The following is a 72,089-nucleotide window of genomic DNA, read 5'->3' on the forward strand; positions in this document are numbered from 1 at the left end:
TCTTAATACAATTGATCAAATATGCATTTCGATCAGAATTTACAAATTATTAAATACTATGAATAATGTTTCTTATGGGAATAAATTATGGAAAAACAGCTATTCTTTCCATTTTCCATTTTACTTATAATACCAAGTAATGTTCTATAATTACTGCCTTTGATATCTATTTTTAGCATCAATGTCAATTAAATTATGAGGACCCATATGTTGCCGTAAACCAATGTTTAAGCGAACCACCCCAATCAAAATCCAACAAATTTTTGTATATATAGAACTAAAGAATAGAAAACTAGTTTAGATATCAGTTTTATCAAATTTTCTGATATGAATCTCTTATAGATTTTCTGAAACTGATAATTTTTGGTAACTATTGAATACACAAAATGGTCTATACAGGAAATTCTTTTAATATAAAGGGAAATATTAAATGCCAAAACTATATTACTTTAATAACTATAAATATAATTTTGCTGCAATAATGTTAGTTTATGATAGTTTGCAGTACAAACAATTTAAGATAATATATAAATGTCGTGAAATGCATAAAATGTTCCAGGAGAATAATTTTAAGGATATTTCAAAAGACAAAATGAAAATCTGCTTAACTTTAATAACTCTAAATTTTCTTTTAATTTCTGTTAGTGATATTACTTATGTGCTATAAAAATTATTGCATACTGTATAAAAAGTGGGCATAACTTCATGAAAACTGAAATTTTCATAATAAAAAATTAAAAACAAAAACATTATGAATATAAATTTTTCTGTTGGAGAGATACAGTTTTAAAAAAAAGGTTTCGTCTGATTGAGACAGACTTGACTATAAATATTTTTATTTATGCTATTTACATTTTTTAAATAGAAATAAAAATTGCATTCACTTAAGTTGGCTGTGACTAGCACTTTCAGAGCTAAACAAATATTTTGAACTGATTTAAAAATAATAAGTTCTCAATAAAAATAAATAAATAAAATATTTAAAAGTTTTCAACTCATAATATAAATGATCTTTTCTTTATTGTTTGATAATATTACTGATTTAAACAGGGCTCACTTTCTCTATTTTCAAAATAAAGCTTCAGAGCTTTAAGAATTTTCAAGGAAAAAAAAAGCACAAAGCTTCAGGGAGAAAAAAATAAAGAGGATGTAAATATTTTAAAATCTATATTGAAATACTTAAGGAAAAAAAACATTTTGCCATTGAAACAGACGACACAGGTTGAAATTAATTGCAATAAATGCCCACTCAAGAGTCAAGAAAATTTTCTCAATTTTTTCTTAAATTTAAATTTTATGGGTCAATAAAATTTTTTTACTTCCAGTTCTCTGAACTTCATGGTATAAAAAAATAACAGTTATCCTATTTAAAAATGAACCCTTTTTATGAGCATACATTTGCCCCATGATTGCACTAATTAAATGTAACTTGAAAATTTTTTGGTGACAAAATTTTTCATTTTAAAGAATTTCTAAGCAACTTCAAGGAATTTACAATTATTTCCAATAGCCTATGAAAATTGAAAGTCGAGCACTTCTCAAGGATATTTAAAGACTATGACTGCCAAAGTCTCAAGAAAACAAAAATTTTAATAAAAAACTATTTTTATAAGGAGTTTTTTTTTAAATCAAATTTTTCGAATATCAGCGAATTTTCTAAAATTACACAAAAACTAGGAAACTTTCAATTTATACCAAAATTTCTGGTCAGATCTTGTGAAAGTAGTAGATACAGAGAGAACATTCTATTTTTCTATAATTCATACACAATAAAAATGCGCGGAAAATCAACAAATTTTTAATAATACCGTATTTTACAGGAAAAAAAATTGAAATGTTATGCTACCATACTAAATTAAAAAGTATAAAAAAGGGCAAAAATATAATAGTTCTCCATAAAAATTATTTGACAGCAAAAAAAATAAAAACTGAAATAGTAAAGTAGGAACAAAGTACAAAAGAGCATTGCTGCGAATATGGACTGGAAAAAATACTGTAGATTTCACAAAATATAAATTCTATGATATTTACTGCATAATATACTAAATATTTTACATATAGGGAATTTTAGGGATTTTTATTGTCATCAAAATACAAAAATTTTATATTTACCAGTTATGATTGACATTAAACGGACTTGAAATGCTTTTAACTTATGTTACCTCACAATTTTTAATAGTATTTTATTATTGATAGTTTAAAGATGTTTTAATTAATTTAAAAAGAGAGAATTCGAATAAAAATAAACCAAAAAATTTTTCAATAAGAAAAATAGTTTCAAATTGAATACTATAAATGAAGCTCGCTTTATTATGTAACACTAATTTAAATATTCACGCAAAGCAATAAACTGTGGAAAATTCTATTTCAATAGGGATTTTTTAGGAAACTTAATTTTAGGGACTTTTCTAAAATGTACAAAAACTAGGAGAGATTGGATTAGACCAGTAAAGCGGGAGAAACTGGCAAAATCCAGTAGAGTTGGCAGCTATGAAAAGAGAAATGTATAACATTTTCATTATTCAATACTGAAATTTTCGGTGTCTCACATTACACTATTTACTTATAAAAATACTGCACAATTATAAAAACATGAATGAAAAAAGAATCAATTACTGTTTATAGAAAAATAGTCACATGAAAATATTATATTAGTCAATCAATATAATTTTAAAGAATTTTCTTTCATAGATTCTCAAAAAATCTGTTTATATCAACTTCTTGAATTCTGGTTTTTATTATACAACTTACAGGCAGAAAAAGGAGAGAATGTTAATTGTAGAGATGCTGTGTTTCCCGTTCCATGCTCAAGTTAACCACGTTCAGAAGCTCACTTAAGGCTGAATAGTTAAGCTCTTCTGGTTTAGGCAACTCTTCTTGAAAAGATCTTGCCTTGAACACATTACTTTTGCAGGTCGAGGAGACGCTAATACCCTTTTCTCCGTTACTACCACTCTTCTCGACAGTATGTCTTAACCACGGAAACTGTGGAATAACGAAAGAAATTTACTATTACAATACAAAGTAACATAATGGCAAAAATATTACACAACAATTAATATAAAAATTTTATTTTAGTTACTTTTTATTAATATTATAAAACTAAAATTAATTAATTGAATTTTATTAATGAATTAATATTTGAAAAAAAAAAAACTATTAACACCATGTATTATTTTAATATACAATAAAAAAATGTATTGAAAAATGTCTATGTACATTAAAAGAAGGGGGGGGGACAATTTTTTACTGTATTATTAGTCTATAACAATTTTTCCTGTAAAAAAAAAAAAGATTGCACAGGAAAAATAATAGCTTTATTTATTGCCTGCATAAAATTAAATGATCCTTTTGTACAGTTCTTACAAACTATTATATTTGATGTTTCAAAGGAGACAATATTATATTATTAGATGTACCTTTAACTTGCATTTGGTGGCATAGCTAACGGTGAACGAGAAAGAGCATAGGTTGTATCATTAGAGATGAGCCAAATTTATGAAGAAAATATTTTCTATGAATACTAGAATAAATTTTTATCCCTTTTTAATATCCCCTCTCCAGTTTCATCTGCCAATTACAGGCCTAATAGCTACTAGCAATTTGTATCTCATTTACCTAATAATTGAATAGGATGTGTGTTATTGTGGTATTGTGTTTATTATTTTTTTAAAATACAAATTTTCTTTACTCAAAATAATAAATAAATAACTACAAAATGTTCTGAATTTTTTTCTTTCTAAATACATACATTTTTCAAGCTCTAAGCAAAATGATTGATTTAAAATGTTCTAAATAAAGTTTAATTGTTTCTCAAAAAATTTAAACTGAGTTGCTTACGTCACATAAATAAACAAAATAAAAGTAAATTAAAAATATATATATGAAAACTTCACTGATCAATTTTAATTCATAATATAAATAACTTAAAGCACAGCATAGTTAAACAAATTTTAATAGGTTACTGCAGTGAAATACATTATTGAAAACTAACCTAAATGAATATTTAGATGGATTCTATTTATATTTCATTTTATAAAGAAAAAGCAAAATAAGATATGGAAATAAGTAAAAACAAATGTAATAAAAAGAAAAGCAGTGGTATCTGATGCAAAAACAATTATTAATTTACAATAAAAATATTTATTATCAAAATTTTGCTTTAAACAGAAAAAATAACTTAATTATTCTAAATCTTAGTTGCACAGTACGATTAATTATGTATCTTGGTATCGTACTTAAAATACCAATAAGTGCATGAGAATTTTTTTTGTAAATCAAAATGTTAAATTTTTCTACACATTTGTGCCTGTTAATAACCTGTTTTGTTACAGTTCACTTCAATTATTATTTCTTTCCTTTCCATTATTAGAGTGAATTTTTAAAAATAAAAAAAAATTTCAAATGATGTTGCCTTTCATTTAATAATCTGTAACTTGATCAAAATTTATATTTAGGTATAAGTCATTATTTCTAAATCTTCGATTTTTTACTTTGAAAATGATACCTTATTTGTTTAATATTAGGTTTAAAATTCTGGTCATCTGGTTGCCCAACTTGAAACCTGTACCTGTACAGTGCAGAATAAAAATACAAGGTTTCGTTTTCCTTCTTTCTAATAAACAAATATAATTAATAAAAATTTATATTCTAAGTTTATACATCATTTAAAATGTTTTTCATACTTTCTTTGTTTCTTGCCAGCTTTTTAGGGTAAAAGGAGAAACAGTTTCGGAAATATCTCTGAAATGCATGCGAAACATTTACAAACTGTCAACATTGTGATTAATACACAATACGAATTTTGAATCAAAAATCAAATATTTACCAACAACAGAAACATTTAATGTTGAAATCTAGTTCATAAAAGAACCTTTTTCATTTCAATAAAACATGGTATGAAATAGGGGTGCACAACCTGCGGCCCGCGGGCCAAATGCGGCCCGCCAACCCTTAATGTGCGGCCCCCTACCGCAATCTGAACAAAATGAAAAAAAATAATTAAATTTTTTTTTAAATGAAAAAAAAATTCGGAAATTTTAAATTTATGCATTTAGTTTTTTGACGCACCCAATTTCATTCAATGTAGTTTTCGATCGCTTTTTTTCGATCGTTACCTCTACAGATTTAGGCATAGTTTTGAAAATACCATTATTTTGAACACATCATTATTACGATATACAAATTTCTAATTTTAGTTATTACTTTTGACTCTCTTCGAGTGCTCTGATTTTATCGTAAATTCAGTGACTTTCCGGTAGTTATTGCTGCCCATTTTCACGTATTTTCTGAAATCGCGATTTTTAAAAAGTTATGAAACGCTTTATTTGTGCAAACTTCATGAAAAATCTAATCTTTTTCGGCAGTTGTTGCTACGCATTTCCGCATGACTTTTAAAATTTTGATATTTTGGCACGATATTATTGCAAATCGCGATTAAATAATCGCTCATTTAGATAACCATTTTTTGACGTGGTTTATTTGTGCCAATTTTATTGCAAATCAAAATATTTTTCAATCGTTATTTTGGCAATTGTTACACATCTCTACAAGATTTTGAAAGTCCGATATTTTTTATACGCTATTTTGATACTTTAATTTCGCATTTAAATACATAAAATTTTGACACGTTTTATTTACACCAATTTCACCGCAAATATAAAGGTATTTTGATAATTTCCTTTGTAGTTATTACTACGCTTTTTACCCGTGATTTAAAAAAAATTTATATTTTTCATATAATTTGACATCACGCGAGTTTTGAATCGCGCATTAAAATAATTACTTTTTATGTGCTGTATTTGTGTCGATTTTTACGTAAATATAAGAGGTTTTTCGAACGTCTTTTTACTTGTAATTTAGAATATCCTGATATTTTAGCACAATATTACAACTCTTAAAATTCGATACTGTTTTAATTTTTTTTTTTTGGAACTTAAAAAGTAATTACGTATTTTAGCAAAATCGATACCTTCCTAAAAAGAATAAAAATGAAAAATAAAAACAAGTTGTGTACATTTATATTAAACGCGTTCCCCTTTGCTAAAAAATAATTCAAAGCACGTGTATATTTCTTTAGTCCCATGAACAAGTGCAAGTTAACATCACAGACTCAACCTATTCTTTTTGTTGTTACATGATTTAAAAATCACATGTCGAGATTCGTATTTATACGTTTTAAAAATCACATGTTTTAATTCTTCGCGTAATTTAAAATTCACACATCGTAATTCGTATTTACGCGATCTTTAAATTGCGCAGCGCATTTCGTATTAAAAATAACGAGATTTAAAAATCATCCATCGCGATTCATATTCACGCGATTTAAAAACCATATATCGCGATTCATATTCACACATTTTAAAAATCATGCGCTGTGAGTAGTCTTTTCGCAATTTAAAATTGTACATCTCAATTCGTATTCACGCAATTTGAAAAGCACACATTGCGTTTTATATTTGCGCAATTTGAAAAGCACACATAACAATTAGTATTTAGGCAATTATAAAATAACACATCGCTATTTGTATTCACGTGATTTAAAAATATGGAAATGAAGAACACCATCTATTCCAAAAGTGATTAAGTTTTTTGCCCGAATTTAATACTACCCACAACAACAGCTTCTGTCATAAGACTGTTTTCCAGAATAAATTTGGTCTGTTCAAAATTACAGAGCAGTCTTTTAACAAATTCATTTAATGGCTCGAAAAAGCATGATCAAGTGAATCACATGATCAAGTGAATAAAATTATCCCAATATTTAAAAATTTAGCAAATTAGAGGATAACCATTAAGAAAATTTTTTAACCATTTTCTTATGCTATACTTTCACCATTTCATATCATTTATGATTGTACGCTGGGAAATGATTTGTATATCATTAAATTTTAACAGTAAAAAATATAATCAAAATAAGTTTCGTTAAGTAATGTAAATGTTACTAATTGTTTTTGCATATGTGTATTAATTGTAAATAGAAAGTGTCATGTTAAAAAAATATTCGCCATAAAAAATTTTAAACAAGTATCTTAATAGTTTTTTATTATTAAGGAAAATAGTTTATTCAAGATTAATGCTTTCTTTCTTTCTTCCCTCTCTCTGCCCCTGCTTCCTATCATTAATTTAAAATAAATGTTTTAAAGTTTAAGTATATTCCCCTTCTAAATGCTAAATCTTATTTTCCGCAGATGGGGTTTTGTTTCAATTTTTATCATTTTTAACCCTATAAACTTTCTTTAAATCAAAGTATTTAACTTGTATTTATTTTAATAACTAGAACATATTTTTTAAATTTATTTCTATGAACAAATTTTTTAAAATTAAAATTTATGTTAAAATGAACTTATGTATTATGTAATATGACTTTTAAAAAACATGTATTTTCCCATAGTTTTTTAATTATTTCAATTTATCTAAATTTTCTTCTGATTAACTGATTCTGTTTTTTCTTAGAAGGCTCAGTTTTTTCTTAGTTTAGAAGTTTTTAACTTTAAACATTTAAAAGTATTTAATTTTATGCTAAGATATTACAAGGTTAACTTAGAAAAAGAATTTAGTGGTTAAAACAATGTTTTTATAACAATTACTACCTAAAATTGCTATGAATATGTTTGTCTAAATACTTTGGGTGTTCCCTTTGGCATGCGGCCCTTCATTAGTCAATCTGCTGCGCATGTGGCCCTTCACTCAAAAAGGTTGTGCACCCCTACTATAAAAGGTTAAAATGAAATTCAGAAAATTAGCATCAATGCAACAATTGTAATTTTGCTATTAGCAATTCAAGAAAATGAGTGATTGGTTGGCTTTGCCAAGAAAAAATAATTCATTGGATGAGAAGACAAAAGCTTTCAGAAAATAGTGCAAGATAAAATCTATTATTAAATTATAACCAACTAGTTTTTTAAAAGTTAAAAACACTAAAACATTTTGTTAAAAGAGAAAAATACCCCCAAAGCATTGGAACAAACTTGAATGAATTCAGCCTGGGAAGCACAAATATCCTTCCACCTCTATTACAATTTTTGCCTTTCCTAAACTGCTTCATCTCCCAAAGAGGTCAAAGATTTTGCCATTCATTTAGCAACAGTTTCATATGGCATTCTGGTTTATCAGGGAAAGAATGCAAGAAAAGTATTACTAAGTTTATGATATTTCAACTGCTTGATTTCAGTCTAAATAAAGAGGATATAACAGATGGTAAAATAATTCCAGCTTTTCTTTAAAATTCCTTGATTTTTCAAGGTTTTTATCAACATTTCACTGACTTTCCCAGATTTTTTCCAGTAAAAAAAATTCCCTGATAATTCCAGGTTTTCCAGGTGGGTGGCCACCCTGTTTTTCCAACAAAAAAAAAAAAAGAAAAGAAAAGAAAAAAAGATACATCCTTCATTTACATACATAAATTTAACTTAATATTTTGGAGAACTTCTTGTTGAATTACAATATTCTTAATATTAATAAATGTAAGAAATTTTCCTTAGTGGAAATAGTTAGTGTGAATCATCGTTTTGAAATTTGTGCTCGTAGAATACTTACAAATTGAGAATCGCGAAATCGCCACTCAGTCTCTGCAATGATATGTCTGTCATTGGGACATTGTTCAAGAAGATTCCATAAGAACCATTTTGAGTTATGTGAGAATCAGAAATCAGCAATTCAGGGAAGCTTTCAGCCGAAATTCACCTCCTGCCTCTACATGCAGTCCATACCTTTCATTGTGCTCAATATTTGAAGATTGTAAGTGTAATGAACTTAAAGATTTCATTTGGATACCATCTTTCTACAAATTATTAGAAATTATTATTATCAATTAGAAATCAATTAGGTTATTAGAAATCAGAACATAATTGAAAAAAAAAAGATTATGTAGAGAAAATGAAAATTTAATAATAATTGATAAAATTAAAACTCATCAATTTTCTCAACACCCATTTAGAAATTGAAGAATGTAAATTTGAGGTAGTTGACAATTTCGTTTACTTGGGTTCTGTAATCAACAGGAGGAACAATATTAGAATGGAAATACAAAGAAGAATAACTAAAGTCAGTAAATGTTATATGAAATTCAAAAATAATTAAAATCTACTGTAATTCATAGAAAAACATAAGTTTTATTATATAAATCTCTTCTAAGATCAAATTTATCATATGCTTGTGAAATTTTTCAAGAACATTTTATATTTTAATAAAATATGACTCTGAGTGGGGATATTGTTAGACAAATCCATTTTAAAAATTAGATTTTTCGGCTACCTAAATTTATGACTTTCTTTGAATTTTTTTAAAAAAAATAGTGAAAATCATGACTTTTCAGGTGCGCGGATAACTTGCTTGTAATAAAAAAATAGGATACACAGAATACATGTTCTACTTTGATAAAAAAAAAAAATTATGTATCTGCTTATTTTTTTATCTCATCAAAATGCTTGATGTCACATTTGTAATAAAAAATAGGATACACAGAATACATGTTCTACTTTGATAAAAAAAAATATTATGTATCTGCTGATTTTTTTATCTCATCAAAATGCTTGATGTCACATTTGTAATAAAAAATAGGATACACAGAATACATGTTCTACTTTGATAAAAAAAAAAAAAAATTATGTATCTGCTGATTTTTTTATCTCATCAAAATGCTTGAAGTCACATTTTTTATTACCCTCTGCTTCCCCCCCCCTAGTCACAAACTATCCCTTTTTCTCATCTTGAAGCACATCTACTGCTAAACATCCACATTTTCAACAAAAAGGTTTCTTTAATAATAGGTAAGTAAGAAATGTAAGTATCGAAAATATGATACAAATTTAAAATGAATTATATTTTAATCCAGTCACCATTTATAAATGTATCCATACCTGCAACATTGGAGAAATGAAATAACGAATATTTTATCAGTAACATATTTCAGGTTACAAATTGAGTTTTGATACATCATGCATAATCATGTAATTCAAAAAGAGAAATTCAAAATTCGAAATATGTATTATAAGCACTTACAGTTTGCAGGGGTCTGTCTAGGTTTTTATGAGAGGTACCTATTTTGTGAAAATTTAGGCATAATTTGTGAAAATTAAAAATTATATTAAAAAATAAACACAAAAATATGGTGGTAAATATAAAAGATATTTCCAAATACTGTGACTACAAATAAAAATCATTTATGACTGGTACATTTTTATAAATTTTTCCCCATATATTCAAAGATAATTTTGCTATATTAAAATTTTGGGTTTAAAATTGCATCTAAATTTAAAAAACCATAACATATATTGTCCATTTTTAAATTTCAACTTGAATTTTTTTTAAAAAAAAAAACATGCATTTCACTAAAAGTTATTTTCATTATGAGAATATTTCTCACTGGATCATATAGAAAAAAGTTTCAGAGAAAAAATGCTTCATAAAAAAATAAAGGTGAGTTTAAATTTAGAACAATGTTTAGAATAATGTTCGAATTTCAACCTCCTATAAAGCTTACAGAGTCTAGTCATTTAATGTTTTGAAGAAGAAGAAAAAAAAAAAACTCGGTGAAAAAAAAGCTTGCTATAACATGGCGTAAGCGACCAGTTAGGCTTTCCACATCGCACTATCTGACCAAGCACGTGTACCAATTCGTATATGCTTAATTAACCTGGGATTTAGTTGCAAAAACAAAATTTCAAAAGGCGGGGAGGAGAATCTTGGAACTTCCTTTTTTAAGCACATTTTGTGAAACTACCATTTTTCCTTAAGTTGAATTTGTAAAGGTACTGCTAATTGGTAATAAATTTGCCCTGAACAGACCCCTGGTTTGTGAAGTAAAAATTATGAATATATTTCTTAATCTCTAAATTAGATTTTTTTAAAGCACTAGAGGGCTCCGCCCCCTGCTCGCTAACGCTCGCCAACCCCCGGAGAATTGCTTCGCAATTCTTGCTTGGTTTGCTTCGCAAAACCAAGAATGCTTTGATTTCATATATTTCAATATTAAACTGAATATTAACTGTTATCATCGAAAAGAATTAATTTTCTTAAATGCAGAATAAGCAGTGTGTCAATATCAATGTCACTTTTTTTCGTTGACTACAGTTCCTTCTATGTCCTATTTGTTCTTTAAATGAGCCAAAATTGTCAGAAATTAACATCAATGTGCAGATATAATCTTAATATGAAACTTGTTTAAAAAAAATGATAATCACAATAATACAGACTTTGTCCCAAAGAAATGAATATATTTTTAACACATTTAATTCAATATATATATATATATATATATGCAAACACTATAATATTTTTCAATAAGCAATATTGTTAAGAACAGGGTAATTTTTAAAAAAATATTTTAATAATATTCAGCAAAATAACTATAAATGAAAACATTAATTTTGCGGAATTAAAATAAACAATGCACCAATAGCATTTTCTTTACGCTAAATACATTTATAAATTTGACATTATATATATATGTTATAATATTTCTCTATATACAATATTGTTAATGACAGGATCATCTTTAATAAATATTTTAATGTTCTCCTTCGTTGTGCATCTTGACAATGCCACATATAATTGACCATGAGAAAAAATAGGCCGTTCAATATATAGCCCAACTTTATCGAAGGTTTGGCCCTGGGCCTTATTAATTGTTAAGGCATAAGCTAATCTAACAGGAAATTGTCGTCGATAAAGCACAAATGGTAAGGAAGAATTACTTGATAATGTATTTAATTCTATTCTTGGAAGATTGACAATACTACCATTTTTATTACCAGTAGCAATTTGGCAAGTCAATACTCTTTTCCCTATTTTAAGAACAGTCAATCGAGTTCCATTGCAAAGGCCATCAACAATAGATATGTTCCTGATCAGCATTACAATGCATCCAACTTTTAATTTGAGCTGATGAGGTGGCAGTCCCGGAAGATTTATGGAGTTTAAATATTCAATAGAATACCTTAAAGTAGCTTCTTCTTCTCTCCCGTCTGATTTATCTACTCCATATAGTGTGGCCTTATCAATACTATAACTTATAACCTCTTCACCTGGCACACGTGATAAAATATTTTCATTAACTTTGTTAACTTCATCATTTTGCGGTGATAATATGATGTGATTAATGAAGTTAGTATTAAGACAATCGATTTTTTCAAAAAACCAAGAAATGATATCTTTACAATAAAGATCAGGAGTGCTTGCATCAAGATGTAAAAGTACTCCATTGCCAATTGTCAACAACCAATTGGCAAATTCTTGGTTACCAGCTTTAACTCTCATATTAATTGTCAAATGGAGGATTTCAAAAAATGGCCAAAGAAAAGAGTATTTTATAGTTTCATTAATAACCTGCATATGTGTAGCTTTTTTAACGACAGGTAACACTTGTCGAAAATCTCCACCTAAAATGATTATCTTACCACCAAATGGTATCTCATTAGCTAGAAGATCACGAAAAGTTCTATCGATCATTTCTATTGCTTTTCTGGGAATCATACTTGCTTCGTCCCTTATAATAACGTCAACATTTTTTAAGCGAATCTTATCACATTTTTTTAAAATACAAATCCCATCGTCACTTAGATCAATAGAATGTAAGGTTCGCATAAGTCTAATTTTATTATAGCAGAGAATAGTTTAACTTTCATAAAAATAGGTGGCAACATTCAGAGATGTAAATAGAACGCTTCGCAAACGCATATATTTCGCTGTTATTATTTTTCATTAAATACTTTTATAAAATATCTCTTCGCTTATTTACTGTATTGCATATTAATTAAATTCCTTGTCATTCAACTTTATCTTATATGCCGGAACCAGATTAAACTTACGAATTAACGTTTTAGAAAACAAATAATCAGATTAATCAATATATCAATACGAAATAAGTTGAGATGTTGTAAAACTGAAGAATGAAATTCTAACTATTTTGTGATTGGTTGCATCTCTGAAAAAGAAAATTCAGACTTGTAAATCGCTTTTTTAAGCTTGCCGTTTTCAGACATGTGATTGGCTGTTGTGAACGGAGGTTATTCTTCATTATTAACTGCAAAATCGTGCTTTAAAACTAAAATAAATAAAAATTTAAAATTATGTAAAAGATTTGAATGCCCTAAATGTCTTCCCTGAAAGATTCTGAATGAATTGATTCCTTAATCTTAGATTTTCATCACGTAGTTAAAAAGTTTTTCAGGGGACAAAATTAACTGCAAAAACTTTTTTTTAGAATAGAGAGAATTATTTATAATTACTTAAAATATAAACACTCAAAATAGCACCATCTGTTGAGGAATAAGAGAAGTATTTTTGCCATCATTAATTATTTTATCGGCAAAAATTTCTCCAATAAATACGGGGAAATTTGAGAATCCTAATTTTTTCGGACTTCCTGTGAGTTGCCTCACTAATACAAACATTTTTCTTACATAGACGATATTTTTAAAAATAACAAATATACATGTTACTAATTTAAAGTAACAGAAGCATCAACTTCAAAAAAAAATAATAATAATAAAAAAATAAACTTTTCAGTTAAAATAATATAATTTTTTTATTTGAATACGTAACATTTTTCAAAAATTCTAATATTATGGCCAATATTTTCGTACTTTATAGATGGAAAACACAGTAATTATTTCCTTTTTGCATTTTGTAAATCATCATCACATTAAAAAATAATTAAAAAAATCAAGAAATCCGTAGCATTAACATTTGGGGGGGGGGGAGGAAACAACGGCGAAATCACGCGTGCCAGACTCTTCGAAAAGGAGTTACTAAATATGTGCTTTCATTTCGAGATTCAGGTGTTGTTATAAACAATATCGTATTAAATATATAGAACTTAAAAACTTTGTGTACAATAGTAAAAACTACAAAGAATACAACGAAAGTTTCTGCAGAAAAGAAAACCAAAATTTTTTACTTCCCAAAGGAAAACTCCTTCCGCAAGAACTCGGCTACATTCAGCGACAATGTCGCCACGATTCTGCCACAGGGCTCGAGAATACACAGGTAAACAGGAGATAGTCGGAAAATACAGGATTCTTCGTTAAAAACCAGGAGACTTGGCAGGTATGTGTATCCAATTTTAAATAAAACCATGACAAAAGAAATCCAAGTTACTTTAGAATTACAAACAATGGTGTCTTGCAAGACTGCTTCCGCACCTCCCAGCAGCAATATTCCATGATCAGAAGCATTACTGTCAACAATGCATCCCTTCATGTGAAGTTTTCCATGGTGGACAACTCAGCAGATCCTTCTTCACTCTTAATAAGACATTATCAATTTCTACAATTCTGGTGCTGCAACAGTTTAAGAACACATCACTGTTGCCTGCTGCTTCAAGCACAATCTCCTTACAGGAGTCAACTCCAAAAATATTTAAGGAAAACGATACAAGGACTGATTGAATGATGTCTGAAAATGTTAAATGAATTACGAAGATGCACAGTCAAATCCTTCAACAAAAAATAACCACCTCTTAAGAACTCAAAAAAAATTTTTAAGCACTATATACATTAACAAAATGCAAAATAATTTTCAAAGACTTCACATGATCATATTAAAAATAAGTAGTTTCTGACAAAGAACTCTTTTCTTGACTATATTAGCCATTATAAAATGATCAGGAAATTTTTCGGTTCGTTATCAGAGGGTGGAAAATGAAGCCGGAAATTGAGAATATCTAGCAAATTGCAGCAGAGTTTCACATGAGAGTGCAATAATCTCACTGAGCCCAGCTCAGTAGACGCACATGTGGACTCGCAAGTATTTCATCAAACATGTAAAATGATTCACGCTTTCTTTGGCTATGGATCGACAGTACGCCGAAATCGATTGTGGTTGAATGAATTGTGAAAACATTGAATAGAACAATTTGAAAAGCACGCTTTTGCGTAATGCGCAGCGAAAATCGACATAGTAAAGAAGAAAAAATCTTTTTTTCGAAAAGGTTTTTAAAAACACCCAATGAATAAAGCACCTTTAAGGGCTTTCAAAAAACGAAAATAAGCACCTTTAAACACTTTTTAAAAATGTTAAGCACCATGATTACATACAGTAATGAATAGTTTTTTCCACCCTGGAAGAAATTGGTTTATCCGAATTGGATTGGGAGGGGAGGACATTTCTTTCTTTCAAAAAGAAATATCTAATATTAAATAATTTTGTAATAAAATATTACATAATTTTTAAATACGTGAAACTAAAATGCAGGAATTGGATTGTTGTTTGTTTACGTCATACTAAAGCTACACAATGGACTATTGGCGAGAGTCTGGGAAACTTCTCTGAGGATGATCTGAGGACATGCCATCAGAATTTTGATCCTCAGCAGAGGGGATGGCCTCCCTGCTTCAGTAGCAAAACAACCTACGTGTGAAGTTGAGCACTTCACAGTAGAACTTCTTTCAGGGTACACCCTCGGTCTCTTCGCAGGCTGACCAAAGTGGTCACCCACCCGCGGCCAGTGATGCTTGACTTCGGTGTTCTACTGGGTACCGTGTCTTAACAATCAGTCCACTGCGGGACGAAAAATTGGAAAGTAAATAAATGTAATGAAGCAGTTAAAATAATCAAAGATCTTTAATATTTATGAAGTTTTTACATCCAAGCACAATGAGAAAGTTACTTTTAAACACATTTAAAAAAAATATCAATTTAATTGCTATAAAAACTAAGTAATGCGTGTTATTTGTTGGAAAATAAAAAACAAATCTTTGCTTAAATGAATTAAATCATTGTTTGACAAAGCTTATTATGTGTCTTAAAATTTTAAATATATAATTCTAGTTCATTGTCAATGATATTAATTAAAAGTATTGAAATAAAATTGCAACTTTGATAAAGGCATGAGAATAAATTAGAATTTTAAATCAAAGTTTCAGCCATATTGAAGGTTATAATTTTAATTTGATACAGATAAAATAACAACGATAAGAAATTTTGTTCTTACAAAGATGGTTTCGAATCAAGTATAAAGCATTTAACTTATTAAAATAATAAATAGCACCTAAACAAAAGTTATAAATAAGATTGTACTCTAATATGATCCAAATTTCAATATCAAAAATTTATCATCCCGAAAGTGCCAAGTCTGATTGCATTTTATTTTATTTCATAATCGCCGTTGAACAGCCAACCCAATTTAGGATTTATGATGACTAATGTTCCTGTAGCCTGGTAATTTTGAACCCAGTTCCGAAGACAAGGTAACTCCTGGATCAAGTATCGGATGAAATTTGCTTTCTAATGGAATTAACAAACATTTGCGTTATATGGAGAGGAAAACCACGAAAACCTTCCACGGTTAGTCAGACGGCGAGGGGACTCTAACCCATGATCAGTCTATCACTGAAGATGTTTTACGCCAGCACTGTGGTTGGTTTAAATAAGTCTGAATTATTATGTCTAATTATCAGTGTTTGAAAGCCTGATTATGAGTTTCTCAGGTATACCCCTTTTTACTTTTGGATAGGGAAAATCAAAGTTGTTAATTTTCACATGGTTGTGGATGGATCATTTATACGATATCTGATGTCCCTGAATAAATAAAAAAAAATATATAAAAATAAGATATAATTACCTTGAACTGTTATAGGCTCTTCAATCCATCCTAAAGTATCACATAAGTAGGTACTGGGGAAAATTATAATTTTATCTTAAGCAGAACTGGATTTAAAGGCAGTTTCAGGATTATGTTCGAATTCCAGAATCCCATTAGAATCAACAGATAAATTCTAAAAAGAATAAAACATCCTTCATATACAATGACAATATTCATAATAGCAGATGGAAATCTTATTATAACGAGCTTGTTGTTAAACACATATGCAATAATGTTCTCACTCAATTAAACAAAAAAAATTTTCAAGGGCTTGCTCAGTAATATAGTTAGGAATATATATAATTTATAATTAGTAATGCAGGATGCATAGCCAAATCTTTCAACAAAAAAAGCACCTTTTAAGCACTTAAAAAATATTTTTAAACACTATATGGGTCATTCTCACAGAAACAGTCATTTTTATGTCCCCAGTATACTCTATGCTTGTCTTATGACCTATTAATGTCTTTTTTTTTCAGGGAAAGTATCTTTCAGAATGCAGATTAACAAAAAAATAAAAATATTTCTTCTATATAATTAATATATACCATTATATCATTCCCTCACTAGTTCCCATTGTTGACTTCAAAAAAAAAAAAATTGTTCCTATTTTCATTAAAAATTACAGAATATATTAAGTCAAACTATTTTTAAAAATATTTTTGAATGAATTGAATTAACCTGATCAGTGTTTTTTAAAAATTAAATTGTGAAAAAAAGAGAACATAATAGAAGAAAAAAAAGTCAAGAAAGATAGGAATGAATACAAATCCAGAATACTACTTAGTTTTAAAAAAAAGAAGAAGAAAGATCGGATTATGTACCTGAAAAAAAGTAAAAAGGGGACCAGTGAAACCCGCCTCCCAGATGACTAGTTGTAACTTGAGGGTGAAAAAGAAATAATGGAAGAAAAACTCTTGTAACTACAAGTTGAAAAAACAAGCTTTAATAGAAACAGATAAAAATGTTAATGAACCATCATTGAATGATAATTTTCCAAGACCTTCGAGTAAACAAATCACATTAAGAATTTCCTTGCATAATGTTTTGAATTTTAGTAAACTTCGTTTGAAAGAGCTAGGCGTAAAAAATTGAGCAAAATTGAAAAGATACTTGATGTACTTGTTCAAAAAACTAGAGTTTGTTATAAAAAGTGATTTCATAGAATTAAAAACTAAGACCCAAACCAAGAAGTCGTCTAAATAAATTTCAGGGCAAGGAAAGTATATCATCATCGGTATGCAAGCGATTGGTTTTCGGTGTAGTACTATGTTTGTAAGTAGGAACTAATTTTAAAATTTTAGCAAAGACTCACATAGAAAAAGTTATTTAATGGAATTTTAAGAGGAAAATTTTTTAAAAAGTATAGAGCATTCTGTTCCTCAAAGTGATTTCTGAAATATAGAATACACTAAGAATTAGTCAAATGATAATTTTTAAAAACAATTATGTAACTTATGAAACTTCAAAAAACATAGTTTGTTTTAATCAGATGAATTGAGAATGTGCTCAGGTAAAAAGGAATGTGAAACAAGAAAGAAAGAGATAAAAGAGCTAAAAGAAGTGGTGCTTGATACACTAAAAAAAATATTTACATGGAAACCCAAACTGTTGCATTAGTTATCCTACTTTTTGAAGAATGCACACGTTTCCGGTAAAATAACCAACAATTAAAGATGTGTCGATGCATAGTACATGCAAATTGGAAAATGGTTATCTCAAAACTTTATGAGATTAATATTACTAATTATAAGTCATCCGTGTGCAATAACTTGTGATTTCAACTTTGAAGACTGTTTGTATAGGAAATACCCTAATTGAAAAGATAAAATGCAGATTTATAAACAGTATGATGATAAGGAACTATTTAAGTACAAAAAGTGTGCATTAGAGAAAAAAAAAAGAAATATATTGTTAAAAACCAAGAAAAGATTTCTAATAAATCAATAAAGATAAAATAAGAAATTAGTCCTTCCAATTTAATTAAAGAGCTAGAGGGGGACTTACCAAAATATACGGTGCATGTTGCAAATTAGTAGAAAACAGTAAATGAACTGAAAAAACAATTATCAACAGATTTAATACTAGTACATATTTGTTTTAGCGAAAATTAAAGTTGCAAATATAAGGAAGAGATTCAGTCTCAATATGCTCAGTAACCTGTACAGGAGTTTTTTTTATAACCGTTGTTGAACACTCAACCCAATCTATGCTATGCTGATGTTCAACTCCGTAGCCTTGTAATTTTTTAACCAATCCAGAAGACAAGGAAACTCCCGGATCAGTACCCCCAGAGGTATTGATTTGTTATAAGAACCTGGAGGACTTTGCGACTCGACAGATTTAACGTGCATCAGTCACAATTTACTACACAGGAAGTCTTTGGCAGGCGGGGATCAAACCCATGAATTCCTGGACACAGGGCCCAGTGCCCTACCAACCAGGCTATCCCGGGCAGTGTAAATGTTAATTAGAACAATGAAAAAACTAAAAGAATAGCCGATCAGAAAGTGGCAGAAAGAAAGGTGTGCATAAAAAGTTTAAAATAGGAGATAGATTCGAGAGTGGTAAAATTTTATATACCGGCGAAGTGAAGACCATGCATTCAAGAAATTTAACAATTGAGGTAACGGTTCCAATTGTAGGAAAATATAAATGATAATTTCCCAGACATACATAGCTATTTAAAAACAAACATCAGAAAAGAATCCTATCATGCGTGAAAATCATTCCAGCCAATTCTATTTCAATAACCTAGAAAACTATCATAGTTATAAAACAAAATTATAATATTCATTAAATATGCTTAGTATACTTTAACTTGATGAAGAAACACATGTATTCAAATAAACCATCATTCTCCGAAGATTAACGTCATTCTCCTCAAAAATTATCAAATTTATTAATTTCTTTAAATATTAAGTAAAATTTAAAGGATTTTCTCATTATGCCATTACATATGCCTACCAATATAAAAAGTTTCAAACCTTTTCATTCACTTTACTTTTTTGGGAATTTTTGAATCAAAAATAACAGTTCTCAAAAGAATGACCCATATACATTAAAAAAATGCAAAATATTTTTCAAAGACTTTACGTGATTATGACAAAATAGCTAGTTTCTAACAAAGAATTCTTTTCTTGATTAAAATTAGCCATTATAAATTGATTGAGAGATTTTTCGGTTCGATGTCAGAGAGTAGAAAATGAAGCCTGAAATTGAGAATATGTTGCAAAATGCAGCAGAGTTGCAAATGACAATGCAATTATCTCACTGAACCCAACACAAGTATTTCATCAAACAAGTAAAATGATTGGCGCTTTCATACGCTATGGACCGATGATAAGCAGAAAAGCCTCATGTTTGAATAAATTGCGAAAACGTGGAATCGAACAATGTGAAAACCACACTTTTGCATAATACAAGGAGAAAATCGATATGGTAAAGAAAAAAAAATTTTTTTTCGAGAAGTAAAAATTAAGCACTTTTCAAAAACACCCAATAAAAGAAGCACCTCTGAAGGCTTATAAAAAACGAAAATAAGCACCTTTAAGACCATGTAGAGTAGGCTATAAAGTTTCAAATGTTGGTAATAAATTTTTAAAACATTCAAATAAAACATGAGAAAGTAATTTAGGATAACGCAATGAAGTTCTTTTCCAATAATTTGTTTACAGATTGATATTTAGAATTTTTTTTCCAGAGATGGAAACTTCTTGACTTACTCTAGATTTGTCTGAATTCAGTTTTTCTTCACTTAAACTAGTTATGGAGATGAATGAGAATTTGTGCTGAAAAGCTTATCTCGCAGTATGGCACTCTCTTAAAGGATATTTTTCAAAATGCCTTTGAAAAATATAAATTTTAGTCTCTGACTTACTTGAATCATATAAAGTGTAAATTGCTTAGCAACAATATAAGTAACTGGTTTTGAATGCCACTGTTGTATCTTCATTTAATGAGTTTACCCGGGGTGTATTTCTTTTTTACATACGGCCTGAAAAAAATAAAGAAATAAAAACTTCTATCATTTACATTACAAGGATGAGTTTTGTAAAAAACTGAAAATAGAAATTAAAAAACGTCGCATGTAAAATTTTTTTTTAAATAATGGAAAAAATTCCTGAAATTTGAGCAAGAAGTGTATGTAAGAAGCATATATCAATGCACAGAAGCACATGATCAATGCACAGAAGCACATGATCAGAAGCACATGATCAATATTTTAATAAAAAAATAATAAAAATGTTGAATTATGTACAATGCTGAATAAATATAAATTTTTTAAAAAACTTTTGTGTGAATTCTGATCTTGATGTGAGATCTTTAAATTGCGTGAATACGAATTCCAATGTGAGATTCGCAAGTCGCTTGAATACAAATCAATATTTGTAAATTGTAAATTATGTGAATACGAATCGTGATGCGTAATTTTTAATCGCATATATATTCGATAGCGATATGACTTTTAAATCCAGTAAATGCACTTTTGAATCGCGTTTACATAGGTACGAAAAGTCGTAAAGAACAAAAAAAATTTCCAGAAGTTCGAAAAAAGGGACATTTTTTTTAAAAGAAGCTGAATGCTACCAAAAATCTGAAAAACTTATCCTTGACAAAATAAATTAAACTCTTTTCAAAGAAATAATTAACACATAAAAAAAAGAATAAACAAAACAGGTTCTGCTTATGTTGGGTCAGCTTGAAAAAAAAGTTTACTTATGACATTCTTTCATAATAGTGACATTTAGCTTACTTCATAAGAATTTATAAATTAATAATAATAATCATAAATCAATAATAATCTTGGTTTATAGAAAAAACATTTTTCATGTTTTATGTAAGAATATTTAAGTAGTTTTTATTCTAGAAACCTTTTTGCTAAAATCCAAAAAATTTTAGAAGCCTTCGAGAAATTGTAATTCAGTAATTTTGAATTACTATCCTCAAAATAGCAGTGTATCCCTGAACAATTAAAAAAAAAAAAAACAACTTTGTTAAGAAACTGTAGGATAAACATCCAAAAGACTGAGAAGAATAAGAATTCTAAAAGACCAATATTGATTAAGTGCAGAAAACTAATATATGAAGAGTATTGTTCATTTTCACATTGCTTGAAAACAAACTGTGATAGTTGGTTTTTTAAAACATGTGAATACAGGGCATTATGTTTGATTTGAAAATGTGAATATGAATCATGACATTTGATTCTCAAATCATAAATCAATAATAATCAATGGTTAATTTTTTTAAAAGTCTGATAACGAATTGCGATGTTTAAACTCCAGGAATATGATTCACACTTAGTGGGTTCTCCATATGAAATGATCGAAAGAAGGCAAAATGTTTCACACAAGCATTCATTTCTTCGCAAAGGAAAATGCCTTGAGAATGATTGATTCCTTATTAGTAAAACAGCTTAACAATATTTTTAGTTATTATTAAACAGGGTTGACACTCAATTCTGGAAGGAAAAAAATTCCCTGTATACATTATACACAATATATTAAGAAGAACACAACAATTACTGTGCTCTTGTGTTAGCTATATTGGGCTAACTATATTAGTTAGTTTTAATTGCTGGAAAAACTTAGACAAAAAAAAAGAGGAAGAGCTGAACATACTTAAATAATGCTTTAGTAAATGAAATTGTTTAGTATAGCTGAAATATCATGCTTAAAAATTTTAAAGATTATGCTTTAAGTGGTCACCATTTTTTAAAAGACAAAAATAAGAAACAAAATTCCCTTTATTTTCTCAGTTCAGAAAAAAAAATCAAAATTATCTGCATTTTCCCTGCTATTTTAAGTGATTTTTTAAACTACCTGTATTTCCCAGGTTTAACCCATGGAGTGACAATCGTGATAAAGCAAAAATAAGCAAGGTTTAAAAAATGGTGGTAAGATGCATAATTTTTTTGGAATTTAAAGTAGGAATAGGTTTCTTTCCTTTTTAAATTAAGAGAACGGTGGGTCTGGTTTTGAAAAAAACATTTTAAGACATAAATGCAGGGGCCCAACTCAAAAATCCTGAAAATTTCTTGAGTGCAATCATTAATAATCGAAGTATTAATCAAATTTATATCATTGATATCTTCACAACATGAAATTTTAAGTAAATGATATGCAACATAATTTAAATTAAGAATTACACATAAGTTTACTTTTATCTCTAATCACATTTATTATTCTACAAAAAAAAAATATTTGAAAATGAAAGAGATGCCAAGTATAAATTCTAGTTCTAATATTTTTAAATAAAATATAGTACAATAATTTTTATACATAAATGTGATCAATGATTTCTTGAAACCTCTGGAATTTGGATTTCTGAATTGAGGTCCGCTTTGCAGAGGGGATACATAATGGTTTATTCATAAAAGATTCACCGGGGAATGAAAAACTATCCGTAATGAGAGGTGTTCGTTTTGCAAGAGTATTCATCACATGGGGTTTCACTGTACTGCAAATCTTATATTGAATTAATTTCAAATTAAAATACTTTTCAATCCTACTCTTAAAAAATATGAAACACAGAAAACATGAATTTTTCCTTAAAAAAAGTTTTAAAAAAAGATGTGAAAAACTTTTTTAACTTTCTGGCACTATATTAAATTTAATTTGTTTAAATATATATTATTGTTATAGTATTTATTTCTAAAAAATTTTATTGGTCATTTTTAGTTTTTTTTATTTTTGGCAGTAAACTACGTAAAATTTTAATTATCAGGTGTTACTATACAGTTCTATTGTTTTTATTAGGATGAAACCAGTTTGCATTTATTTAAGCTCCTGTATCAATTGGTTCAAAATTGTAATGCAATACGTTAAAAATAAATACAAATAGGAGGTATATTAAAAATCTCCTGAATATAAACCCATTACAGAGATGTTTAAATATAAAAGTATTGTCTATAAGCTCGTGCAAAACATGTAATTAATTTGACCTAATTATTATAATATACTACTAATATAATGCTTGAAATAGTAAATATTCTATATTTATATAATATATTGTTTAATTTATCCAATTGTCAAATTTATATTACAGTACAGAACCCGTTATCCGGAAATCAGAAAACCGGAAAACCAAAAAACCGGAACGAAATTCGATACATTTTCGCGCCATTTAAAAAAAAAAATTTTTTTTCCTCATAAGATTTTCGCATTTTTGTTTTTCTTTTTTGAAAGACGTTTACCTTACCATCATTTTGGAAATAATCATTAGTGTATTCCTTCATCGGTTTTTCTTCTTTTTACGATTATTTCCAAAAAAAATTTTTTTTTTGTTGGGTTTAGCAATAAACAAACGGCTTTTTGTAGCGATTCAGAAAACCGGAAAAATCAGTTATCCGGAATAGCGATGATCCCGATCGTTCCGGATAATCGGTTCCCTACTGTATATATAGTCTAAATTGATACACTAAAGTAAACAAGTGCAAACTGGTTTCAGTCACGTAAATACAATAAAGCTATATACAGGGTGTGTAGCCAAATTATTCAACAAAAAATAAGCACCTTTTAAGCACTTTCAAAGCACTCAAAAAATATTTTTAAGCACTCTAAAAAATATAATTAGGCAGGGTAGGAAAGTTTTTCACAATTAACGGTTTTTATCTTGTTTTAACCGTCATGCGTCTTTTTGCATGATTCGAAGCGAAAATCAACAAAATAAAATAAAAATCTCATCTTGAAAAAAGGGAAAATTAAGCACTTTTTAAAAACACCTAATAAAAAAAGCCCCTTTAAGGGCTTTTAAAAAAGAAAATCGGAAATAAGCACCTTTAAGCATATAGTATCACCTGATAATTAAGATTTTACATAGAACCTTATAGTGCGTCTAATAATTTGGCCAGCTACTGTAAATAGAAAAAGCTCTGATAAAATAGAAACACTTGCACTATTGTTTTAGAAAAAGGAATCTTTAAACCTTAGCATACATTTTGGGAATATTTATATAGAAACAGTGTTTTCACTACAGCACGAGAACGCGCGAGAAACAGTGTTTTCACTACAGCACGAGAACATATTTTTTTCTGTTCTCGTATTAAAAAATGATTACCGCGAGAAATTCGCGCGTTCTATAAAATCGATTTCAAAGTTCGCGAATTTCTCGCATTTTGGAAAAAGCTTCGAATTACGCCATTTAGAATAAAATCCGTTTCACTTTTCTTCCTGGATCTTTCATTATTTTCAACATTTGCCCCGTTATCTAGTTTCCCTATTTACCAGTATTGTTCAGAACCTTTTCGAACAACAGAACACAACCACGGAGCCCCTTTCAGAACACATTTCTCTGCAACCACGCAATTACCGTAGGTAAGGTTTCTTCATGTAAGACGTTCAAATTTTTTATGCATTTATGCAAGATGGACAAATACCTTGTAAATTCAAAATCTTCAATGCTTTAAAAAATAGAAGACGTTAAAAATGTATTATAATTAAGGAAATGATTTTTTTCCAAGAGTTTTTGTGTTTTTTTAGTTTTTAGAAAGCTTACTTAACTTTTTGAAATCTCACCCTGTTTTTGAGAAAGGGTGAGAAATTCTCACCATTTTTTTTCTATGATTTCCCACTGTAGAAAGGAAAAATCATCTAACAAGGAAAAAGAATTACCTAATTACTGGTTTCTCCAACATTTCCATTTTAGTTCGCAGTTCATTCTTTCAATTCAATTGTCCTCATAAAGTCCTCTTCATTGATTTCAGCTTCAGAATCACTCACATACATCAGGTTGATCTCTCTCTGCACTTTGGTTGCTTGCTTCAGAATCATTTTTATTTTGGATATCATGGGTTTGGGCAGAATGTTATTCTTCATGTCAAAGTAACTGTAAAAATAACCAAATTTTTAGTCTTTGTTATTACTCCTGCTCAAATAACTGTTATAAAGGGGGACATACCCCTAATAACACCCCTTTTTTGACAAGGTATGTAGCTAAATCTTTCAACAAATAATAAACACCTTTAAAGTACGTTTTAAGCACTCAAAAAATATTTTTAAGCACTGTATACATTAGCATGCAAAATAATTTTCAAAAACTTTACATGGTCATGATAAAATAAACCAATTTCTGACAAGGAACTCTTTTCGTGATTATATTAGCCATTATGAAATGATCAAGAGATTTTTAGGTGCGATATCAGAGGATGGAAAACGAAGCTTGAAATTAAGAATATCTTTCAAAATGCAGCAGAGTTGCACATGAGAATGCAAGAATCTCAACCAACCCAGTCCAGTTGGCACACATACGGACTCGCAAGCATTTCATCAAACATGTCAAATGATTGGCACTTTCATACGTTTTAGATTGACATTATGCTGAATGAAGCGTGAAAAAAATAGAATAGAACAATGTTAAAAGTATGCTATTGCATGACATGTGGCGAAAATCGACACAGTAAAGAAAAAAAGGGAAAAATCAAGCACTTTTTAAGAAAACCCAGTAAAAAAACCACCTTTAAGGGCTTTTAAATAACGAAAATCAAAAATAAACACATTTAAGCACTTTTTAAAAATACTACTGTTATTATGTGTAAAAGGGAGGCCATATACCTAATACCTCCCTCATTTCTTTGATATCTTCAACTCAAAAACAGGGAAAAAATGAAAAAATTCCCTGTCATTAGGTAATTTTTTAAATTCTCTGTATTTTCCAGTTTTTCCCTATGGAGTGGCAACCCTGAATGAGCATCCATTAACTCAAATGAGTGGTTGTGTATGTGCATTATAAACAGTAAATGATTATTCTATTTGCATTACATCAATCTATGTCAACTATATATCAAATTGAACCAAGTAATTTTTTGATTAATTGACAAAATCTTAAAAACTCTCAACATTTTGAACAACAGTGTGCTCTTCAATAAAGAAAAGGAAAAAAAGAACATCAAAATATCTATTTTTAGGAAACATTTGATCATACGACTTTTACAGACTTCCAAAACTTGCTGATGAGCATTTTATTTTAGGAGTATTTCAATATGTCTGAGTAAGAAAATGGACATATCTTGAAATGAGTGTTTTAAAATATGGACATAGCTCAAAATGGGTTTAGTTAAGAAAATGAGAATAGCGCTCAAAATGAATGAACCATTTAAAGAAACGGTCACATCACAAAATGAGTGTTTAAGAATATGGAAACAGCTCAAAACCTATATTTAAGAAAAAATGGGCATAGCACTTTTCAAGGTGTAAATGGTGACTGGTACATGTTAAATCTGTCGAATCACAAAGTTCTCCATGTTCCCATAATAAATCATACCTCTGGGGGTACTGATCCATTTTCTTCTCTTCTGGATTGGTGCAAAATTACAAGGCTACGGAGTTGCCCAAAATTGGGTCGGCTGTTCAACGACTGTTATAAATATAATAATAATTAAAAAACAATATAAAGAATACATGAATTTACCACAGTAATACTTTTCTTAATGCAAAAGAAATACTTGTTTTAATTTTTTATTGAAAATAAGTATACAGGTCAACCAATTTACTTCGACCTTATATATGGATGATAAGTATACAGGTCAACCAATTTACTTCGTAAAAGGAAAATACAATGTTTAGAGGAACCAATTTATAGATTAGGAGGGACCAGCAACTTGCTGTACCTTCCTGGTGAGGGGAAAAAGTTACAGCAAGTTATGATCATATTTGCCACCAACATGACTAAATATGTGGATGGCCCTTCGTTAATCTACCTGCTGCATGGGTGCAAGTTGGAAAAAAGGCCAGGACTGAAAATTTTTTGGACTGAAATACCTAACATACACAATACTCCCTCGACATATGCAAACTATCTAAGAAAGCTTTACCATAATACATTAAGTTTAAATACTGTACAAAAAATATTTATTCATCTGTCTTTTGATAAAATAACAACAGGACATAAGAAAGTAGACCAATAACGTAGACCTAAAAAATATTTTTAAGGACAGGAAAAAAAATTATGATTTCCGTCCTCGAGTCTTGTTTCCGTCTTACCTCCGGCCGCGGACATTTTCGAAAGACGGAAATCCGTCCTGGGGACGGAAGACTTGCACCCATGACCTGCTGTACAAGCGACTTTTCACTCAAAAAGGTTGTACACCCCTATAATAAAGTAGCACTTATTTAGGATAAATTACTACTATTGATAACATCTCCTGAAATAAAATTAAAAAATGACTATTTGGCAAATAGGGGTGCCTATGGGCTGAGAAGATTTATTTAATCTAGCAAAACTAAGTTCTTAACTTATGAAACTCTTGTCAGGTTGGACTTTATGCTTCTGATGCTTGGTCAGTGACAAAACTGGAAGAAAATTGTATCACAATATTCGAGAGAAAGATTTCACTGAGTATATTTGATGACGTGAATGAGAACAATAACTGGAGAAGAAGATTTAACTGTACAAGATTTATAAAAATCCGATGTTATTAAATACATAAAAATAGATAGAATGAATTGGGCTGATTCATATAATTCGAATGAGTGATGACAATACAATAAAAAAAGATATTGCTTTTTAGACCCTCTGCGACAAGAAAACGGGGAGTGCCACGGCAGAGATGGGTTGATTCGGTGGTATCTGATATTCTTGCAATTTATGAAAAGAATTATAGATCAAAGATAAATCGAAAGTTTTTATGGAGAAATCTTCCGAGGAAGGCATTGTCCCACATTGGGCTGTCTGGTCAACTATAACAATGATGATAAAAAACTGGAGAAATATGAGACATCAGAGAAAAAGCAATGTTTTATTCACGAGAGAAGCAACTAAACACTCAACTTTCCACATACCAGTCGATTAATCAATACAAGAACCTCAATTTGGTGTATTTGATTGATGATGGCAGATCTTCAGTTTAAAGGCTGCTGGAACTGTCATGACTACAGTGATTTAACTTTCACTTAAACTTTAATTTCAACTTTAACTTTCAGCAAAGTTAACATTTTTTTATATTTAAAGCTTTATTTGACTAGTTCTTAGCGTTCCACTTTTCTGATACACATGATCAAGGGTAATTGAAAGCCCAAAAAATTTCTTGAGGAAAATCATTAATGACACATTTAAAAAAATATTGTCTTTATAATTTTAAATCATTGATATTTACACAACATGAAACTCTAAATAAATTATATGCAGCATATTTTAAATTAATAATTATATATAAGTTTATTTTTATCTCTCATCACATACGCCTTTTTGTCCACTTTGTAAATCTGGAGAGCAATTGGGCAGAGACCACCTGCTTCTATGTGGGGCCCTTCATGGACACACTAAGTCCTCAAGATATTGGGAAGCAAGAGAACTTTTAAAGCAATGACTTCTTTTCTTTGTTATCCTACGTACATTTGTATTAGTTATTTATTTCATCTCTCTACTTGTGCCTTTTGCCTTGCCATTGTAAATAAAAATAAATAAATAAATCTCTTATCACATTTATTATTCTATCAGAAAAAATATTTACAAATGAAAGAGATGCCAATTATAAATTCTAGTTCTAATGATTTTAAATAAAATATACAATTTTTATCTCTGCATGATAGAAATTCAGATCTGCTAAAATTATTTCTTTAGAATTGCATAAATTATTACATTTTTAAAAAAAAACAAAGGATAAAAATCTGATTTTATTAGCAAATTTTAATAATTTGATTTAAATTATTTAATGCTCTATTTTTTTTTCCAACTAAAACAATTGCTTCATTTATTTATACAATTTCAATTGATCTATATTTTGTGATTGATATAAGTGAACTCTAAATGTTGCCAACAGATCTGAATATTTTTTTATTTTATAACCGCCGTTGAACAGCGGATTCAATTCTGGGTTTACGACTACCAATCCTCAACTCCGTATCCTCATAACTCTGATCCGAAACCAGAAGACAAGGTAGTTCCTGGATCGGTACCCCCAGAGGTATTGATCTGTTATGGGAACATAGAAAACTTTGTGATCTGACAGATTTAAAGTGCGTCAGTAACCATTTACTACACCAGGAGTCTTGGGTCTGCGGGGACCGAACCCACGATCTCTCCGACATGTGCCCATTGCCCTACCAACCGCGCTATCAAAGCCTGGTTAGCAGGGCAACCAGGTCGGGAGTATTGTGCAAAGTCATTTGAACTGATAAAATATTTGTTTTTACAAAAGCAATGTCAGATCATTAACAAAAATAAACTATAAAAATATGCTTTAAAAAAGACATACAGCTGCAATCGAGGTTTTAAAATGTCTTCCGTATATTGGATATCTTCCTCACCACCCCAAGGTCGTTGCAAATGCAATAAAAAGAATCTGCAAAATTAAAATGCATTTTAATTAAAAACATAAAACCTTATTCAATTTATTTGATGAAAATTATTATTAGATTTTGTATGGAAAACTTATTGTTACAATAAACTGATACCAATAAAAAGGTTAATTTTTACAGGGATGTTAAAAAAAAAAAAAAAAAAAAAAAAAAAAAAAAAAAAAAAAACAGATTTTTTACAGAAAAGACTTAGCTTACTAAGTTTTTTCAGGGTTTAATTGGTATTTTTTAAAGTGAATTGTTTGTTTTTTTAATCTTATTATTTATTTCCTTAGAGTAAGTCTTGCCACATTAATAAATACCATTAATTAATTAATAATTAAGTTATGAGAATTATCAACTGTTAAACTTGGCAAGAAAAATGGTTCGTCAATCTACAGCCTCTGTAATGCAACTACGGATTTAAAATGTTGCATGCTAAAAGAAGTATTTTTATCTGTGAACTTAGCACAATTTTTGCTTCTAAATTCCAGTTTTTGAAAGTTATTATTCATTTAAGTGCTTTTTCATGAACTTTTCCAGTCTCTTAGCTTTAAATATTGACTATTTATCCATTGTAATAGAAAATTAATTTTTATATTGTGGTATCTTAATCTTAACCTGTGGTATCTTAATTTAATTGTATCTTAAGTTCGTACTTAAGTAATTATCAAGCAAAAGTAGGGAGGGAAAAAAAGGACAGAGAGAAAATACACGTTGCCAAACATAAATCATAAAATTTATACTGAAACTGATAACAATAAAAAACTTAATAAAGAACAATAGAACTCGCTCTCTATATGACGTGACTCGCCAACAAATAAAATTACATATCTTGTGTTTTTTTCTTAATGAGCCATGTTTCATAATGTGTTTCCCTTAGGCTAAATGTATTCTTCCTTCACTACGCAGGGTGCGTAGCCAGATTTTTCAACAAAAAAAAGTACCTTTTAAGTACTTCTTGCACTCAAAAAAATAACTTTAAGCATTTTCAAAAAATAAAATCATAATTAGGATCTGTGCAGTAATAAAAAAAAATTTCTATCGTTTAAAGTTCTTGATTTATAAACATAAAATAAATAAAATTCAAAAACATTCTCAAAACCTTTACATAATCATGATAAATTAACTAGTTTCTGATAAATATTGCATCGAAAATTATGAAAATCATGCATTTTTTGTTATTTAGAATGATAATTGATACGACAAAGAAAAAATCTTTTTTCAAAAGATAGAAAATTAAGCACTTTTTAAAAATCCCGAATATGTAAAGCACCTTTAAAAATGTAAACCAAAAATAAGCACCTTTAAGCACTTTTTAAAAAAGTTACCTATCCTGCTACAGATGATTTTTTTCCAAATCATTGGTAATCGTCTATTTCATAATGATCAACATGATAACAAAAGTTCTTACATAAATCTACAATAGTTATACATTTTAAAAACAAGATATTCTGCATGTTTGTGGAAAATACTGAAATTTAAGGTTTAAAAAAAAAAAAAAAAAATCATGGTGTATAGCCAGATTTTTCGACAAAAAATAAGCACCTTTTACGCACTCAAAAAAGATTTTTACTCACTTTTCAAAAAAAAAAATCATAATCAGGATCAGTAATAAAAAAATTTTTTATGGCTTAAATTTATAAACATAAAATTAATAAAATTCAAAAAAAATTTCAAAAACTTTACATAATCATGGTAAAATAACTAGTTTCTGATAAATATTGCAGAGAAAATTCTGAAAATCATGCATTTTTTGTAATTTAAAATGACACTCAATATGGCAAGAATAAATCTCTTTTAAAAAGATAGAAAATTAAGCACTTTTTACAAAACCCGAATAAAAAAAAGCGCTTTTAAAAGACATAAATAAAAAATAACCACCATCTATCTTATTTAAATATAAAAGAATTAAAAAATGAGAAAATAACATTATTAAAAAGTTTTATAACTTCAAAGACTACAAACTTTATATAAAATATAGTAAACTTGCTCTTCAATTGACAGGGTGCGCAGCCAAATCTTTGAATCAAAAATAAGCACTTTTTAAAAACTTTTCAAGCACTTTACAAAGATTCTCAAGCACTCAAAAAATTCACATTCAATCAATGATATTATTGAAACAGTTTTAGCGTTAAAAAAAACCCAAAAAGAAACGGGCGTAAATCGAAACAATCAGTACTTTCCCACACCACCGAGTGAATTCAACCCCCTACGTCAAAAAAAGCGCTAGAAGTAAAATGAAATAAACAAGAACAAAATTAAAAAGAAAAACATTTCATAAGGATCTGATATTCTCTACCCGAATTGGAGCACTCGGGTTTCGGTTTCAAGTGTGCGCGCACGCGCAAGTCATAATGTGGGTACGACATGAAGTTCGCATGAATGATTACGTACCAAACTCCCCATTTTTCGTGAAATGCATGGGATCCACCAGATATCACTGAAGGGAAAAAAAATTATTCGAAAAAAAAGCACTTTTTAAAAACGCCAGCTGAAAAAAGCACCTTTAAAAGCTTTTAATAACGAAATCCCCAAAAAAGCACATTTAAGTACTTTTTACAAACGCTACGCACCCTGATTGATGCTTAAAAAAATTAAACAAAATGTAGAGAAATGAGAAGAAAAAAAAAGAACTTGTCCAAAAGAATAGTAAAATAGAATAAAAAGAAGATAAAGTGATTCATGATATTAAGCAGAGGATAAATATTAAACAGTTTATTGATATATGCAGTTATTAAGTTCCATTTATGGTGAACTAACTATACTAACTTCCAAAAAATTTCTAAAAATCAAAATAGTTATAATGGCAATCAAAGTTTTTGATTACTACTTATTAAACACTTATATAAGTACAGGTACTTAGTGCAGGTCAACCAGATAATCCCAAAGTATCAATAAAAGTTAATATACAGTCTAGCCATCACAATTCCTGCATACTCGTGCTTTGGCTGGTTAAGAGGAGATATGATTTGCACTTTTGCGGATTGATGGAGTAACATTATCTCTTTGATTCTCTCTCAGTCAAAATAGTTTTACTCCTGTTTCCACAGCAGCAGACGATTTCAGTTGCATAGAATTCTTGTGATGGCAAGACAATTTTTTTTTTGTAGATATAGTGACCAAACATGCTCAATAGCAAGTGCTGTTTTAAGATACACTTCATCATCGTCCTCTTCACTGATTACAAACAACTCAACTAATGGTAGAGCAACACTAGAACATTTTTTAACTTCTTGCTGAATCCACTGTATCTGGTTGAGGTCAGCTCCGATTACTGATTTCACCAGCCTCTAACTATTCCCACATTCACAACCTAAACATAAATTAACAATCGTTTAACTATTTATTTTAACCAACATAATAAATATGAAATCTACCAAATAAACTTCAAAAAATCTTTAATTTCTTCAAAACTATTAATACCGGTTGGAAAAAATACAATTTTTTCTAAGTTAAATACAACTGTACAACTTTTTTATTTTTAAAAAAAGAAAATGCAGTGATTAAAATAACCCACTTTGTAATTTTCTATGCAATTTTAATATTTGTATTCATAAATTGATTTTCGAATAATAGAAAAAGGTTGTTATTAAAATTTTGATAATGATCAATCCTCTGAATTTTTATCACAGAATACAAATGTCGAGTAAAAAAGAGTTTCTCAAATAAATTGTTACCGTACAAATAGTCTACTCAAATCTGAAATTTACATATTGTGAGGACATTGTACTAATTAAAAATTAAATGGAAATAAAAAGGAATAAAAGAAAACGTTTCAAGACATTTTATAAGATTTTTAGATTACAACAGCAAGAACTGAATAGAAATGTGTCAAAAATATGAATATTTCTATAGCCTGACTATCTTTAAGATAAAAAATGCAGGTATTTTTTTAATATAAAATAAACACTTTTTAACTCTTGATAGCACTATTTTACCCAAATGCAATGTTAACTCTGGTCATTTTAACCATAGCTGTTTAGAGTTAAAGACCTTGAAAACAGTATTATAAACTTATACTTTATAATAGAAATGAGCTCTTATACTTTCAGTTCCCAGTACTACCGGTTTCCACAGAAGCGCTTATAGTTTTAATGCCTATTGCAGAAAAAGAGGCTGTTTACTTTTAAATCTAAAAACTGTTTACTTTCACCAAACAAAAAATCCCATCATAATAATAAAAAAAATTGCAAGTTGCAATCAGAGTTGTCTTCATCTGAAATAATTTATAAATTCAAAAGATGAAGGAAAATAATAGCTTAAATTCACTCTCAGACATATTCACAAAAAAAAAAAAAATTCTCACACACAGAAACAAAAACAGAAGTCAAATAATAGCAAAAAAGTGTGAACTACTTGAAAGAAACACAATCAATATAACTGCACAACCATGATCTACTTTCTATTCTTGTCTGAAAACACTCTCAGACAGGGTTGGGGTTTTGGACAGGGGATTTGAGTTTTTTGTCTTAAAGTGTCCAAAACCTTGAACATATATAAAAATTTGATATGTGTAACCATTGTACACATAATAATTACATATATCAATAAATATTTTATACTTTTTATACAACTTGCTTTAACTTATTGAAGAAAAAATTCATTTTTTGTTGCTTTAACTTATTGAAGAAAAATAATATAATATGAAAAGATTTATAACTTTTTAAGCTCCACAATTCACTGAATATCTTATCTCTTAAACATGGTTTTAATACTGATAAATTATGCCTTTGCATAAGGATAATAAATACAATATAAAATATAATAATAAACTTTTTTAATAAAAACAAAAAGTCTTCATTTTGTTTCAGGTTCAAAAAGCAACACTTCATTTTTCACAATTTTTTTTTTAAATTGTGACATAATTTAAGGGAATTGGATTTGGACAGTTTAAACCATGGGCATGTTACATTCTGTCCTAAATCTTTCCAACTCTGCTCTCAAGGTCATTCTATTGCACTCCAAAGCAGTGTCAGTAGTTTTACTGATAGTGACACTTTGCATACTACAGAAAGGCTTATATGTACACCCGAGGCAGTTAGCAAAGCTTTTATATATGCCTGCAGCAGGCAAAGGGTCAAAATATTCAATACAATGAAATGTGCTACCCGGAAAATTTATGTCTACTATAAAAAATCGTATTTTAAAACAAAAAAGACAATACAAATATTACTTCCATTATGAAATCTAGCTCTGAATCAACAAAACAATGAAATGCTATCAGGAAAATTTATATCTACTATAAAAATTCATATTTTAAAATAAAAAAGCTGATACAAATATTACTTCCATTATGAAATCTAGCTCTAAATCAACAAAACAATGAAACGCTACCAGGAAAATTTATATCTACTATAAAAATTCATATTTTAAAATAAAAAAGCTAATACAAATATTATTTCCATTATGAAATCTAGCTCTGAATCAACAAAACAATGAAATGCTACCAGGAAAATTTATATCTACTATAAAAATTCTTATTTTACAATAAAAAAGCCAATATAAGTATTACTTCCACTATGAAATCTAGCTCTGAATAATCAAAATGCTACCAGGAAGATTTATATCGACAATAAAAAATTCATATTTTATAATAAAAAAGCCAATACAAGTATTACTTCCACTATGAAATCTAACTCTGAATCAACAATAGAAGATTTTCTAGTTGACCTCCAGACAGCTTTCCATCCGATTGGCTCCACTATGCGAGTGAGGTATTCAACAAGAGCATATTCTGCTGATGATGAACAGCAATCCAGTAATATTCCGTCCTCGAAAACTGAAAGTACTTCATTTAAACTAGAGGATTCAAAGTTAATTCGGTATATATTAGGACAGCACAGTAGAGAAAATAACGATTTCGATGATTCTTTATCCATAGTAGATTGACAGACCTAAAATTTTAAAATAAAATTCTTAATTTCTTTTTAAATATTTCACTTCTTTATAAACATTTCACTTTCTTACATTTATATACATTTGTAAAGAAATAGCTATTTATTTAAGATAGGGGTGCACAACCTGCGGCCCGCAGGCCATATGCGGCCCTCCGACCACTGAGGTGCGGGCCGCAAGAGTTGCTGAACTCAATAAAAAATAAACAAAAATTTCAAATATACAAAATTTCTTAAATTTTTTTATTGCACTTTTGAGTCATCACGTTGTGAAGCTCTCAATTTTTATTGATTCTATAGTAAATGTATGTTTACCGCGCTTTCTTTAAGCCGATTTTATCATATATCAAAATGATTTTTTAAGCACTTATTTCCGCTTTTCAACATAATTTCGAAAATCCTGAATTTTTATAACAATATTATTACAACATGCGAGTTTCAGATCGCCCATTTAAATAATCACCTTTTGGCAGTTCTTTCTTTTTTTCAACCGTTTTCCTTGGGTAGTTATTGCTATGCATTCCCAGGTAGATTTGAAAATTCCGATAATTTTATTAGATAATCGATAATCGCTCATTTGACATGCTTTATTCGTGCTGAGTTCCATTAATTTAAGCGATTTTTTTTTTATATGTTATACTTTTCCACGTTATTATTATTAACTGCAATGTTATTACGAGAGGCGAATTTCTATACGCGTATGTAAATAAACACTTTTTGATGCGGTATTTCAGTTATGAATGGTATTTGGTACAATATTTCGGACTAGCGACTATTATCATTCGTTCGAATGTGGTAACGAATTGTGATTTGGTCTAGTACTAAATGTTCGGCAAAAAAAAAAATAAAAATCTGCCGAATACCGTATATTCGGGGCCAAATAAAATTCTTCAGCAGAGCATAGCAACACTGAAACCAAAAGTTCAATGCTAAGAATAATATTTTCTAAAAAAAACGTGCTCATAAAACAACGCTAAAAAATAAGGCCTATTAGAAGCGCTTTGGAAAATGCATCTCTATAAGAACTAAAGATTATATACAAAAGCGAAACAGAGAAAATAAAAATTTATCTTAATTTCCGAATAGAAATTTTAAAGCTGAACATCTCAGTTTTCCAATTACCAGAACAGGTCAAGAATGTGTCTAACAGAAATGTTCTAAAAATTGCTGCATTATAATAAAAATGTCTGTAAAAAGAGAAGTTTTTTTTTAAAAGAAAAAAAAACTAAACCAAAACAAAAGACTTTCTTAATTTTTTAAATGAAAATCTAAATTCAGCATATCGAATTTAAATTTTTCACATTGCCATATGTATAGAAGAAAGGAATTGCTACAAAATGAAGCTTATTAGTAACGTTCATTGGGAAAAATGCTGGGTCATAATAAAAATGCCTATATAGAGAAGAGTTAATTAAAAATAAAAGCGGAAAAAAAAAATTATTCTGAGTTCCTAAAACAAAACTAAAACACTGAAAATCTCAGTTTTCTATGTTCTCGGTTATCTATATTACGGTACAGAGAAAAAAGTGACAATTAATCAATAGTATGGGACGTTCCGTTAAAATGATGAGTTGTAATAAAAACAACAAAAAAATTCCTTCTCAAATCTTAGAACTAAAAGTATCGAAAAAATCAAGAAATTGACTTGTTTGAATATAATTCTTTTTTTTAAAAAAAAAGCAGAAGTGCAAAATAGTCAAAACAGAAATGCAAAGAAGTCAGTGTACGTTTACTATATAAAAAAAACCTAATAATCATTAAAAAGAAATAATAAAGTAAATTTTGAATTTATATTACTAAATATATATAATATTATTTTCTACTTTCCTCCTGTGAGCATTGCAGTCTTTTTAATAATAATTTATTTTTAAATGAATAATTTTTGCATTGCGTGATACGATTTTAAAAAAAAAACATTTCTTCTTCAAATGTTTATTTAATTATTTTAATAAATCTATTTTTTATGATATAAAAATGGAAATTATTTTTTAAAAAAGTATTAGTTTTTTCATTTTTGACCCAGATGTAATAATTGAACACTTTAATTTTCTACAAATATTTTACTAAGTTTATTGGTAAAAAAAATTAGAACACATATTACAACATTTGTCGTCTACATGTCTAAATATATATGCGGCCCTTTCTTAGTCAACCTGCTGTGCAGGTGGCCCTTCAATCAAAAAGGTTCTGCACCCCTAATTTAAGAGTTGAATCTTTCTTAAGACCACGCTTAAATAGGGTATATTTCCATGTCGAGATCTGTCGCTAAATGGTTTTAAAAACAATTTTTATCTCTTTTTTAAAAAAAAAAGAAAGTGAAAGGTTTGCCAGTTACTTAAAATTTACAAGTTGGTTCCTCCTATGTTTTTCTTTTGAAAGTTTCTTGTGGGTTACCAAGACTGCAATTATTCCATGACAGATTACGATACAAAAATCTTCCACCAAAAAGAAAATAAATTATGAATGGTATACTATAATACATAATTGGTAGTACCTAAAAATTAAATTCGTTGAAGTGAGTACATTTAAATCTATCGCGCGACAACAATACAAATAAAATAAAATAAATAAAGAAATTTAAGTAGAAGTATGTACCTTTCAGTAAGACAAGATATAGGTATTATTCTTAAGGACCATTCTTACTGCAATCAAATTGAATGAGCAATCGCATATCGACGCAATTTGCACATGCGCAAATAACTCTTTCCACTGCTGGTAATTGAGCGGGACCCTACCAGAGGAAATAATGATAGGCTTTGTAGGGGGGACACAATATGACAATCAAATTTAATATGTATGTATATAATAGTGTGTTTATTAGCTTTAAAATGAGGAAATTCGAAGTCAATATTCTGTTTCAGCACATGCATCTTACCTTATTATTGACCCATAATATTTATATCGGATCACGTATAATACATGTACATTACCGGGTACTAGTGGACCCTACTAGAGGGAAATAATTATACGCTTATTATGGGGTTAAAGAAAGCGAAGATAGATCCTAGGGTATTCAATGTGGCATTATAGTTCACTATGTATGTACATAGTGTGCTTATAAGCGTTAAAATGAGGAAATTCTAAGTCAATGACCCATAATATTTATATTGAACCACGTATTATATCACCGGATACTAGAGTACCCTAGCAGAGGAAAAATATATCAACCTCATAGGAGGTACACAATGTGGCCCTGTAGTTTACTATGCATGTGTATCTAAAATAGTCTGTGTCGAAGTCATTTTTCAATATTAACTAACGCAAGGCCCGATATCACACCTTAATACTGACCCATAATAATTAAAGGGAAGTAGGTTTGCTTGAAAGTTGATCCTTTTTTCCGCCATTTTATTTTATTTTATTTTTTATTCCATTACGCTTTCTTTCACAAAGAGACACCCTTGATGTTATACTTAGAACAACATAGTTCACCTGTTAAACTATCATGAAAGTATTGTAAAAGGAGTTTAAAAAAATAATATAATAAAAATAAACTAGTTTTCCGGGATTTTACCAATTTTTAAGCATTATTTGAAATTTCCCGAAAAAAAATTTTTTTTCCCTATAGGATCCTTTAATGTATCGAAAAACACATTAAATAAATAATATAATGCAAAATACACAAAATAAGAAAAAAATTTAAAATTGACCACAGCTGGGGTTTGAACCAATGCCCCCTCACTCCATGCGTAATTCACTAGCACATGGTCTTAGCCGTTGGACCACGCTTATACGAGGATTGCGCTACAACATAGCTTAAAGTACCCTCTCCCGGCTTGCTAAACAGAAGACTTAAGGGGCCATTGCGGCCCCCCTAATTGGGTTATAAAATTTTGCTTTGGTAGAGGGGTCCGGCACATAGAGGCCTATATTCGGTCCGAGTTTGAAAATTATAACTTAAAATTAAAGGGAAGTAGGTTGGCTTGAAATTTGATACTTTTTCCCGCCATTTTATTTTATTTTACTTTTTATTCCAGTATGCTTTATTTCACAAAGAGACACCCTTGATGTTATACTTAGAACAACAGAATTCACCTGTTAAACTATCATGAAAAAATTGTAAAAGGAGTTTAAAAAAATAATATATTAATAATAAACTAATTTTCCGGGATTTTACCAATTTTTAAGCATTATTTGAAATATCACGTATAAAAATTTTTTTTCCTTTTAGGAACCTTTAATGTATCGAAAAACACATTAAATAAATAATATAATGTAAAATAAACAAAATATGAAAAAAATAAAAAAAATTCAAAATTGTCCACAGCTGGGGATTGAACCAACGCCCCCTCACTCAATGCGTAATTTACTAGCACATGGTCTTAGCCGTTGGACCACGCTTATACGAGGATCGCGCTACAACATAGCTTCAAGTACCCTCTCCCGGACTGCTAAACAGAAGACTTAAGGGGCCATTGCGGCCCACCTAATTGGGTTATAAAATTTTGCTTTGGTAGAGGGATCCGGCACATGGAGGCCTATATTCGGTTCGAGTTTGAAAATTATAGCTTAAAATTAAAGGGAAGTAGGTTGGCTTGAAATTTGATACTTTTTGCCGCCATTTTATTTTATTTTATTTTTTATTCCAGTATGCTTTCTTTCACAAAGAGACACCCTTGATTTTATACTTAGATCAACAGAGTTCACCTGTTAAACTATCATGAAAGTATTGTAAAGGGAGTTTAAAAAAATAATATAATAAAAATAAACTAATTTTCTGGGATTTTACCCGTCTTTAAGCATTATTTGAAATTTCAAGAATAAAATTTTTTTTTCCTTATAGGATCCTTTAATGTATCGAAAAACACATAAAATAAATAATATAATGTAAAATAAACAAAATAAGAAAAAAATTAAAAATTGATCACAGCAGGGGTTTGAACCAACGCCCCCTTGCTCCATGCGTAAATCTCTAGCACATGGTCTTAGCCGTTGGACCACGCTTATACTAATTTTGTTACCATGCTCTTTCCTGCTTTATGCTACTTAATTCGTGAGAGAATAAAAACGTATCACCTACATCAGTTTTATTTCGATTTCACCTAATAAGTTCTCATTGTGAGTATAAATTTATTACGCATATTTTTTGATTATTGTTGAATCGACGAACTCAAATGTCATACGTACGATAGACTGATTTAAAAGTTAAACTACTGAAATACGTTTTCCTTTTGAGAGCAATAATTTAAATTAGAATTTTTTTCTTAAATTGGTGTTTATACTTTTTAATGTTTTTTCTTTTTTAGATCGGCAAAAGTTTAGAAGTGCTTTTAGTATAAATTTTAATACATTTGTCATAAACTATATATAAAAAATAACAATTATTAATCACAAAATTAGTGATCTTCCTGAAATTGTAAAGCACTAATAGTGTATGCGTCAAGACTCAAAATTTTGTCTCTCTTAAAGTTTGAGGCCGCCTTTTAGCATATACTAGCAATGCATTTAGTTCTGAAAGTGCTTAAACGATCGGTAACATTCTAAAGCTTGAATTTTAGAACATGGAAATATGCTTGAGCACAAACACGCTAAATGATTTACTTGTCAAGAAAAAGAATGTTTAATAGAAAGAGTTTTAACTAATCAGATGAATAACCAAATCAATTATTCAAAAGAAGTATTCAGAAGAATTGTAAAAGTAATTAAATAACGAAGTCTTGCAACCTGTGGAGACGATAGAACAATTGGCTCGCAACATTATGGAAATTATTTGGAGACTTAAGAATAATTGAGTAATTTTTTACCCTTTTTCTTGCTGGACTTAACCAGACATTTCCCACTTAGATTGGTTGACATTTACTGTCCGATATGTGAACGACGACGGAATTCCAGTGGTACTTTTTTTGATTTATTCCAACTGAAAGACATAAATCTGAGTATCTTTTACTAATGACCAAAGCATAAATATAAGTGATTGTCGAATACAAACATAAGATAATGCACCAAATATGGCAAGCGAGTACTCAGGTTTACAAGCAAGGTTAAATAAAATAATTTTTTTCTTTTTTGGTGTTTTTTAGAGGATTATTTCCGATTTTAACAGAAACTTGGTCTTTTCTTCTCCAGTTCTACCCATCAGGGGAATACCTTAACTGAATGCTTAGAATATGGACTAGTTGTTAAGCGTTCATCGGATACGAGGTGGTTCAACCATTTAGACGCAATAAGGGCACTGCATAAGAGTTACGGAAAAATTATGGCCGTTCTTCAAACTTTAGAAAAGAAAAGCTTCTAAAAATTAGACTCTGTGATCTTCTAAAGAAATTAGAAAATACTGTGTTGATGGAATTTTGTGGTGATATCAGGGCCGGATTAACCTATAGGCACACTAGGCACGTGCCTAGGGCCTACGAAAAACTTGGGAGAAAAAAATTTGTTGTCAAAAATAGTTTAGCTTTAAAGACAACAAGTGTATTTTGCACAAAATTATGAAGATACAAATAAAAATATAATATTTTACGGCAATAAATTATTTTGCAGAATCTTATGATCTAATATATTACTTTTTTGCGATTTTTGGATTCAACGAAATCTTGTATTATGCTGTCGAATTCCAAACCTTGGCAACAGTAAGTGTTGCTAGGCGACCGCAGACGATTTTAATCGAAAGTTTGATATTTTTAAATATAAATTCAGCAGACGATTTACCATTATAGCTTCATTTGTGTTGTTGACAGTAAATTGAAAAGTTCTTCTCTTTCAAAAAATGGAATTGAAACGTGAACATTTTCGTGCTATTATTTTTCATAACTTTCGACGTGGATTGTCAAGACAAGAGTGCTTCGATGAACTTAATTCTTTATTCAGCGATAAAGCGCCATCCTACAGCATTGTAAAAAATTGGTATAACGAATTTAATCGTGGTCAATGTTCGATCCAGGACGAATCCCGTGCAGGTCGTCCAAAATCCGTTGTTGTGCCAGAAAAGATCGATGCTGTGCGTGAACTGATAAAGCAAGATCGTCATGTGACATACCGTGAGATAGAGGGGTCTTAGGACATTAGTATGACTAGCATCAATAAAATATTGCATGAACATTTGAGCGTAAAAAAAATTTGTTCGCGTTGGATCCCGCATAATCTGACAAACGCTCAAAAAAAGGCTCGTGTCGATTGGTGCAAGAAAATATTGGAACAATACGTTCAAGGTACATCAAAGGCTGTGTATAACATCTACACAGGTGATGAATCATGGATCTATGCATATGAGCCGGAAACAAAACAGCAATCAACTGTATGGGTCTTCCAAGACGAGGCAAAACCAACAAAAGTTGTTCGAGGAAGAAGCACATCGAAACAAATGATTGCCTGTTTCTTCGGCATTAACGGTCATGTGGCAACAGTGACGTTAGAGCAACGCAGGGCGGTCAATTCTGAATGATACACGACCATTTGTTAGCCAGAAGTCATCGGAGAAATTCGAAAAAAGCAGAAGAACAGGCGAATCATTCTTCATCATGACAATGCGAGCTCTCAAACAAAGGCATTTCTGACGGAGCGGAAGATCGAACTGATGGGCCATCCGCCGTACAGGCCTGATTTGGCACCCAATGACTTTTTCTTATTCCCACACATCAAAAATAAATTACGTGGACAACGATTTTCGACCGCCGAAGAAGCGGTTGATTAATTCAAAACGCATGTTTTGGAGTTACCTCAATCGGACTGGAAGAAGTGCTTTGAAAATTGGTTCAAACGCATGCAAAAGTGTACTGATCATCATGGAGAATATTTTGAAAAACAATAAAACCAATTTCGATCCTACATATTTGTTTTTTCATTATTAGGCCAGAAATATAAATAGCAACCCTCGTATTAGCCGTTATAAAATGATCGAGAGATTTTTCGGTTCGATATCAGAGGGTGGAAAATGCAGTCTGAAATTGAGAATATCTTGTAAAATGCAGCAGAGTTGCACACGAGAGTGCTAGAATCTCACCAAACCCAGCTCAGTAGACGCACATACCGACTCGCAAGTATTTTATCAAACATGTAGAATGATTGGCGCTTTCATACGCTATGGACCGAATTGAATTGTGGAAACGTGGTATAGAACAATGTGAAAATCGACATGGTAACGAAAAAAGATCTCATTTTTAAAAAAGGAAAATTAAGCACTTTTTAAAAACACCCAATGAAAAAAGCACCTTTAAAGGCTTATAAATAACGAAAATAAGCACCTATAAAAACGCTATGCACCATTTCCAAGGAAAATGTTACGGAATTTTAAAGATGAAGATAAGACGACACGTACTCCACCAAGAATTTCTCGCCTGACATTTTAATATGGAAATGCACATGATGTTATTTTACAAGGTAGCGAACTATTTAAAGTTTATCTCCTAGTAATGGGCACATTATTTAGTCATTAAAAAAACTTCTTTCAATGGCGTATAAATCAATAGTTGATTTGTTTTCTCAGATTTGAATTCTTTAAAGTCTGAGGAATTAATGCTTCACTGTTATTATTTTTGTAGATTTTATGTGAATGAAAAAAGAACTAGCGCAATAATTAGAACATTTCAAGCATTACCTGGCCTAGGAATATAAGCTAGATCAATTAGGAATAGGCGAGATGCATAAAATAGTAAAGAACAACAATTTCGAAGACACATCTCCATACATTGACATTTCACTTTTAATTTTTTCCTCACTAACGATAACTAAATGTTGTGTCGCACGTTCATTCTCCGGAATAAAATTATTAAAAAACGAAATGGTATGACTTAAAAAAGTATGAGTCATTTTGTCAATCACGAGCATTGAATCTTGCAGGAAATTGATTTTAATAATGTGATAGAAGGCTTCCACTCTCAAAAAGCGTAAAAAGTGTGACTACCTTAAATTTTCTATGTAAATAATCAGTGGCCCGGGGTGGGAGTGGCTCTACTCTGGGATCTCCCAGATTATTACGATTCTACAAATATTGTGTCCCGCAGTGGACTGATCGTTAAGACACTGTTCCCAGCAAATCACAGAAGTCAAGCATCACTGGCTGCGGTCAGTGTGCGGGTGTGACCACTTGGATCAGTCTGCGTAGGGACCGAGGGTGTGCGGTATTGATCCTCGTTAAACTGTTCTATCGTAAAGTGCTCGACCTCGCGTGCAGGTCGTCGGGCTACCGAAGCGGGGGCACCATACCCTCTGCAGAGGATGGCATGTCTTCGGATCATCCTCAGGGATGTTTCCCAGACCGTCGCCAATAGCCCATTGTGCAGCTCTAGTGCGACATAAATGAGCAACAACAACAACATCTACAAATATTGTCTGACCATTCGGCAAACTTACAAGATTTCATATTCCTGCTTTTATTTTTTTCCCCAACCAAATACAAGCTTAAGTACAGTCCGCAAAAAAAAAGATATCACCCTGAATAACTTTCGTTCTAATGATCGGATTTTCACGAACTAAGTGTTAATCTTAATGGTTCCTGGGGGTGACCTCAAATATGCTAATTAATTAATGCTAACTATTAATTAAGTTACGAAATCAGACACAAAAACGTACTTTCTCTGAATAAACATATATTTTTTCTTACATATTTGGATTTTTAACCTTCAAAATATAGGGGGTAGCCGCAATCTGGGAAATATGGTCCCCATAGTTTGGTCAGGAGAGCGATCCAAAGTTCGTACCCCTTAATGTTAAATTAACTTTTTACATTTTTAGTCATATTTTAAAAACTAATAAAGCAATTCGAAGAAAATTTCACCCAGTCATAAAACTTATTTACCCAAAGATAATTTCACGAAAAAAATAATTTTTAATAATTGTTAATTATTTTTTATTATTTAATTAAATTAAAGATGAAAAATCTTTGAATTATAAGGTATGAATTTTTTTATACCATATTAATCTACATATTTTTCAATTGAAAAATCTAAAGTTTCAACTGTTTTTATTTATTAGAAGCTGAGAAAAATTAAAATTAATTATTTTTAAGAAAATAATTTGGCGACAATGAAGAAATGATTAAATGGGGCGATTAATATTAAAATGTGATAAACTTGCGAGGAACTTGACTTCGCGCGCTTAGCATAAAATTTCATTCATATATTTTCGCTAATAATCGTTTGCTTATCTTTTCATTTTTATTTTTTTAAGCTATAAAATACGATGTTTCTTTTTAGTCGTCTAAAATTCTATTTGCAATTTAGTAAAGAAATTTGAATAAAACATTTTATTGAATAAAATACGTTTTATTCAGAGAATGTGGAGTTTTATAAAAGCATGCTTCTGATAGAATATGATTATACAACAGATTGTGCTTCTTTAATGTGATTATTTTTTATTTTTTTTTCTCAATAACTGATAAAATTTCAATAATATACATACGAATGAATAAATTTGGAAAAAAATATTCATCAATTTCTTGAATATATATTTTATAAATATTAATAAAAATACGTAGTCAACATTTTTAAGCATCTCTCACAACATCGCAAATTTCTCAAAATCTTATAGGGTAAACTAACCAGTGAAGGAATACTTAAGCTTAGCTTGTCTTTAAAAAAAAATCATAAAAATTTCAAAATTTGTAATTTTAGCTAAATGACGTATTTGTTATTAAATGCATGTCGACAGATTTGTTATTAAATGCAAATTATGTAAAAAAAATTTAGATAACTTACATAATATTGTTTTAAGCTTTTGGTGGTTTAAATAATAAGTAGTAAGATAACCAAGTGAAGGAACAGTTCTTAAATTGAATAAACACTAAATTTTCCAGTGAATGAACACTTAATTTTGAGAATGTTTGATGCTCGTTAGGAATCCTTAGGCCACACAGATATCTGTCGCCCTGTAGATGCCTGAATTGACGGATGTTAACGCAGGCGGGCATTAGGAAAAAAAAAATCTTTTAAGTTTTCGTGCCCCCATTTCAGTATCTTAAGGGCCTTACGAGCTCTGTTTAAAAAGAGAGTATCATATCATATATATATAAGAAAACAAAAATAATCATAGTAGCAGTATTTGGTGGTAAATGTAGCTTATCGTAATTGAAGAATATGCTGTGCGACGTGTGCGAATTTGCGAACGTAAGTTTCAGAATGTATCGAAACATGTGGATGCTATTTGCTAATCATCTTTATCCAAAGAAAACCATGTAACGTAAATATCTAGCAAAAGGAAGCAATTTTTTAAACAATGAATCATACAATATGCAACATATTATTTCAATATCTTATTCTTAAACATAACATATTTCAATGTTTTTAAAATGCCACTAAACATTCAGCAATTCATTGAGTTATAGAAAAAAGAAATATCGTAAATTATAGAAAACCTTGTGAATGTGCATTAGAATTACTATACAATCTACATTTTATTTTTCAAGCACTTTTTTTTTCTTCAAACTTTCATGCCTAGAAGACTCGATTAAAGCTGTAAAAATCATTATCCCTAAAATTTTGTATATAGCTATTATAAGTTATGTTAATTTGATTTTAGTATGAAATCCTCGAATAAACATAGCAAAAATAGCATAATCTAAATAATATCAGATAAAAAGTTCTTGTATTTAAATTCTAAAAACTTATAAATCGATTCAAATTTTCTTTTCAAAGGAGATTAAAATAATTTTTTTTTTCTTTTTGGACATAAATGAACGTAAAAATTGTCTATTGCCTGGAAACTTCGAGATGTTTTCTATTAACTATTAATTAAACCTCTCAGAGCAATCACAAAACATTATTTCAATTTTTTTACAGTCAGAAATTGGTTGCCTAGCAACCTAGTAAAATTAAGCGTTCCTCTTTTGAATCAGTCAATGGGTTATCTTAAAATATTTATCTGCGCAGGCGGCTTTTTTTGGCGGTTTTCTGGACTATCGCCAAATATATAAACCTTTATTGCAACCCAATTGTTTTAAAATTTTGTCTACCCCCCCTAATTCAAGTGTCTAGATTCCAAATATGTAAAAAACAATATATGTTTCTTCAGAGAAAGTACGTTTTTGTGTCTGATTTCGTAACTTAATTAATAGTTAGCACTAATAAATTGGCATATTTGAAGTCACCCCCAGGAACCATTAAGATTGACACTTAGTTCGTGAAAATCGGATCATTAGAACGAAAGTTATTCAGGGTGATATCTTTTTTTTTTGCGGACTGTACATTTTAACGTAGCCACTTTGTCATTGCCAATCACTCGTTGTGGCAGTCTTATTTCCGAATATAAGCACAGTTTCATCCGAAATAGAGAGATACAAATTAGCTTACTATAATAGTTTTTTGTATAATCCATAAAGGACATTTGCAAGCATAGTATTTTTCAAACTGTGAACACACTATAGTTGAGACAGCTGTTAGTTTAATTCGTTCCGAGAGAAAAATTCCAAAACAGAAAATATTCAATACCTAAAATTAACTACTATATAACCTTCTCCTGCAATTGAATTTCTTTATTCTAATACATGCGTGGTACTCGGATTGCAAAATATCTTTAGATTAATATACATGTTTGTAGATTTTATACTACTCCAATATCTAACTCAATTTCTAAACTCCTGTCATAGATTTCTTTAGCACCAGACTGATTGTCAGATAGTTTATATAGATGGTTAAATTGATAAGGCATGATGGCGAGCAAAAACATTTTTAAATAAAATATATTAAACACTGAATAAAATATCAAAGTATAAATTTTTCTAACACTTAAAATATAAATCTTCCGGGGGAAAATACGAAAAGTTGACAACTATATTATTTATAACTTATAGCTACATCACCAAGAAGATTTTTAGAGACACTTTTGCTATCCACTTATTATAAATATGTAAGAATAATTGCTGCCTCTAATTTATCATTCGGTCAAAATGAGTATTTATTCGGCAAAATGGATATTTTTCCCACCCCTGCAAATAATGTTTCATTGTTTTACATTCTTATAATAAAATTTAAAAAAATTATTCGTAAGTGAAAAAGTTTTCTTAAAAATTACTCATGAAGGCCCACAAATAAAGACAGCTAAAGGTTATTTAATGTGGGTGTCAACTATCAAAACCCTAGCATACATTTTAAACTTATTGGAAGGGAAATAATTGGTAAACTTAGACATATCCTATAGAGCAGAAATTTAATTTTGAGGATCCTCGGTGAAATTGAGACTTTTGGCAAAAACATCTAAACAGAAGTGTCCACTGAGGAGTAAATCGCGCAGAATCTGGAATTTAATGCTGAAAACTAGTTTAACCATATTGGTACTATTACTAGCATAATAAATGAAAAATTAGAAGTAGGAATTAATAGTAGGATATAGTAAAAACAGTTGCCCACGGGGTAGTGGTTCCGAGTACCGATGGTTCGATTATTGATTAATTGACGGTGAGCTCAAGCACTGATAAAAAGATTGTGATGTCGAATCGAGTTCAACGAAGGAAAGGGGGTTCCAAGAATATTCACCCGATATGAGTGTTGAACAATGACAGCATGCGTCTGTGCTGCTCAAATGATAGAAAGTTCAAAGTACTGCTGAGCGATAGAGTATTCCATTATTGATTAAATGATAGAGGCCATAAAAATGGTGGTTTCGAGTATTGCATAAAAGAGAGCGAGTTGGAAAAAGTGTTCAGAAATATGTTCAAAAAATAGAAGGCTCGAATGCTGATCAAATCACAGCAAATTTAAATACCAAAACATTGTTAGTGGGTTCGAGAATTAAAGCGTGTTGAAATGATAGTTAACTTAAATGTTGACCAAATGATAGCAGGATCGAGCACTAATGGAAAAATAAGATTATCGTGATAGTGGGTTCAAGTCTACCAAAAAACAATCATTCAGCTTCTTAGTGTTCAAATAATAGAGTAATGTTCAACGTATAGTAGCTTCGAATACTTGTACATAAGATAGCTGGTTCGACTACCCATAAAAAGATATAGAGATCGGCGATAACTCAAAAGTGGGTAGTTTGAAAAAGTGTTCAAGATGGTTGGCTCGAATATTGATCAAATAAAAGTGGGTTTCGGTACCGATGAAAAATATGGAGCGTGATTGGAGATGTATTGACTATGCGTTCGCTCTATTGCATGTTCCATCACCAATCTATGTATATACAAAAAAAAAAAAAAAAAAAAAAGAGTATTGGGGCCGTTTAAAAAAGTACGTACATCCCGAAGGGGTGGAGGCATTATACAAAGTACGTACATTACAAGCATACACCAAATTTAAATTTGACTTTTTCCTACATACTCCTTAAATAAATATTTAATTTTATAAAGAAAATTAAATAAAAAGTATAAATAATTAAAATTCTCTTAATTTCATAACAAATGTTTTAATGTTCAAATTCTAAATATTTATGATTTCTTTTAATAATATTACTTAAATTTAAATATTTATAAACAATCGTAAAATTTCTGATGTACCTAGATTATTATTTTGTTTCAGTAATTAGCGTTTAAAGGTTGGTATTTCCTAATGATTAACTATGAACAAATTGCCATTAACAGCATATTTTAAAATAAGGATACGAAATTTTACACAACTTATTGTTACCAAACAATATGTAGCTAAAAAAGTGTCGATATTTGCTTTAATTTGTTTAACTAATGAAAGTTACAAGTGAACTTTTTAATATATTTATAGCGTCATTTACAACAGCTAGTAAAATATTTGTATTCGTTTAAAAATGGTATTTTCTAATATTATGGCCACGCAAGAACTTTAAATAATGTGTTAATTGCATAAAATTAGAAAGCTAATCTCAAGAAAAAGTCGAACTTATTTTTACAGAGAGAATGATGCTAAGTTTTCATATCTTTGCTTGCGTTCTCCGAGATTTGTGCGCGGCGTGACGTCATGAGGAGGGAAATTGTAGCTCTAAGAGCGGAATGAACTTGTTCCGAGTACTGATTAAACGGTATTCAGTTCTGAATAAAGAATAGTAAGTAAGAGTACTGTACGTAAGAGTATACGTTATGAATTTTTGTAAAAGATATGCTCATATATTGATCAAATCATAGCGGATTATTCTGAAATAGGAGTTTTGATTGATGATCAAATAGTATGTTCGAGCATATATCAGAGTTATTTTGAAAAGTGTTCAAATGAATGCAAGATCGATAAATTATCAGATGATGGCGGGTTCAAATACCAATAATAATTCAGGGATAAAGTTTTGATCAAATAATTGTGGTCTTGAGAACCAATAAAAAGAGTAAGTCAGAAAACCGATGTAAAAACAGTTGAGAGTTGAATTACTCAAGTCTAATTAAGTGGACGCTTCGACAGGTAACGTTGCTGTTGTTGTTAATTTACGTCGCACTAGAGCTGCACAATGGGCTATTGGCGACTGTCTGGGAAACATCCCGGAAGATGATCCGAAGACATGCCATCACAATTTTGATCCTCTGCGGAGGGGATCGACAGGTAGCGTAGAATACTGTTTAAGGGAAAGTAAGATTCGAACAACAATCAATGATACTGAGTTCAAGTACCGATAAAAATAGAATCAATAGGATTAATCGATAAAGTCTGTTCGCGTATTGATTACAAGATATTTGACTAGGGCAGTGATTCTCAACCTTTTTTTTCTTGTTGCGGCACACTTTTCAACGAATTCGAAATTTGACGGCACACAATGAAAAAAATTAAATTAAAAGTTGTTTACTTGCCTATTTTACGCTGCGTTAAATAATTTGTGATAATAATATGAATGTGAAATAAAATAATATGTACTACAAAAGCACATTTATTAAGGGATTAATTATATCTTTCGATAAATTTTTTATTAGTTCTTAATAGTTATTTCTTTGCTAGTTATTAATTGTTAGCTTGTTTTCTATAGTTATTAACTTTTAGTTTTTTACATTAACTGTTATATTTTTGTGATTAGTTTTTATGCTAATTTTTTAATTGTTAGCTTAATTTTTGTTATTTATCCTTTATTAACTTGTTTTTTATATATTTGTTTTTTTAGCTATCCTATGTTAATTTGTATATTAGCTCATACAGCATTTTTTAAAATTGTGGGTATTATACAATTTAAACACTTCCATCTTATTTTAAGATTGTCAGAGATCACCGACAAAGACTTTCACTCGGTTGAAGAGTGGAAAAATTATAAATATAATATTATATATACTTTACTTTAAACTTTACTGATAGTAAAAAAAAGCATTATAATTTTTATTGTATCATTTCTAATATTTGGTGGCACACAAAAGTGCTGCGGCACATTGGATGAGAATCACTGGACTAGAGTATTGCTGTTGTTCCTCATTAATAATAATGAGCTTAAACGATACTGGGTTCGTGTTTTGGACAATAGAGAATGGAATGACAGCGATAAAATAATGCGAGTTGTTTCGAGAAACTAAAAATATGTAGTGTGTTTGAAAACTAATACTCAAGGTGTGGAATCGATTACTGATGAAAAGTTATTGATTGATAATGTGCTGCTGTTTTCTAATCTGTATGATTTCTTAACATTCAACAATTAATAAGTTAGCTTATTTTATATTCTACGTATTTAACTTATCCCTTATTTTTACGTACATAACTTTTTAAGCAATTCATATTACTTTTATTTAAGCGAAAATATCTTTTACATTACCTTTAATCGTTTAATTTACTTACAGCTTTTACACAATCGTATCTTTAATTCTTAACTTTAATAAACTTATAAGAGTGAAACTAGATTTTTATATTAATGATTATTTGTACGTAGCATTAGTAATTTATACATATCTTATAGATTTAATATGATGAGTTAAATGTAACGCATAAAAATATAAGTTCTTTTACACGTTTATTTTTTTCATATGCATTTCTTAGCATTACCGTGTTTATTCGAAGTATATTTTAACGTTTTATGCGTTGCTTTTACTTATTTATAAAAATTATTCGTTTTAATTATATTAATCTTATACTTTTTTCCCCGTTCACTTATATGTTTACTTTACGCGTTATTCGTAAGAGTTTTTTTTAATTAGACGACTTTATAATTGCGGCTGAAACTTTAAGTAAACATTTACTTCCGCGTTTTAAACTAAGCTTTTGAGTCCTCTCATAAGAAATATGTTAAAAAAGTGATACTTTTGTCTCTATTCAACTAACTAATAATATAAATCTATATTTTTGCGATGATATTGTTTAACACCATACTTCATGTGTTTGGGATAAAGGAAGAAACACACACGCAATGCATTTTAATCACATTCGCGAAGATAACCTGTAAAATAAGAAATTTTTGTTAAAGAAAGATAACTTGGTCAGCCTTTACAGTTTTGTCTTTAACGTACATGGAAGATGATCTTGCTTATTTCATCAGTTATTCAGTCCTTACTCTGATCACGTGGGTGTCATGACTCTTTCAATCACTTGAATTTCTTCTATATCATATTGATCTATCATAAACAGGAACAATGCAGACGAAAGTATTATGCCGAGGATGGTATACATAGAACAGTAAAATGCCTCCCAAACAGATTTGCGACTCGTCGGTACTAATCTCTAATCTACAAGTCTATCTGTCTTTAGAACCTGCAATAAAAAGTACACTATTATTTTTACCTCGTCATTACATGTTCTCACAACTCTAAGTGTAACCTCACGAGACCGCCATAGTCTCGTTTATAGTCATAGTTTCTCGACCGCCACTTTATCAAAGGCCATCGTCGAATTTTTTCCCCCTCTATCATAGTTGAAGAAGATCTGAACTTAGTTAACGAGTGTGCCAGAAAAATTCTGAACTTTACGAATACTTTACTTTAAGAATAAAAGACACACACACAAAAAATAAGGAATATATTTTTGGAAGATCATACGTATACGAGACTACATTAAAAAAGAGCAAACTTTAAATTTTATTACAAAATAATAAAATATACTACTTATAATTTCTGAATTACCTTATTTTAGAACAAAACATTTTAAAGTTTCCAGTTTAATTTTATCAATTCTGAACTGCATAGAGTTAAATTAACGGTCGCTTCTAGTCGTAAGGGAGACTAAATATAACAATTTGTGATTAAATGTGTAAATGGTGGGCTATGTATCAGCTACTAAAAGGTACCCCACCGTGGAATCGAGTCTTGTATACAAGTGAATTGAAATAGTATTTTTGTAGTGGTAGACACACTACATTAAGCTATGATGAAAGTTAATACTTTATTAAATTTTAGTCAAATTAATTTAGTCAAATACCAAATTAAAACTTTAAATATTAATGATGTAGAACCTTGGTTGTCCTAATTATCCACAAAGACGTTAAGCGACAAGGTATAATTGCCAACTTCCTCAAAATAAAAAATTTGCAAGATTTTACAAATTATACAATAAAAAGATAACTATTTAAAAAACAAAATTCTAAACACATTTCTAATTTCAAGCATTAATAACATTTATTCAGACAATAAAAACCTTTTTAGCAAGTTGTTCATTCTTAGCTATAATAAGTTCTCTTTCAATTTAAGAGACTTTTTAGCAAATATTCCTTTTCTAGGTTTTTTTCCTCCCTTTGATAAAAATGGGAGACGTATACATTTATAATAGTTCAGAGGATATAAAATAGGGTAAGCCTACACCAATGGGAGGACATTCCCCTTTAAACATTAACTTCAATGCTGTATCATCATAATTATAATTTTGGTTCCCGATTAAGGTTTCTCAGTTAATAGTGTAATGTATAAAATAAATAAAATCAAAGAAGTAAAATAAAATGTAAATGAAAATCAGTAATGGATGAATAGATTTATAAATAAATAAATGGATAAATAAATGATAATAACTTAATAATTTAAATCCTTAGCAATAAAATAAATGTCATCCTAAAATAAGAAACAAAGCTGCAAGGAAGGAGATAGTAAAGGACGAATCTATAAAATAAAAGAACAATTTTTTAAATAAGTCCCCCCCAAAAAATTATAAAAATCCTTAAATTACTAAAAATATTGAACAAATAATCTGTATTGAATTGAAATTAAAACATATTCAATCAACAGACAAAGTTTCTTAAAAATAGAAGGAGGAAAAAACAGTAAAAATGTAATAAGTAAAGATATTCTATTTATAAAATAATAAAACGAAGAAGAAGAATCATAAAGCAAAATGGATAAATAGCAAAATATTAATTACCTAAGACAGAGATCGCCAAAGTGGTCTATATAGACCCCCAGGGGTCTATTTAACAAAAGCGGGGGTCGATTTGAGACAGGGGGTCGAATGGGGGTCGATCCGAATCGGAAGGGTCGATTGTGGGTCAAAAGAAAAAACAGTTCTAAATACGCAAATCACACATACCAAATTAAGAATGTAAAATTTGTGAATATTTTTTATAATTGACTCAATATCAGTTTCTTTATAAAACATAAATTAATAAACGTAAATTGGGGTGAAACAAGTATTTACGTACCACCGCGCAGTGGCACGAACACAGCGCAGTTTATAAGTCATGCATATGTGCATTTGTCCAAATGTCACGTGTGACGAGCATTGACGTTACAAATGCAAATATCATACGCAGTTTCAGCTATCTTTGCAAACTGCGTTGAATATTTGCAGTGTCATTATTAAAAGTTTTATAGTTTTGGATAATTATTGTTTCGATAAAACCATTCGTTTAGTTTAGATATCAATTTTAATTATCAATGCCCAAAAAAGAAGGTAAGCATTAATAATATGGATTAGTACAGCCCGCGACAAAACTATAGCACACTTTGTATTTTTTTACGAAAATTACAAAATTGACCAATTTTGACGAAAATTAAAATTGACCAATTTTGAACCCAATATAGCGAACCTTGCAAAAAAACACCAGGCACACCCATCTCATTGATCAAGAAGCAGTAAATCTTCAGTTACTTTACTTATTATATCTACTTATGCATAATTACTTATTATTTAATAATAAGGTATTTAAATTTCAATATTAATATATTTTTCATAAAACTATTGTTACACAATGTACTATTACTTTAATAAATGTTTAAAATCATAAAATAAATGTACAAACACAGTATCTAATAGAGTTTTATTTTAATTAACAGAAAATTACTTTTGTGGGGGGTCGATGGAGATTTCGAAAAATTATATAGGGGTCGATGATCGAAAAAGTTTGGCGACCCCTGACCTAAGAGAATAAAATTGTGAAATTAAAAAAAAATTGGAAATCTTATTTTAATGATAAATATTAAACTAAAGAAAAAAAAATATATAAGTTAATTGAAATTAAGCCAAAATTATAATTAGCTAAATAAAACCAAATTATAATAAAAGAAAGATTTATTAAAATCATCTAATTAACTAATACAAAACAAAATTAATGATTATAACAAAGAAAAGAAAATAATAAAATAAATGATTATGTATGATTGCGAAGAGAAAAAAAAATCTCAAAACATTGGGGAATCAAAAATGTATCACTTGTAAAAAGAGAAAGCTGCAATTTGCTTCATAAAAAAGATATCTAATCTTAACAATAAATAATGCTCTTCTCCAATTCTCCTCCTAATAATAAAGTATGTATATGTATAAACAGTATTTTGCTTTTATTTTCTTATAAAAGCAGATGAATTTTAAAGAAAGCAAAATTTAATTTTACATCAGGTAAATCACCTCTGAGAGATCAGAAATCATGCAAATAAATTTTTGTTTCCTTACTAGATAACAAAAGAATAAGCATAGCAGACGATAAAAAACTTTTTGTTCCTAATAATAATGTACTTGTCACAATAAATCAAGGATAATGCAAATTGAGAAATAAAAGTGGATTAAAAACATACTTTTAAGATAGAAATTTTAAGTTCCTTAACTCAGACATCCAATTGACAACACTCCAGCAACGCTTAATAATAATAGAATCTCATGGATACACATAAGATCAAGGTGCTTATCCAAATTTTTGAACAAAAAACAAACATTTCTTAAGTACTTTTCAAGCACTCAAAAAAGTTTCCTAAACTCTTTAGTTTTCTAAAAAAATATATGGGGATATTTCCGTATAGTGATCTGTCACACCAGCTACAAGCGTCAAGGTGTCAAATATATTTTAAACTAACACATTTTTTCTTAAAAAGAAAGATAATTTGTCTTAAAAGGGGACCAATATAAAATCATTCAGCAATCCACAGCTGATAGCTAATAACTGATATCGGTTTTAAATTAAGTTACAAAGAAGTTAAAATACCACATCATAAAAAAGAAATCAATAAACAAATCATAAAAAAAAATTCTTTTAAAAAAATAGAATTAATGCTAATTTGAAAGCAATTAAAAGAAAAAGAAATGAATGTGAAAAGAAATGAATGAAATTGCATACTTAAAGCAAAGAATAAAACGGCAGAAGATGACAGAGTTGCATGACCACAAAGGTTAACTTCACAGGTTGGAGTAAACTATACCAGACCAAACTTATTGCCTAAAGATAAAAAAAAAATATATGGAAGAAGAATAAATAAAATGAATTTAAAATCTTTTTCAACATTTAAATATCATTTATAAATTACCATTAAGCACAGGTATTTCAATTCAAAAATAAAATATATACAAATTATGCAGGAATATTGTATACTACAGTGATTAAACATGTCTAGAGAATTGTTTAAAAAATGAATGACTTGGAGTACTATTATACCTTTATATTTATTTTTACAGTGTCTGTAAACAGAGCTTCAAAATGAACGTGGTTTATTACTACAGTATTAATCTCATTAGTTTTGTAACAGAACCTTGAAAACTCGAACCTGCCTCGGGATGGTCCTCCATTAATAACAGTTTTAGATTTTAAACTCCCAGTATTCAGTTTTTAACTATTTAACATCCTCCTCAATATCTTCCAACGAGCTGTGATAGCTCAGGGGAAAGAGCATTCGCCTTCCAATGAGGTTAACCGGGTTAGAATTCCGCAACCGGCTCACCCCGAACACAGTGATGACGTAAAATATCCTCAGAGGTAGACGAATAATGGGTTAGAGTCCCCTTGCCGTGAGGCTAACAGTGAGAGGTTTTCCTCTCTATGTAACAAAAATGTGAGTTAGTTCCATCAAAAAGTCCTCTACAAGGACAAATTTCTCCCAAAACTTGATCTAGGAGTTCCCTTGTCTTCTGGAGTGAGTTCAAAATTACAAGGCTACGGAGTTGAAGATTAGTCGTAAACCCAAAAAACCTTAAAACCATCTTTTCCTTAACTAATGGCCGAATCCTAACAATTAAAAAAAATAATTTAGGCTTTATCCAAGTTTTTATAAAAATAAAAAGAGCTTAAAATTTATCAGTTTATTAATAGTAAAATTTTAAAAGTATACAAGTATTAAATAAAACATTTACAAAGATAAAAAAGAGAAAGATTAAATTTAATAAAACCCGGACTACATTTAAATAAAAATTATTGTCATTAAAGTACACTGCACAAAATAAAAAATAATGGGAAAAAACCCAACCAAATCAGCAAAGAAACCTTTCTCGATATGCAGAGATCGTAGAAGTATCTCAAGAAGGGAGGGACTCTCTCCTTCCCTGTACGTGTACGTAAACAGGGTATTTGCTACATTTTAGACTTTCAAATTCATGACTTTCCATGACTAATTCCAAAAACTTTTCATGACTTAAGGAAAATTACTATTTTCTCCGACCATAACACAACAATAAATTTAAAAAAGCATTATAATAACATTAATTGAAATGATAGGTATAAACAAAACTGTTAAACTTGGCCTCTTCATATTTACAGATTTTAAATTTAAAAAGCAGAGTAAAAAAAGAGTTTAAGCAATAAAAATTATGAAAAAATACATCGGCAATTATTTTTTTTTTCTTACAGAATTATATTCTCAAGATGATTTTCTTATTCATCGGAAAGGAAAGAAATACTACTGATTTTACTGTTCCCAATTCGGAATTAAGAAATATTCGCCAATGATTGAATTGCTTCATCTAGTGTTTTAAATTGATAAAATTAAAAAAATTTAAAAAATAAATAAATTTTAAAAAAGTTCTGAAATCACAGAAGCTTAAAAGATAATTCGCTCCATAAATGATGTTTTTTCTTTTATTTTTTAAAAGAACACCATAATTTTTTAAAGAACAAGATAAAAACTTTTATTTTTTAATAAAATAAGACTGTGAGTGGGGAATTCGTTACACATTTGGAACACCATGAAATTGGGATGGTGGAAAATTCCATTTTAAATACTAGATTTTTCGATGACCTAATAAATCCATGACTTTTCATGATTTTTTTTTAAAAAAAATAATTAAAATCATGACATTTCATGACAAATTTTGATCAAGATTGAAATTCATGACTTTCCAGGTGTGCTGACCATACGTCTTAACGTAAAACATTGTAAGAGACTACAGTTGTTATAATTTGTGACAGGGTAGTTAAGTTTAAAAAAACTTTGTTAAAGCAAGTTTAAAATAACAAATAAAAATGTGTTTTAAACATACTTAAAAAAATTATAATTTAAAAAAGAAAAGAAAAATTAAAAAAAATGTTTCAGAAACTAATGGGAAAGTGTTTAAGTAAAAAAATGTTTAAGCTAAAAATAAAATGAAATGCAGAAGAACAAATGCTCTCAAAATGCGGTTTTGTACATTGTTAAATAAGAAATTGTTTGAGTGTTACTAAGATAGCAAAGCTTGTAACAATATTGAAAGCTCTAAATAAATAAATTTTTATATTTTTAAAGCAAATGTGACTTTACATAAGGTTCTTTCAGATAAAAAAAAAAGAATATCTATGAAAAAAATATACTGTTCAACTCTAAGATGAAAGAAAAAAAAATCATTTTAAACAAAAAGTATATTTTGAGCAAAAATATGTAACAAAGCAAAAAAAAAAAACTTTTTTTAAGAAATGCATTGAAGAATTCTTTTATCAGACTAGATAGTAATCAGAAACTGTTTAAAACTTTAATTTTAATAGTACTTGATACTTCTTTATTTGAAAGAGTTTCCTCACTTGCATTAGAAGAAAAATATTTCTATCAAGGTAATTTTTCCATTGTGAAAGAAATTTGCCATCCTTGATAAATAAGGCATATGAATTTTAAATCGTGGATTTAAAATTATCACTTTTTAACCCTCATTATCGATTTTATTGCAAATCTAAGAGGTTTTTCGATCGTGTTTCCCTTTAGTTATTGCTAGTTTTCTCACGTAGTTTCGAAAAATCCTAATATTTTAACAGAATATTATTACAACTTGCAAAATTAGATTTTGTTTCAATTTTTTTTTCTTTTGTAGCTTAAAAATTGCTTTACAAATATTTAAGCTATGTAAAACCTCTTATAATTTCCTTAATAAAAATATTTTAAAATTGAAGTATATTTTCTACTAAATGTTGGAACTTATTTTGCACTACAATGATTTTGTTTGAAAAATTAATAATTTTCTGCCCTAATAACTCTTCTAGGTAAATGAAAGTATTTTACTTTTGTTATGCTTACTAAAATTTTCATTTTAAGTTTAATTTTATAAGCAGTAAAGATTTTTATTGTTAAAAATTTATATTGAACTTTTTTCATTATGTAAATTAAAGAAAAACATACATTGAATTTAGTTATTTCGATTAATCTGAAATTTTTTAATAAAATGAATATAGGAATATTTTGAGTAATTAGTTTTGAATTCTTTAATTTTAAATGAAATCCAGCCGTTAAAAGCATTTTATTTTACGCAAACATAATTCTAAGATAACTGCTAAAAAGAATTCAGTGATTGAGACACTAATTTTATATAAAAATTACGATGATAATTATTAGAATTACCTTTTACTGGTCAATCTGGTGGGGTTTTATTGCTTTTTATTGATCAATCTGCTGTATACCACAACTATAAACTAATTATGATAAGAACACAAATAGAATAACAGTTAAAACTAGCATTCTATAAATTTTTTATTTCAATATTAAATAACTTCTTTCAAGAATTTTGATATTCTCGATTTTCTATAATATGCATAAAATAAATAATTTAACCTTTAATTTGAATCGGCAACTTTTGGCGTTAGTTTATTAATCGCAGAATATTTAACAGAACTTTAAAATTCTCTATTTTCTATAATAGGCATGAAATAAATAATTTAACATTTAGTTTAAATAGGCAACTTTTGAGGTCAGTTTATTAATGGGAGAATATTTAAACACTTAACGAATAGTATTAAAACTTTTTTTTTTTAATATAAAATGATAAAACTAAAGGCTACCGCCCTTGCATGCTTCGCTTGCAAACCCCCAAAAGTGCAAACGCAGTTTCTTTAAGATAGTTTTACTCATTTTTTGCTTCTTAGTCTTGTGTTACTTTAATATTTTTAACAGATTATCAGAACTACAAGTATATAATAAGGTTAGAAGTTACACCTTACGCTCGTTCTCACTAGCCAATCCTTGGAACAACCGCTTTTGAAGTTTTTAACGGATTACTTCAAAACTTTTAACTTGCATCACTCGCTTATTGGACCAATATATACACACAAAAATTAAACATTGGATGGTTATGTATATATATATATATATATATATATATATATATATATATATATATATATACATACATACCGGTTAAATGTATAGTGTGTGTACCCCTATGAAAATACAATTCCATTTCACTAGTATATAAGACGTGTTAACTCGATTCTATGATGGGGTATCTTTTCATAGATGAAGCTTGACATGGTCGACAACTACTCTCGTCCTACATTGTTCACCTTCGGAACATGTCTACCTTAACCGGAAAAAAACACTTTGATAAGAACACGTCTATCTTGACAGTAACGTTCACTTCGATTGATGGTCCACATTGAACAGTTGACTTGCTACTTGTGACATTGTCCACCTCCTCGGGCTGTTGCTACTCAGTCTCGATCACACGTTGGCTTGCATACACTCGAATGCTAATAGCAACACAGGACCATCGACGACCGTGAACTTAATACAGCTCTCACGATCAACATTCGAAAGTATGGTTATCTTAATACAGCTCTCCCGGCTTCTCGCAAAAAAGTAATGGATCAACTAGCGGTATCCGTTCATTGAATTCTATCACAGCTATTATTCTGGTGGGGGGGGGGGTACTGTAGTGTGTCTACCACTATAAAAATACAATTCTAATTCATTATTATATAAGATGTTTTAACTCGAGACAATGATTGGGTACCTTTTCGTAGATGAAGGTTGACAGGGTCCATAACTAATCGCGCCCCACAAATGCATACTGGGTAGTGGCACTTGACCTTTAAAAAACATTCATGAAGGGCATACCGGGCACTTAACTAGACTCAGTATATACACTGGTTATCATAAATTAAGGAAAATTCACAAAAATCGCGATAACTCAAGAAATTACACATGGAATTTTATGAAACTTACCCACAATATACAACACATAGTAAGGTATTAAACAACATAAAAAGAAATTATCAGACATTAATAGTAGTATAGAAATTAGCACATGTATAAAATAAACAAATTGGAAGTATCGGTTTGCAATAGAAAAAGTACCTTTAATATGGAATATGATTGCCTCTAGAAGCAATACAGCACAAACAGCGATGTGTGATGCTTTCAATTATGCGGTCTATCAGTTCAATAGGAAGTGAGAGCCATTGCTCTTGTAAAGCAGTTGCAAGCGTGGCAAGGGTCTGAGGGGGCGGATTGATGGCAGATACACGCCTCCCTAGAGCATCCCAAACGTGCTCGATAGGATTCAAGTCCGGGGATCGAGCTGGCCACTCCATGCGAGTAATTGTTTCCTGTTGAAGATAATCATCAACAATGCGAGCTCTGTGTGGTCTTGCATTATCGTCCTGTAACAGGAAGCAATCACCAATTGCCCCGGCATATGGGCGCACATAAGCATCAAGGATGTTGTCTCGATAAACCTGAGCATTCACGGTTCCCCTTGGAAAGACATGGAGGTATGTGCGCCCTCCTAAGGATATGCCTCCCCAAACACAGACACTGCCTCTTCCGTATGCATCTCTTTCACGGATGTTTGATGGATGATAACGGGTCCCAGGTTCTCTCCATATCAAATAACGTCTACTGTCACTTTCTAGACTAAACCTGGACTCATCCGTAAAGAGAACAGGCCTCCATTGATCTGACGTCCAGTGGACATGTTGTCGGGCCCACTGCAAACGGTCTCTCCTATGGCGTGATGTGAGCGGCACGCAAATGGCTGGTCGTCTCGCATACAGACCACCTTCGTGGAGCCTTCTGCGCACAGTTGACGTTGACACCAACCTTCCGGTGGCTGCAGCAAGAGAGGATCTAAGATGTGTCGGAGTAGCGGTTCTATTCCTGCGTGCACTTAATGTCAAATATCGGTCATCGGCACTGGTCGTAACAGTTGGCCGTCCTTGACTGAACCTCCTAGATGCCGAATCTGTGGTTTGAAATTGCCTCCAAAGTCTATGAACCACAGATGGACTCACATTTAGCCATCTGGCCACTTCTGATTGACTCTGCCCTGCCTCTAGTCTCCCGATGGCTCTCCATCGTAGTTCTTCAGGCAAATGATGCCTAGAGGTCATTATTACGAATTGGCTATCTCAGATTTTCAATGTCGCAATCACAGTAAAATTTGTGTGCTTTCTCTCAAACTTGGACTTTTATGCTCCAGGCAGATGACGTAAGCCGAGTGCAGCGCCACTAATTTGCATATTGCAATTTTACTCAGCTACTCTTAGTGGACAACATATGCAAATTTTGCACGGTTTGGCTTACTTTTGAAAGAGTTATCGCTATTTTTGTGATTTTTCCTTAATTTATGATAACCAGTGTATTTCGGACATTGTGAATGTCAACATTCACCGGCGGAACTCAACAACCACCAATTTCAGTCATTCACAGAAACAATCACACTTGAGCAAGTGATCTAACGAATGCATAAAACGAACGAACATTTTGATTTATGGAAACATTCTGGTGGCTTAGGGTAATGTTTAAAGGTAAAATTCGAATTTAAGGTACAAAATTTATTTATAGCTTGTTTCTGCCATGCCATACTCATAACAATATTTTTAATTTGCATTAGAATGTACTAATAATTCCCTACAATATGCTAGCTTTCGGAGGTAAAGCTTTAAAAAAATTTTAGAACTTTATAAAAAATGTGCCAAAACTTGTTTAGAGGAAAATTTCAAACGTGTGATTTCCAGGACAAAGATTCATATTAACTTGTCCGAGTCATAGATTTTTGACTATTAAGCTAAATAAAAAATTTTAGTGAGATAAAAATGAACTTGTTTCTAGGTCAAATTACTGCTTATCAATCCAAAACATTTTCCTTTGACAAATGGGAAACGCTTATAAGGATTACTTTGTCACATAAGACTTATATTTGAAGGCAGAATTCCTATTGTGGTTATTTTTGTTAAAAATGCGCTGAAACTTTCATATTAATATAACATATAATATGCATTGTATTATTATCATTATTTTTGTGGTGAGATTAACGAAAGTATTTATTGAAATACTGATTTTCTAAATAATACTAACATCAAGATATTAAATTCAAGCTCTTAGTTAGTTGTCCAGAAACCAGCTAAGACTTGTTTCGGACATTTTTTGAAGCAGTTGGGTAAATGAAAATTTCTGGCGGAATAACGATTTCCTACTAACCTTTGTTGCAATTTAAAACGTGTTTTATAAATTAACAGAAAAATTTTATGTTTGTTTTGAAAATTGTTATGTTTTCTAGCAATGAATATATACTTACTTTTCCAGAATTTAATGAGAGCTGTTTTAGAAATATTGATTCGAATATTTTTAACAAATAATTATAGATTATATCACTCGAGTAGCGTCATAAAATCAACGCGATTTTTTCATTATTTTCTTAAAAAATGGTTCGAGTAATTTATCTTTAAATTAATGAAAATAAAAAAAAAAGATTGCGTTCATCAAAATTATAAAGTTTATTGGAGGAGACGTTTAAGACAAAATATTTCTTGTGTAATGAAATTGGCAGTTTTGAGAAGAAAGTGTTTTAGTAACATTGACTGGTACCAAAAGTTCTTAAAGAAGCATGAAAAATATCTCTACTGTAGTTAGTATAAAAAAAAAACTGAAATTGTTTTTGAATCTTCATTGAAAAGTAAAAGTTGAAACATTTAATTTTTGGTCAAAACACGTGGAGATCTTAATTTATAGAACAAGAGAATAAAATTCTTACCAGAACTATGTTGCAACACAAATTTACAGCTTAATTAACGCCACAACTCTGTCTTATCGTGAGAATAAAGGCCACTACTTATTCTGCAAACACTGCAAAGAAGAAAAAAAAGCATAAGCAATGTTTTAAAAAACATTTAAAATCACAAAATTATCACAATTCACACATTTTTTTCTCTGCTAAAGACCACCGGAATAGACAAACAAGTAACATAAAAGACATGACGAAAGATTTTAATATGTTTTAATTAGACTTGTATGTTAATAAGTATATTTATTTTTTACGAGTTACTTTTCCTTGTGCATTTTTTTTTGTTACGCTTTTCTTTTATTTTTAATCTACTTCCTTGATTACTCCATACCTTTATTTATATTTTACGAGTTAATTTTCTTATGCATTAATTTACACGCTTCTTGTATATATTTTACTTTTCTGTAAGAGTTTCTTTCACGCATTTGCTTTTATATGAATTTATCGTTTCTAATATGTTGTTGCTTTTACTTGTTTTCCGCCTTATACTTATCGTGCTTTTTTTCCCTTTATGCGTTACAATTGCGCATTTCATGCGATACTTTTAGTTATCCCTTACTTTTACGTTTTAATTTTTTACGTTTCTCTTCTTCATTATTTATTTTCATTATTATCATTTCCTTACTGTAAACTTCTCTAGTTTCGTTTCTTTCATTTGTACGTTACTTTTGCGCTTTATTTTTGTATGTATTATTTGCATTTCCGTTACTTTCACACGCTATTGTTATATTTTAAGCGTTACTTTTCTTCCAGCTTTAATTAACGCCTTTTTTACTGTAATTTATATTTGACACTTCAATACACTTTTTACTATAGTTTATTCTTGACTTTACCTTACTTTTCAGTCTATATTATTTGCTTTACGCTTTGCATTACAAACTTTTTATTTTACGTTTCACTTTACAAGCTTTTTTACTTTTATATCAACTAAACATTATATGTTCTATTTTTATGTTTCACGCTTTCGTTAACTTCATACTTCACTTATTATTTAATTATAATTTACGCTACTACTCATCATTTTTTATACTTTCTGCCTTTTACTTCTCGCGTGACTTTTACGATTTAGTTTTGTAATAATTATTGCGTTACATTTTCAGTGCGATATTCTTACACGCTTACTTTTATCATGCGTTATGCTTAGTAGTGGCCTTTTGCGCGTTGCTTTTATTTTTTAATTTATACACGATTTATTCTATATTTCATTCTGGGGCCGGGATAGCCTGGTCGGTAGGGCGCTGGGCCCATATCCAAGAGGTCGTGGGTTCGATCCTCGCCGGCCGAAGACTCCCCGTGTAGTAATTGGTAACTGATGCACGTTAAATCTGTCGAGTCTCAAAGTCCTCCATGTTCCCACAACAAATCAATACCTCTGGGGGTACTGATCCAGGAGTTTCCTTGTCTTCTGGATTGGTTCAAAATTACAAGGCTACGGAGTTGAACGTAAGTAGTCGTAAACCCATGAAATTGGGTCGGCTGTTCAACGACGGTTATAAAATAAAATATATTTCATTCCCCACTTTGTGTTATATTAACCTGTTTATTTTTATTTTGCATTACTTTTCCTTTTTCATTCTGTGTTTCATACGTTACTATGTTTTACGTGTTACTATTTTTAAAGCGTTACTTTTATTGGTTAATTTTATTTTTCTTAGCCGTTATTTTTACTTTTAAGCGCTATACTTTTACGGGTATTATTATTTTGAGCATATTTTTTTTTTATGCGTCATTTTCGGGAGTTTACTTTTTTTGTGTTACGTTTACGTTTATGGTTACTATTACGTTACGTTTTACGTATGCTTAAAATAAACACTTACTATTCTTCATACTTTACTGTTCGTTCACGTTATTTTTTACCTTCACTTTACTTATGCGTTGCTTTTACACGCTTAATTTTCCTTTCCGGCATTTTAACTTCACGAAATATTCTACGTTAAGTGTTACGTTTGCGAGACATACGCGCTCCTTTTACACGTTATCGTAAATTACACACTAAATTTTATTATGCGTTACATTTTCTAGTTTACTTTTTTATGTACGCTTTTACCTTTATTATGCTGTCATTTTACTCATTTATTTTTCTCATGCTTTACCATTTTTTTTTCTTGATAATTTTAAACGTTATATTTAATTTGATAGTTCTATTGATGAGTTAGTTTTTTTTTGTTGTTTTTTTTGGAATTTACACTTTTATGTGTTACTTTCACTTTTCTTGTTCAGTAGTTTCAATTCTGCCCCCTAAACTCCCTTATGTTTTTTTTAACGAGTTTTTTCTTTATGCATTGCATTTCCAAGTATATTTAGGCTATTACGTATTTGCATCGTTTTTAAACTTTACTTTTTTTAAGCATCAGTTTCCCCACTTTTGTTTACGCGTTACTTTTTATATTTATGAATTATAATTTTCTTTTGCGTTACTTTTCGCACGTACTTACGCGTCGTTATATTTCTCGCTAAACTTTTCCTTTTTGTATAAATTTGCGAGCTTTATTTCTTACGCGTTACATTTACTTTACGCGTTACGTTATGCATTTACTTTGTAATACATTACGATTCTTTTATATTTTATGTGTTTCTTTTACGTTTTATTTAATTTATATTTTATGCGATATTATTACACGTTTACTTTTATTATTCTTTAATTTTTTCTGCTTTAATTTACACACATATCATTTTATTCTCTACTTTTCTTCGTGTTACTTTAACGCATTTTTCTTGTGCATTAGTTTAACGTTTTTGAATTCTCCGTTTTACGAGTTACGGTGTTACTATCTTTGCATGTTACGTTTCGTGTTAATTAATTTTTCTTATGACTTATTTTAATTTTTCCATATTATATATTACTTTGCGCGCTATTCTTTCTTTATGCGTTACTTTTGGACGCTAATCTTTCTCTTCTTATGCAGTTGTTTCGATTATTTCCGCCTGCCTATTATTTATGCCTGAGTTTTACGCTTTTAAATTTATTACGCAGTAATTTTACGCATTTAAATTAATTATGCGTTATTTGTTTATCTTGTGCATAATTTTTATTAATAGATCACTTTTTTCGTTATTATATTTTACGAATTTCCCTTTTTCACTCATTGCTTTTACGCGCTATCATATATTGGACGTTCTTCCTTCTTTACTTTTCTTAACTTTAACGTGTTTAGGATTTTTATACCTTTCTTTTACTCGACAAATTTCCTTACTTTTAATCGAATACTTTTCTTAATGAATTACTTTTACACATTTACTTAAGCCTTATTCTACATTACGCATTATGCGGTTATTTTACAACATATATCTTATGCATTTTATTTTTCTTATTAATTACTTCGCTTTTTTCTTGTTACTTTCACGCTTATTAAATTTTTCGCGTCAGTTCTATTTATGGGTTACTCTCTACTCGTTAACATATGTTATGCGTTATATTTCTTTATGATTAACTTTTCTTATTCTTTAATTTGATGCAATCACTTTTTTATGCGTTACTTTATCATTTACTTTTCTTTTCCACGTACACTTTTCTAATGAGTTTTAACTACTTTCGCACGTTATATCTTTTGCGTTTACTTAATACATACGTCGGTTCTACTTTTACGCGTTACTTTTAAATGTTTTTCCTTTGTGTTTTACATTTACGCGTTGTTTTCTTAAATTATACATCTTATGTTTTACCTTTTCTTTAAGCCTGAATTTTATTTACGAGGTACTTTTACTTTAGGCTTTCCTATACGAGGGTTGCTATTTATATTTTTGGCCTTGGCAACAGTAAGTGTTGCTAGGCTACCGCAGACGATTTTAATCGAAAGTTTGATATTTTTAAACATAAATTCAGCAGACGATTTACCATTTTAGCTTTATTTGTGTTGTTGACAGTAAATTGAAAAGTTCTTCTCTTTCAAAAAATGGAATTGAATCATGAACATTTTCGTGCCATTATTTTTCATAATTTTCGACGTGGATTGTCAAGACAAGAGTGCTTTGATGAACTTAATTCTTTATTCAGCGATAAAGCGCCATCCTACAGCACTGTAAAAAATTGGTATAACGAATTTAATCGTGGTCAATGTTCGATCCAGGACGAATCCCGTGCAGGTCGTCCAAAATCCGTTGTTGTGCCAGAAAAGTTCGATGCTGTGCGTGAACTGATAAAGCAAGATCGTTATGTGACATAGCGTGAGATAGAGGCGTCTTTGGACATTAGTATGACTAGCATCAATAAAATATTGCATGAACATTTGAGCGCAAAAAAATTTTTTTCGCGTTGGATCCCGCATAATCTGACAAACGCTAAAAAAAAGGCTCTTGTCGATTGGTGCAAGGAAATGTTGGAAAAATACGTTCAAGGTACATCAAAGGCTGTGTATAACATCTACACAGGTGACGAATCATGGATCTATGCATATGAGCCGGAAACAAAACAGCAATCAACTGTATGGGTCTTCCAAGACGAGGCAAAACCAACAAAAGTTGTTCGAGGAAGAAGCACATCGAAACAAATGATTGCCCGTTTCTTCGGCATTAACGGTCATGTGGCAACAGTAGCGTTAGAGCAACGCAGGACGGTCAATTCTGAATGGTACACGACCATTTGTTTGCCCGAAGTCATCGGAGAAATTCGAAAAAAGCAGAAGAACAGGCGAATCATTATTCATCATGACAATGCGAGCTCTCACACATCGACTCAAACAAAGGCATTTCTGACAGAGCGAAAGATCGAACTGATGGGTCATCCGCCGTACAGCCCTGATTTGGCACCCAATGACTTCTTCTTATTCCCACACATCAAAAATAAATTACGTGGACAACGATTTTCGCCCCCCGAAGAAGCGGTTGATGCATTCAAAACGCATGTTTTGGAGTTACCTCAATCGGACTGGAAAAAGTGCTTTGAAAATTGGTTCAAACGCATGCAAAAGTGTAGGGGAGAGTGGGGTCAATTGTAACAGGGTACGATTGTAACAGAGCAAAAATTTCAAGTGTCGGGTTCTAGGTTTGGTTCCTAGGTGGCACACAAGGTGTATTTAATAAATCTACATGTACACCCCTGCTGGCAACCATTTTTATGTACTTTTGAAAGAGTTACATCACAAAAGATATTTTCACTCTACGTAAGCACTCTTTTTGGTATTAGAATATTATATTGTAACAAAGTAATTTTGCATAAACAAATAAAAATTATTAACCGAGTATGTAAGTGGACACCTTAATTAACATTTCAATAAAAAAGAATTAGTTTTATTAATTAACTAGCATTGTTTTTAACAAATGAAGCTGAAATGGCGTCTTGGGGACGATTGTAACAATAAGTAAAGGGACCATTGTAACAGCCGAAAATAAATAATATTATGTTTACAAACCATTACTTAACTCTTTAAGAACCACCAATAGTTTCCTATATCATTCATACACTGCTGGACAATTGCTAAGGACGGATCACAAATTGCATTGTAGCATAACATTAAGCGAGACATGAGGCCTAGTAGGATAAAAAATAGTTGCCACCCTGTTCAGACATTAGAAAAAAGAATATTTATTGTTCTGGAAAGTACAAAAGCTATGAAACATCTGAAAGAAAAAAAACTGTTCATTTGATGCTGCGTACAGAAAAATGGAACAATGCATCTAAATGTCAGCAGGCAACTTGAAGAAAGGTGTCAGTACGGGATATGTCTGCGGTGGAGTGTGATGCAACATTCTACACTTCGTATCATACTTTTCACAACATTATCCAGCAGTTGTTGAGGCAATTTATCCCATTACTCTGTCGGTGCACGGATGAGGGTGTTCTTGTTTGTCGGAGGATAGTTTCGACCAGCAAGTTGCCTCCCCAAAGTATCCCAAACATTTTCAATGGGGTTTAGATCTGGAGAACGTGATTGCCATACGAGGCGCTGAATACCCTCGCTGTCTAAACAATCCTGAACAGCGAGTGTTCGATGACATGTTGCGTTGTCGTCCATAAAAACAAATTTATCACCGACAGCACCACGGAAAAGACGAACATGAGGAAGTAGAACTTCATCAATGCATCGTTGGTCCGTCATAGCATCATTCGCAACCACATATAGGCGCGTGCGGCCATTGATCATGATGCCGGCCCACACCATGACACTGCATGTCGGATAATGGTCCCTTTCCTGGATATTTTCTGGGCGATGACCAGTACCACTCTCGCGCCAGATCACTTGGCGTCTACAATCCGATGACAGACAAAATCTACTCTCATCTGAGAACAGTACGCATGCCCAGTCCTGTTCAGTTCAATTGTGATGCCCACGACACCATTGCAAACGGGCAGTAAGGTGCTGTCTGGACAATGGGACACACACAACAGGTCTGCGGGTGTATAGTCCTCATCCCCTCAAACGTCTGGCAACAGTTTTTCGGGAGCTCTGCTTTCCTATGGCAGCAAGAAACTGATTTGCCACCTGCTGAGCTGTGGTGCGCCTGTTACTTTTCGCTTATAGGACAATGTATCTATCTTCTGCAGACGTCGTACTTCTAACACGACCTCCCCCGTGCCGCCTGCTACACATTCCAGTAGTTTTAAAGGATTTCCACAGCCGTGAAACAATGCTGTGAGCGATGTCGAACTCCCTGGCAACATCTGTTATTTTTCGCCCTTCTTCGATCTTTCCAATAATTCTGCTACGCTTAAAATCATCTAAGTGATATCGGGAAGACATGCCGAAAATTTCAAGTACGTCAACTAAATCTTTCCTGTAAAACTTTGACTTGAAACAACAACTCTCCACTCGCGTCAAAACCTTTAAAGCCCTTATCAGCGCTATCACGTGATGAGCAGACGTGGAAAAAAAATTTGCATACGCATACCTCTTCTTACTATATCCCGCATTTATTCTTATTTTCCACATTTTGCTTCCTTTCATTTTGTGGTTGCTATGAATGATAGTGTTATCCGTCCTTAGCAATTGTCCAGCAGTGTATTATGTTGCATGTGCATTATTTTATTTGTCACCTTTCACAGCATAAATTAAAATTTTTAACCCCTTAAAGTTAAAAGTTTAACCCTTTAGGTCTCTGCTCATTATTATTTTTACTCCTAAAATATCACTACTATTTTGATCAATAAAAAAAATATATCACAACTATGATAATATGTATAATTTACTATGTTTTAGTTGAATTTATGAACTGTTACAATTGACCCCGTAAGTGGGGACAATTGTAA

At 30.1% G+C, this 72,089-nt stretch overlaps 1 protein-coding gene and 1 long non-coding RNA gene across 5 annotated transcripts; both read right to left on the minus strand.

The window, feature by feature from the left end:
- Nucleotides 1-1,570: 1,570 nt before the first annotated feature.
- On the minus strand, nucleotides 1,571-15,211 carry LOC147809942 (uncharacterized). 3 transcript variants are annotated; one of them, XR_015433901.1, is made up of 4 exons: nucleotides 14,101-14,462; nucleotides 10,003-10,040; nucleotides 8,539-8,782; nucleotides 1,571-2,985 (listed from the first exon to the last, which is right to left on the minus strand). It is a non-coding gene; the product is annotated as an uncharacterized LOC147809942 (long non-coding RNA). The 3 variants fall into 3 exon arrangements; XR_015433899.1 differs by lacking the exon at nucleotides 10,003-10,040 and having other exon boundaries at nucleotides 14,101-15,211; XR_015433900.1 differs by lacking the exon at nucleotides 10,003-10,040 and having other exon boundaries at nucleotides 13,901-14,459.
- A 2,058-nt stretch (nucleotides 15,212-17,269) lies between these two features.
- LOC147809943 (SHC SH2 domain-binding protein 1-like) lies at nucleotides 17,270-38,327 on the minus strand. Of its 2 annotated transcripts, XM_087164698.1 has the most exons (7): nucleotides 38,095-38,327; nucleotides 35,484-35,759; nucleotides 32,986-33,178; nucleotides 29,781-29,867; nucleotides 26,849-26,941; nucleotides 25,201-25,414; nucleotides 17,270-17,979 (listed from the first exon to the last, which is right to left on the minus strand). In XM_087164698.1, the coding sequence occupies exons 5-6, from the start codon at nucleotides 26,866-26,868 to the stop codon at nucleotides 25,243-25,245; spliced, it is 192 nt and encodes a 63-aa protein (XP_087020824.1). In that variant the 5' UTR covers nucleotides 26,869-26,941; nucleotides 29,781-29,867; nucleotides 32,986-33,178; nucleotides 35,484-35,759; nucleotides 38,095-38,327; the 3' UTR covers nucleotides 17,270-17,979; nucleotides 25,201-25,242. The 2 variants fall into 2 exon arrangements, with proteins under 2 accessions (XP_087020824.1, XP_087020823.1); XM_087164697.1 differs by lacking the exons at nucleotides 17,270-17,979; nucleotides 25,201-25,414; nucleotides 26,849-26,941; nucleotides 29,781-29,867 and having other exon boundaries at nucleotides 30,002-33,178; nucleotides 38,095-38,324.
- Between the last annotated feature and the right edge of the window lie 33,762 nt (nucleotides 38,328-72,089).

Source organism: Parasteatoda tepidariorum, chromosome 5 (assembly GCF_982258835.1).
Source record: "Parasteatoda tepidariorum strain Cologne lab strain chromosome 5, Ptep-v5.0, whole genome shotgun sequence".
In the NCBI taxonomy this organism is placed as follows: domain Eukaryota; kingdom Metazoa; phylum Arthropoda; class Arachnida; order Araneae; family Theridiidae; genus Parasteatoda; species Parasteatoda tepidariorum.

Coding starts and splice junctions, on each gene's coding strand:
- LOC147809943 (XM_087164697.1), bottom strand. CDS start 35,744: ATGGATAAAGAATCATCGAAATCGTTATTTTCTCTACTGTGCTGTCCT. Junction 33,179..35,483: donor AGTTAGATTTCATAGTGGAA/GTAATACTTGTA, acceptor ATTTATGTTTAG/GTTGTGAATGTGGGAATAGT.